The sequence below is a fragment of the Pyrus communis genome, chromosome 14 (genome assembly GCF_963583255.1).
Source record: "Pyrus communis chromosome 14, drPyrComm1.1, whole genome shotgun sequence".
NCBI lineage: Eukaryota > Viridiplantae > Streptophyta > Magnoliopsida > Rosales > Rosaceae > Pyrus > Pyrus communis.
In genome coordinates this window covers 738,766-800,121 of record NC_084816.1, presented here as the reverse complement: position 1 = coordinate 800,121, position 61,356 = coordinate 738,766, and the positions used below count along the sequence as shown (strand labels likewise).

Genomic DNA, 61,356 nt, shown 5'->3' with positions numbered 1-61,356 from the left:
CTTTGGTGTAAATTAAAGTAGTAATATTGCTTGTACTAAATATTATATAATGAAAAGTAATGCTATTTAAATACACTTTCTAATAAAGATGGTCCAACCTATATACCAAGATAGAACTCACTTGCATCATAGAGTTTTTCAGCAATGAGGCAAATTTTGTGTGTCCAAATACCATTATTGTTTGGTAAATGATTATGCTTTCTTAGGGTTGGGTGTGGCTTGGGATGGGGGGAGACCGACGAAAGGACGTGTGATTGTGGGTAGGTGGTAGCATTTAGTTGCTCGTGAGAGAACGTGTGAATACAAATAGGTGGTGTTAGTCGATAAATGAGGAGATGGGATATCAAGATGGCCATAGGGATGGGGAGGAAACGAAATATATTGAATCTGGATTCTTGTCGGATTCTCTTTATGAAGATTTTAAAGATCTATGAATCGTGTCCATTCATCGTACATTGTGTTGTCATAATTTTTTTTAAATTTTTTCATTTAAAATTAAACACAAACAGTACCTGACAAAAGCTAATCGCACGATGTACGATGAACGAACACGATTCATAGATCTCCAAAATCCTCACAAAGAGAATCCAGAGATGATCCTGTTGGATTTAGGACGTTCATTTTTTTATTTTAAATGTCTATTCTACCTTCTTTCTTTTTTTTGTGAACTTTAACGAAAAACTCTCGATACTATTCACTTTAATGAAAACCCACATTTTAACTCTAAAAAGTCAATCATGGTACTATTAACTTACAACACATTTTTGTCTTTTTCGTTAAAACTCAAAATTTTTAAGTTTTTTTCATTAATTTTTTTTTTTCTTTCATTCTCTTTCCACCACTTCAGAGTTTCTTACACTTCTATTTTGACGAAAAAAGTTTTCAATTTAGTTATCACATCACCATATAATATTTTTAATGTATTCATATTATAACACGTCAACTTATATATTAGTAATACACTCTAAGTCCTTAGCATATCAAAGAAAGACACAAAATGGAAAATTATATGGACGTGGAGGGAAGATGAGTTTTTTTTTTTTCCTATTGGATTGAAATAATGAAAAGGGAATATGAAGAAATATAAAGAAAATACACATACATACGTACATATATATATAAATCACACAAAATGGAAAATTATATGGACGTGGAGGGAAGATGAGTTTTTTTTTTCCTATTGGATTCAAATAATGAAAAGGGGATATGAAGAAATATAAAGAAAATACACATACATACGTACATATATATATAAATCTAAACAAATAAGTTCAAATACTTCTACTAACACTTGCCTCGAACCGTGGTTCAAAGGGTTGAGTACTCCACCAAGATAATAAATCAAAATTTCTCATGGATTATAATTTTATTTAGAATTTTTGCATTGGAAACTGCTTGGCTCCGTGTTCAGCCATCCTAAGGTTTTCACTGACTTGCAACTTTGTTAGTTTCACTCTCTTCAAACTGAACTTATAAAAAAGCTCATTTTCACTTATCACTTTTGAATTCGACATAGTCCTCTACATCACAATTTTTGATCCGTCTCAAGAGCCAAGGTCTAAACCCACAATTTTATTTCGATCCTATTGGCGGCATGCATGGATAGTTTTGCTTTAGTTGATCATATGCAATGCACTTTTCACTTGAAAATCATCCAGTATCAACATAAAGCGACTTTCCAAGTAATGGGGTATTGCCAACCCATTGCGAAAAAGGTGATGCATAAATCCTGAAATTCAACATGGCTTCAATTCTCCTCCATGTTTGCCGGAATACAATAACGTAATTTCGCAAGAGCCGTTGAATCAACTCGATATTCCATTCTACAACAACAAAAAATTTCGCAAAGTAATTTGGATCCGAGCTTAGTTGTAGTGATAGAACACCTTCAACACCAAAAATAAATACTTTCCACCTTTTGTTTTTTGACAAACACATTGTAAAATGCCCTAATTAACGTGGATGGAAATTCAAACTCATGCACAAAATGATAAGATGGGCACACAACCTTAGCCAAAATTCCCATCTCATTCTCACCTACTATTACTCCCCGCAACCAAACACCCCCAAAGTCCCAATGTTCCAAAACCAAAACGTCACCTCAAATTTCATCATATCCTTTTTCTAGGAATCCTAAGAATTCCGTGATCGTGATTGTTTATCGTAAATCATACGGTTAAAAATTATTTCAAAAGTTAAAATTAAATATAAATAGTACCTAATAATTTCTGACGTATGATATGCGATGAACAATTACGATCACAGGATCCCTCAAATCCCTAGAAAAAAGATCCAGCAAGATTCCTTTTCCCAAAATTCAAATCCCATTTTCCACAATTTCCGTTTTCCCGCCCACACGCCCCTCAGTCCCCACTCCTTCAAAATTTCACGGCCCACTTCTAAACAGAATCCCAATCACTCACGCACTCACAAAAAAACCCTATCGCGCATTTCTCTCCCTCTGTCCACCCCTCTCTTTCTGTAAGTTCCACCGTCTTCTCCGGCCATTCAGCCTCTCTCCGCTCTCTCTCTGCGCCGTACGCAGAATGGCTTCCAAGCGGAAGGCGAAGGTCGGAACCTCTTGAGGTTCTCCCTCGGAATCGAAGAAGCCGAGGCAAACCAAGGAGGCGAGAGTTGAAGAAGAGGTAGCAACGAGTGTGGAAAAAGCTGCTTCTCCACCGAGGAACCCAGTGACTCAGGAGGTAGCTGCGGCTGATGACGACGGAGAGGAAGCGAGGTTCCTTGGCGAACCGATGGAAGGCGAGGAGGCTCGTAAGCAATACCCCAAGAGATATGTTGGAAAGGTGAGAGATTTTGGTTCAAGTTCTGTTTTTTATTTTATTTTTTATTTTTAGAATTTACCTTTGATTTGGTGAAAAATGTTGGAGATTTAGGGTTTATAGTTGATCAAGTAATATGAAGCTTTGGTAAGAATTTTTGGGTTTAAAGCTTTCAACTTGATTTTACAGTTCTTTGTTGGATTTGCTTATTGTTCAAGTTGCTGAATTTTCAGAGTGTCCTTTTGTTTTGTTGGCAACATTGGATGAATCTGGTGGTTGTGGTGGCATGGCGGGTGTGGTGAAACCCTCCCTCCCGCATGTCCGCCTCCCCTCCCAATAACTTTATTTGAAGCCGCATAGTTAGTTATCAGTTGTGAGTCTTTTATGTTATTCCTTGGGTTATGAAAGGAAATGAAGAAATATTATGAAAGGAAAATCACAATCCTTGGATACTTATATTATGCATAGTTATGATCAGTGGTAATAGGAAAATTTGAGAAGCAAACCGATACATTAGGTTAGTTATGACCAAAAGAAGAGAAGGTGATTCATCTGCCACTGTATTTGCTTCACGAAATACACGCTGAAGATATTAAACTTGAGTATCAAGTATCAACCATTGGTATTAGCTTGATATATGTTGGTGGAATGCTTTACGATATTGTGCCCTTATTTAATTTGGACCGTGATCCTTGCATTGGTGCAGAAGCCAAAGATGAATGGGCAAAACAACTCCAACGAGTAAGTTTTAGTTTCTGTATATGTTTTCTCTGACTTACTCCAAGTAGTCCTTCTGTGTTTCATCAGGTTGGTTACTGTTTGTTTGTTTTTTGATTGTGTACCTTTGGTTTTTTATGTTCAATATAATCCAAAACAGTGATGAAGATATAATTCAAGCTCGTCGTCACTACACAAAGGCGTTGGTAGATGGAATCGATTATGATCTCTATGATGATGCCCAAGTATTTGTGAGTTTGCATGACTCGTTGTTTGTTGGTATTCATTTACGAAGTATTTAATTATTTATACAAACACTCGGAAGTAAGATTAGCAAAATTCATGTGCACATAATGTTTTAATCGGCCCAAAATGCATGATTAGGATTTCTCTGTCTGATTAAATTGAATAATTACATCCATTGCAAGAACTAGACAGTAGAACAATGTGGGAGTTGAGCTCTTCTGCTTTCCTGTTTGGCCGAGCAAAAATCGTCGTTCTCTTTTGCCACAAAAAATAACCTTTGAGACATCATCGGTGTGTTCCGTTAATCACTGCTAGCGTACAGGATGTCCTCTTTTGATATATGCATCTTCCCTTTGTGTCGTCCACCATTTACATGTGTCCCGTCAGATCCCCCTTGCTTCCTCAAGACAAATGCAACATACAAATAAGCTGCGTCCCATTCATCTTCTAATAGCGTGCCTTGAACTCTTGAAATTCTTTTCAGAAAATTCTTCATCGAAACGTATCCAGTAGACCCTATTATCAAGGGGTGTGATATCCACACATCTTATTTTACTTCTCATACTTTTTTAATTTTCAACTGTCAGATCGGATGAATTGAAAAAGGTCAATGGACATAAATTATCAAGGATTGTGTGAGAAGTAAAATGGGATGTGCGGATAGCACAGCCCTATTATCAAAGCTCAACTCTTGATAATCACATTCGCATCCGACATTGTTCCAATAAAAGTACCGCCAGGGTGAAGCATAGCCGATACATTAGCTCGCCTCAGTAGACCAGGAAAAATGCAAGCCGAACTGACAACTGACGAGATCGAATGGGGCTTCACCGGCTAAGGTTTTATCCAGACAAACCTCGTAGCAATCTTCACATACAAAATGCGCAAGAATGTATGAGCTCTTACGCAAGAATGTATGAGCTCTTAGCCAAAATAGTCTCTGAGATCTGCAAAACTCTTTACTTTGGTTTTTAAAATTTGAAATCGATAGAATTGATCCTTGAGTTTGTTTACAATCAATCATTTTGGTCATTCTGTAAAAAAAAAACTCCATAAAATAAGGATAAAATATCAAAAATACCTTCAATTTTTGTCAAATCATTTTGGTTTATTGTTTATCATATTGAGGGTAATTTTATCATTTGGATCCTTATTTAACATAATTTTTCACCGAATGACCAAAATAATTGATAGTGGACAATCTTAACAACCATTTCTATTGATTTCAAAACTTATGAACCAAAATGAGGAGTTAGACAAATCTCATAGGCTATTTTGGCTAAAAAGCCTTTTTTTTTTCAAAAAAAAAAAAAAAAATATGAATACGCCCCTAAAGTAATTATTTTGAAGCTAACTAAAACTAGTAAAAGGCAATGCTTGTTAAATATATTATCCTATTTGAAGAAAATTTAAAACTTAGTGGAAAGACAATGATTTACAAAAGAAGTCCTTAATGGAAAGTGAAAGTGTTAATTGGAAAGTAATCTTCCTTCTTGTCTGACAACGACTTCCTCACTTAGCAACACTATATACACAAGGAGAAGCACAATATATGTGAATAAGGTTTGGGTGGGAACTTGATTTGCATACAGTGAAAGAAGAGGATAATTGGTTCGTATTTGGGTGGTGGAAGAATAAGGGATATGCGAGGTTACTTTGATTGAAAAAGTATATGCTCTGTATCTAACAATACATGGGGTGGGAATAAAACAACCCTTTCAATTAACTCACTAATTAGTTTCCTACACTTTTACTGACCAAGCATTATTCTTGACCTTTCATATCTTCCTACACTCTGAAATTTTCAAGCACCAAATATTTTAATTCACACACTAAGTTTCCTAGACTTTTACTGATCAATTATTGTTCTTGACCCTTTATGTTTTCCTACACTTCGAATTCTTCAAGCACCAAATAATTTAATTTCGATTCACACTTTAACTCTCCCATTTTGGGCAATCATTCACTTGTGGTGGGTTTAAGTGGCTGATTCGGATAGGTAACATTTGAGGCAACCATTTACTTGTGGCGGGTCTAAGTGGTTGATTCGGATATGTAACTTTGAGAGAATCTTCCTAGTATCTCACTGGGGAATGGGTGAATACTATGAATTTAGTAGATTTTTTTTCTGTTAAAAAAACAAAAACATATCCCAAACAATACGTACTATCAATTGGTTTATGTTTTAACATAGGATAGTGCTATGGTGTGGTGCAATTCACACAACACATGCTCATTTTTACTTATCATAGACTTTGTCAATTTCTGGCCGTTTAATCGAATGAATTGAAGAAGATCAATATGATAGTGCCCTCTCACCACTACTTTTCTTCATTTTTTTTTTATTTTTTTTTTGTTTGATCCTTGTTATCAATAATAGTTCATTAAGTGTTTTTCATTAATAGTTTAGGTTATGTGAAGCCTATTCATTAGCTATAAACAAAATCGTCTCTGAAATGTACCAACTAGATTGGTGGATTGCTTTATAAAAAATTAGGTAGAAGAAGGCATGAAAAAGAAGCCATCTAATTTGTACTAGTACTCATTTAAACATAAAAGCTTGAAGGCAAAAAGGGCGAATTGTTCATAATTTTAAAAATACCCCTCTCTAATTAGAATTTAGAATTATTAGAATAAAATAAGTTAATTTATAGTTAGCTAACAGAACAAAACTGCCCACGTTTCACTTGATTTTCTTAAATTTTCTAAATAAAAAATGTTTAAACAAATAAAAAAATTATAAGTTAAGAATAACATTCAAAAGAGCAAATTGTTACACGCGTGAACGTGTGATAAGAGGCTACTAATTATACGAAACCTGCATGCACAGAAAGAAGTCAGCACAAAACTCCAAAGTCGAATCATTTTCTTATCATAATTAACTAATAGAAAGAGACAATTAATCTATATATATATAATGCCAGAAGGAAAAAAGGGTAAATCAAAATCATTCTTAATTTCAAAAATACCCCTCTTTAATTAGAATTTTAAAAATAAAATAATTTAATTTTATGGGTAATACTAGAGCGACTAAATTTCTAAACTAAATTTTGTAAATCAAATGATGTGGTGAATTATTACTTAAGGGTTGATTAACGAGCATATCATTTAGCTTAAAAATTTGTTCTCTCCAGCACTATCCTTAATTTATAGTTCTTTTATTTCTTAAAAATAAAAATTAAAAAAAAATATTTTAAACCAAATAAAAAATAAATAAAAATTATGAGTAAAAAATAACATTCAAAAGAGTAAATTATTACATGCATGAGTGTGTGGTAAAAGGCTGGATTTTATGTAAAATCTGCATTGTGACATCCCACATCGTCTAGGAGAGTGATCCTTATATGTATATTCTCATCCTTACCTAGCACGAGGCTTTTTGGAAGCTCACTGGCTTCGGGTTCCGTACGAATTCCGAAGTTAAGTGAGAAGGGGGCTAGAGTAATCCCATGATGGGTGACCCACTGGGAAGTTGCTCATGAGTTCCCAAAAACAAAACCGTGAGGGAATGGTAAGCTCAAAGCGGACAATATCGTGCTACGGTGGTGGAGCGGGCCCGGGAAGTGATCCGCCCCGGGCTGGGATGTGACAATTTGGTATCAGAGCCTAACCCTAGTCGTGGTGTGCCGACGAGGACGTCGGGCCCCTAAGCGGGGTGGATTGTGACATCCCACATCGTCTAGGAGAGTGATCCTTATATGTATATTCTCATCCTTACCTAGCACGAGGCCTTTTGGGAGCTCACTGGCTTCGGGTTCCATAGGAACTCCGAAGTTAAGTGAGAAGGGGGCTAGAGTAATCCCATGATGGGTGACCCACTGGGAAGTTGCTCGTGAGTTCCCAAAAACAAAACCGTGAGGGAATAGTAAGCCCAAAACGGACAATATCGTGCTACGGTGGTAGAGTGGATCCGAAAAATGATCTGCCCCTCGCGGGGATGTGACAACATGCATTGGAATTCAACAGAAAAAATCAAAAGTTGAATCATTTTGTTATCAATTATTAGCAAATGGAAAGAGACAATTAACCGTTAAGGAAAATAGTAGCAATATTCGGTCAAAAAGAGAAGAGGATTCTCTTCCTATGAATTCCTACATCCTAATCGTTCATTGTATATCGTGCGATCAGTTTTCGTCAGGTACTATTGTGTTTAATTTTAAATAATAAAAAAAAAAATTTCTGACCTCAAGATGCATGATGAATGATTAAAATGTAAGTATCTCTATAATTCCCACAATTTAAATCCGAATGGTTCCAAATCCGTCAAAAAGCAAGTATAAAAAGACTCCACCAACCAGCATTCCACTTGCTAAATTAACTCTTATTTAGGACCCACAATTAATATAATATATATATATATATATATATATAATGTCAGAAGGGAAAAATGGTGAATCAAGATCATTCATAATTTCAAAAATACACTTCTCTAATTAAAATTTTTAAAATAAAATAATTTAATTTATGGGTAATACTAGAGCGATCAAACTTTTATATCAAATTTTGTAAACCAAATGATGTGGTGAATTATTACTAAAAGGTTGATTAATGAGCACATCATTTAGTTTAAAATTTTGTTCTCTTTAGCATTATCCTTAATTTATAATTTTTTTTATTCCTTAAAAAATAAATAAAAATTATAAGTAAAAAATAGCATTCAAAAGAGTAAATTATTACACACATGAGTGTGCGGTAAAAGGCTGGATTTTATGTAAAATCCACATGCACTGGAATTCAACAGAAAAATCCAAAGTCGAATCATTTTCTTATCAATTATTAGCAAATGGAAAGAGACAATTAACCGTTACGGAAAATAGTAGCAATATTCGGTCAAAAAGAGAAGAGGATCCTCTTCATAGGAATTCTCATACGTTCATCATATATCGTGCGATCAGTTTTTGTTAAGTACTATTGTGTTTAATTTTAAATAAATAATTTTTTACTGTACCATGCATAATAAAAACTAAAATATGAGTATTCCTAGAATTCTTACAATTTAGATCCGAATGGGATCCAAACCCGTCAAAAAGCAAGTGTAAACAGACTCCACCAACTAGTATTCCACTTGCTAAATTAACTCTTATTTAGGACCCACAATTAATGTAATTAAAAAAATATAAGTTAGAATCTAAAGCATATGAGTTGAATATTCTGATTAGAATCTCAATTTCCTAGCACATGCGGGTAAGCTTTGGATTATTGAAGGAAAATTACTTTTCCGGCTACTAAGCTCAATGTTTTCTTTTTGGTACAAAGGTAAAATTCATTACTAATAAAATCTTACAATACAAAGACACAGAAACAAAAAATAAACAAGCATAATTAGACCAGCCAAACAAGCCAAACAAGTGCCCGACCAAAAGTTGAGGCCCAAAACAAAAGAAAGCTAAATAGAACTGAGAATTCCACTGCAACCACCTCTGCAACAGTGCATGTCGACCCACACAGATTTTCGCCCGCACTGAGCATTGCCTCGTCGATCTCATCGTCCAATCCCTATCATCACTCCTAACAAAGCCACAAAATGTAAAGAACTTGTGACCGAGTGAAAGAAGTCTGTGGGATTCTACAAGCAACACTGCCAACAAAGGCAGACAACAAAAATAAGGTGGTAGTGTTAGGAGCACCTGACCTGGTGGAAGCACTAGAACTCTACTCACCAACTTGATGGACCGCAATAAATCACGCTGAAGCGTGACTGAAGATTGGAGCTTGGATGAATAAACTTATGGGGTGAGAAAAACAGGGCAAATCGAACAGGAAAGGAGGGAAAAAGCAACAGAAGTGAGGAAAAGAGGAGTCGAAGAAAGAGACGAAAGAACACCCACCGACCTCGGCCGCAGCTAGGATCGGTGGCACTGAAATTGAACGCAATTTGTAACCACTCACAAGAATGGTTAGAATCACTCTCAAGCAGAGGGAAGGTCTCTCTCCAACTATCTGAATATTACTTTGGAGCATGCAGAAAAATTACTTTTTGGGCAACTAAGCTCAACTAAAATTTGGAAATTTCCGTTGGTGTCGTCCTAATAAAAATGAAAACAAGTCGAGCTATTGTTTGCAAACCCAAAAGCAGTTGGCTCATGAGTGTGAATTCTTTCAAGGCAAGGGGCGACCTGATTCAGCATTCTTGTTTACTCTGATCCGATCGAGGTGGTTTTCGTTTACCAGTGCGTAGGTGGTCTAAGTTCCTATGACCAAGTCTTTCTGGCCCCGTGAACATATTTTATTAATGTATTAAAGAGGGCCTTTCTAACCGGTGAAAAGTGGTGGGTGTCCACTAATGGCCATTCCTAGCTCGGCTCCGATAACGCAATTTCGGGAGAAGTCGGTAGTTGGGCACTGGATCCCTTCGGACTTGGAGAACATGTGACGTTGGGTTGGGGTTTGGTGAACCGACTGGTCGCTTCTCTAGTTGAAGTACCAGGCCCTTTTTTCGTTGCCTATGTTACACTTTCAGAATACCCCAAAAAGGAATTTTGCTCTACTTCCCTCAATCTTCACTTTACTCCACGCTGACTCCCCTTTCGTCATAAGGCATGGAATTAGCAAGTTACGGGTCAACACAATAACTCAACGGGGTCGTTATCGGGTCACACTTTAAGAACCTTTTAATTAATAATGGTTTCTTAACAAGTTTACCCGCGGGTAACCCATTTCAACACTATAAAAAAAAGTTAGTTTGATAACTTCAAACTACTAAAAGACCTTACTACAACAATAGCCATAAGATTTAATCCCACTTATGCGAGATTAAATCCTTGCCGTTAGATTCTTTGATCTCACTTATATAATATGTAGATACCAATTTAGTACTACATTTTTTATTTGATTATTTATTGATTTAAAATATATTTCTTTAACTGGTGGGTCGGGTCGTATTATTCGTTAATATTAAGAAGTCGAATTCGGGTTAGGTATTATCCATTCATTTTAACTGGTGTTACACGACACGACCTGTTAAGATATTAAGTATGTCAAGAATACGACACAAACAAGGGAAACACGTCACAAATGTCATGTCTAATTAGCACATATTCAAGCAGCCTCAAGAATCCGAATCCCTCTTTGCATAGTCAGCTGCTTTTATAAACCCTTTTATAACATGCATGAGCGTGGTAAGTCAGGTTGACTATAACAATGTTTCTTTCTATATGTACCGATTGAGTTTGAATCTTTTTCACTATATTGGACTATCGCTCTAATAAGAAAACTCATTTTCATCAAGTAAAGGCCCCAATTCATAACGGCACTCTTGTACTATTCCCATAATTCAAAGAGGGGTTGTAGAAGGATTTGGATTCCATCTGAATCTTCTTTCACATCATATTCGTTCATTGTACATATCATGCGACTATAAATTATTATGATTTTTTTATTTAAAATTAAACACAAAAATATTTAACGAAAGCTGGTCACACGATATACAATGAATAGATAAGATGTGAGAACTCTAAGATCCTCGCAAAGAGAATCCGAAGAAGATCCTCACAAAAAAATCCGGAGAGAATCATCATCCTGAATTAGTTCCCTTATGTAGTCAACTTTAATTTGATTAGGTACATAGGTCAGTGTCCCCGTTTTTTCAATTTTCACCTTGCCTAACCGAAAAGGTGTGTATTCGATAGTAATTTGAGGGATGCTGGTAAGATCCATCGTCCACATGTCCGGGTATAGTTGTGGACTTTCACACAATCTGTCGACAGTGACTGATTTATGCACATCCTTATTAATCTTCTCCACACTATCTTTTAATGAGGCCCCTTGATCATTTTTTATGTGTTCAATTCAATGGCCGATCAAAGAAAAAGGATGTACATAAATTATTTTCCTATATCGATGCTCACAATTACATCCACGAACGTGTAAGCGAATGTTACTAGTTATAATTAATTTTACTTTTCCTTCCTTCTAGACTAATTTTCATATTAAATTACGAGGAAGTTCCCTCACTTCTTTTTCTCTCTTTCATTCTTCCCTCCTTATATTATATATAAATTAAGACCTCTAACCATTCTCAGTATCTCTCTCTCTCCATATCTTGTGCAGAAGAAAAATGAACCGTGTTGTTAATCGTTCTTATGATCAGTTCTTAAAGCCCTTTCTCTCTATACTTATGGCAAAGACAATCCAACTACTCAAAGTTCTTATAATTAGTCCGGATGATCATAATCGCGACTGCGAACAAGATCTAGAAGCTGCAATGCAACAGGTTGCAGACAAGACTAATTGTAGGTACCACAACAACAACTTAGATTGGTCAAACATGATCGTCGAGTTTTGCTTGACAGCGGCGATTGGACTAGCGCTTCTCCCCATTCAAATTCACTCCGGCCACCTCCCTGTAATCTTTTACTTTCTTGTACTATCAGTCTTGCTTGCCTTCACTTGTATCTTGGTAAGCAAGTTTGTTCACTTCAGCTACTGTCCTGCTGGAATCTCAATCGCCCGGCTTTTCCATAATTTTGGCCTTTTCTTTGGGGTCACAGCCTTTTTCATATCCATCACCATCCCATTTCCTTTGTGGTTCAAATGTGCTGCCTATTCTATCTACGTTGCCGCCTTCCTCTTCATAAGACTTTGTAATCTTCACTTCAATAAATATTACAAACCTAATAGTTTTAAGTACCCAACCCTAATGAATTCTAAAACCGCCGTTGATCCTGCAACAGAATCATGCCGAGGCGTTACTAGTCCTTTTGATGATCAAGCATGCACCAATAGAATTGTTTGATGCGAAAGAACTCTCATGTACATATCCTGACTAGATAGATTTGATCTTGAGAATGGGGATCCCATACTTGTCGTAGGTTTCTATGTCAACTGTTTTTTGTTATGTTTGGAGTTCCGTTGTCTGCAGCCTCACTAATGCTGTGTGTCATCTAATCTAGTTAATTAATTTGTTACTTCTATTTCTTTTAGTGAAATTACTTTTGTTCACCAATCGGATGGAGAGTAATCTCTCGATGGGGCATTCATTGTCCATAACACCATGACGCATTTTAATAATTCAAATGTCAAAATTGAAACAGTCAATTTTTTGAAATATTGGAATGGAACACAAAAGAGCAAAAAGTAAAGGGGAGACAGAGAGAAATCTCTCCACAGGGCATTCATTGACCATAACATTGTGATGTATTTTAATCCAAATTATCGTCTTTCTATTATAGGAAATGTACTTTTCTGTGCAAAATTGATAGAGAAATTCATAGACCTAGATAGGATAGGAGAATTGATAAGGGGAAAAAGGAAAAGGAGAGAGTTGGCAAAAGATTGTCAACCCCTGCTCTTCCTCATCCCTAATTGGAAATTCCTTCACAAAGTGCTACGTTTATAGGGGGCTCGACCTACAGTGGGAAGAACAGCGGGGGTAACAACCCTTAATCTCTTATAAGTCAAGTTTTAAAATAACAGTATAACACCTAAAACTAAAGAAGTTAAATATAAAAAAATAAGTAAAAATAGTTCTACATAACACTCGCATACAACCGTGACTCAAAGAGTTGAGTCCTCCACCAAGATAACATATTGAAAATTTTCATAGATTGTAATTTTGTTTAGAATTTTTGCATTGGAAATTGCTTGACTCCGAATACCAGAGCTACATTTAGGTACATTCAATCATGAAAATCAATTGTCATTCAAAATTATGTAGTGTTCAGCCATTCTAAGGTTTTCACTGACTTGCAACTTTGTTAGTTTCACTCTGTTCAAACTGAAACTTATAAAAATGCTCATTTTTACTATTCACTTTTGAATCAGACATAGTCGTCTACATTACAGTTTTGATCCGTCTCAACAGCCAAGGTCTAAACCCACAATGTGGGATGAGTGATCAAACCTTTGCGCTCAGAAGGCCCAATATTTTGTCGCCTTTAAGGGATAGTTTATAACTAGGGTTCTTCATAGGGCCTGAATTCTTCTTCTTGTACGGTTGGGTTAATCAAAATCACAATGAATGAAGATATCAAGAAACAGAAGGATACTGTATGCATTGTTTGTTTGCGTTTTTTTTTTTTTTTTTGGGTCAAATGTTTACATTATTTATAAAACAACATATTACAACAGAAAAAGCCCAAAAACAAAATACACACAAACAAAAACATAGACCTCCACAGTAACTCAACAGCCCAAAACAGAGTTTTGAGGTCGAAAGAGAAAGAACACCGAAGCAAACCCTAGCAGTTTCCAACCGCTGACACCGCCAACCCGCTTGCGGGACGAAGAACCCATGCAAACAAATGAAATCAAACTAACCAGAGCCCCAAAGTTGATGAAAACTGAGTCATAGGACCCTAAAACAGAGCCCTAAACTCCTCCACCAAGCACCACAACGGTAGCTGCCACAAATCGAAAGAACCTAGCGGAAAGAAGAAACCCACTAGCAACAATTCCAACAAAGGCAAACCAAAGGAAGGAGGTGGTGTGAACACCCAAGTCGAAGCTCTACACACCTTCCAGGATAAGCGCGGTGAAAAAAAGTGGTAGCCGATCCAGATTGCGGAAACGATGAAGGAGAAGGCCGATCCGGATTGGGGAACAAGGGGGCAATAGGGGAAAAGCTGGAAAGAAAAAGGGGGAAAAGGTGGGAAAGGTGGAAGGAAGATGAAAGGAAACAAGGGGGAAAAGTGGAAGGAAGGGAGAAACGGGAAGAAATGAGATAAGGGGTTGTGGTCAAAGAAAGCAGATGCGAGGGGGGTTGGGGGAAAATGGCAGACAGGCCACTATACAGGGAAAAACGGAAGCTAAAGGAGAAGGAGAAGAAAGAAAAGGAGAAAAGAGAAGAGAAAGGAGAAGAGAAAGACGGCCGCCGACCCTGACCATAGCTAGGGTCGTTGGCTGCAAAGAGAAAGAAGCAGAGGACACTCACACATCAGCGAGAAAAGCTCTCACAAGGAGAGAAAAACCAAAATCTTTGGACTTGCCGCAAGGAATCTCAACCACACAACTTTGGATCGTATGCATTGTTTCCTTTGTGCACGCAGTGTATGATAATTGTTCCAGTGAAGTTTTTTTTCTTGAATGATTGGTAGCAATACTTTCTTCATCCGCAATTTCTTGTGTAATTGAAGAGCTCTCGAGAAATGTGGGTTCATCTTCAAAACCAATTTTTCTTACCGCTTACAAAAACTAGTATCAAGTTAAAAGAACAAAAAATGCAATGGTGAATAGTGATATTTTTTTAAAAGAAAATTAATGAAAAAAACTTGGAAACTTTGAGTTTTAACGATAAGGACAAAATAAAGGGTAAAATAAATACTACTATGATTGACTTTTTAGTGTAAAAATATGGTTTTTATTAAAGTGAACAGTATCGGGACCTTTTCTTTAAGGTTTCCTTTTGTTTTAATGTTTAATTTATTTTTTTTATATTTCTTCTACATAATTATAAAGATTTTCTTTATTGTTTAAATATTTAGTTATAAGGGTAAAGTTGTCAATTTATTAGCAAAATTTTGACTTAAGAATTATGTGAAAGTGAATTAAATCATGAAGAGATGTTAATGTAATGTTTCAAACGTAATAAGATGTTAAATGTAATTAACCCAGAGTTGAAGTCTTGCTTTTGGGTTGCACCGCTGTTGAGAAAGATTAAAGTAAACTTTTAAAAAAATTTATAAGTTAAGGTTTAATTTTAAGGATGTTTATCAGATGTTAAAGATTATTAATTTTATGTCATATCAATATAATAAAATATTACAGTTAGTTGGACGTAACCAAACCTGGAAGTTGGAATTTGGAAAGAATTGACCAATAAGAGCACGACTGTAAATGAATGAGGTATGAAAACAAAAGATCATGATGGACCAATGGCCAGGCCAATAGGAGGAGGGTTTCATGATGGACCAAGGGCCAGGCCAGTCCATGTCTCTTCGTCCCTCCGCCACTGTAGACAATCTTTTTGTCTCTCCTTCATTCTTCCCTCCTTATATAATATATAAAACATCTCTCTAACCATTCTCACTCTCTCCCCATCTCTTGTGCAGAATAAAAATGAAGTGTGCTGTTAATACTTCTTTTGATCAATTCTTAAAGCCTATTCTCCCTGCAGTTATTGCGAAGACAATCGAACTACTCAAACTTCTTGTAATTAGTCCGGATGATCTCGATCGCGATCGCAAACAAGACTTAGAAGCTGCAGTGCAACAGGTTGTAGACATGAGGACTAACTATAAGTATCACAAAAACAACTTAGATTGGCCAAAGATAATCATCATGTTTTGCTTGACAGCGGCTATTGGACTAGCGCTTCTCTTTGTCCAAATTCTCTCGGGCCAGCTCCTTATAATCTTTTACTTTCTTGGACTATTAGTCTTGCTTGCCTTCACTTGTATCTTGGTAAGCAAGTTTGTTCACTTCAGCTACTGTCCCGCCGGAATATCAATTGCCCAGCTTTTCCATAATTTTGGCCTATTTTTTGGAGTCACAGCCTTCTTCATATCCATCACCATCTCATTCCTTTTGTGGTTCAAATGTGCAACCTATTCTATCTACGTTGCCCTCCTCCTCATAACACTTTGTAATATTCACTTCAATAAATATTACGAACCTAATAGTTATATAAGTACCCAAACCTAAGGATTTCTGAAACCGCCATTGATCCTGCAGCTGAACCATGCTGAGGCGGTACTAGTACTATTGATGATCAAGCATGTACCGATGGTATTATGTGACACAAAAGAACTCTCATATACATATCCTGACTAGCTAGCCGTGTTCCACCGAACGGGGATCTCATATTTGTCTGCAACCTCACTGATGCAGTGTTTCATCTAATTCGTTACTTCTATTTCTTTTAGTGAAAGTACATGTGTTTTAATAATCCAACTGCCAAAATTGAAACTGTCAATTTTCTGAAATATTGGTACAGAACACATAAGAGCAAAAAGTAAAGGGAAGACGGAGAGTAATCTCTCCACAGGGCATTTATTGTCCATAACATTGTGCGTATTTTAACCAAATTATCATCTTTCTATTATACAAAATGCACTTTTCTGTGCAAAATCTCTTAAAAGTTAAGTTAAAAATAGCGATATAAAATCCAAAACTAAAGAGTTTAAATCTAATGGTATTCCACTTAGTACTACAATCTAGTGATATTCTTCTTCACTTGTAAGTGAGAGGTTTTAGGTTCAATTCTCGTTAAAGGTGAATTTGAACAACATTATTGCTGATCCATTGTGAGGCTAAGCCCATCCCCTCCCCCTTAGTTTAGATAATATCGTTTGTTAAATAAATAAATAAAAAATATAAATAAGTTCAAATAGTTCTGCATAACACTCGCCTCTAACCGTGGTTCAAAGGGTTGGGCCTTCCACCAAGATAACAGATTGAAATTTCTCATGGATTGTAATTTTGTTTAGAATTTTTGCTTTAGAAACTGCTTGGCTCCGAATACACAAGCTACATTTAGGTACATTCAATCATGAAATCAATTGTCTTTCAAAATTAAATAGTGTTCAGCCATTGTAAGGTTTTCATTGACTTGCAACTCTATTAGTTTCACTCTCTTCAAACTGAACTTATAAAAAAGCTCATTTTCACTAATCACTTTTGAATTAGACATAGTCCTCTACATCACAGTTTTGATCTGTTTCAAGAACCAAGGTCTAAACCCACAATTTTATTTCGATCCTATTGGCAGCGTGCATGGATAGTTTTGCTTTAGTTGATCATATCCAATGCTCTTTTCGCTTGGAAAATCTCCATTACCGACGTATAGCGACTTCCCAAGTAATGGATAAATCCTGAAAATCTCCATTGCCTATCCACTACAAAAGGTAATGCATAAATCCTGAAATTCAACGTGGCTCCAATTCTCATCCATGTTTGTCGGAATACAATAATGTGATTTCGCAAGAACAGTTGAATCAACTCGACATTCCATTATACAACAACAAAAAATTTTGCAGAGTAATTTCGATCCTAGCTCAGTTGTAATGATAGAACACTTTCAAAACCAAAAATAAATACTTTCCACCTTTTGTTTTTTGACCAACACATTGTAAAATATCTTAATTAATATAGACAGAGATTCAAACTTATGCACAAATGGATGAGATGGACACACCACCGTAGCCAAAATTCCTATCTCATTCTCACCTACTATTATCTCCCCGCAACTAAACACCCCCCAAAGTCCCAATGTTCCAAAACCAAAACGTCACCTCAAAATTCAAATCCCACTTTCCCAAATTTCCGTTTTCCCGCCCACACGCCCCCGCACTTCCCACTCCTTGAAAGTTCTCGCCCCACATCTGAACAGAATCCCAATCACTCACGCACTCACAAAAAAGCCCTGTCGCGCTCTCTCTCTCTGTCCACCCCTCCCTTTCTCTAAGTTCCACCGTCTTCTCCGGCCATTCAGCCTCTCTCCGCTATCTCTTTGCGCCGTACGCAGGATGGCTTCCAAGCGGAAGGCGAAGGTCGGAACCTCTTCAGGTTCTCCCCCGGAATCGAAGAAGCCGAGGCAAACCAAGGAGGCGAGAGTTGAAGAGGAGGTAGCAACGAGTGTGGAAAAAGCAGCTTCTCCGCCGAGGAACCCAGTGACTCAGGAGGTAGCTGCGGCTGATGACGATGGAGAGGAAGCAAGGTTTCTTGGCGAACCGATGGAAGACGAGGAGGCTCGTAAGCAATACCCCAAGAGATATGTTGGAAAGGTGAGAGATTTTGTTTCAAGTTTTGATTTTTTTTTTTGTAGAATTTAGCTTGGATTTGGTGAAAATGTTGGAGATTTAGGGTTTATAGATGATCAAGTAATATGACACTTTGGTAAGAATTTTTGGTGAACATGTTATTGAAGCTTTGGGAAGAATTTTTGGGTTTAAAGCTTTCAACTTGATTTTACAGTTCTTTGTTGGATTTGCTTATTGTTCAAGTTGCTGAATTTTCAAAGTGTCCTTTTGTTTTGTTGGCAACATTGGATGAATCTGGTGGTTGTGGTGGCATGGCGGGTGTGGCGAAACCCTCCCTCCCGCATGCCCGCCTCCCCTCCCAATAACTTTATTTGAAGCCGCATAGTTAGTTATCAGTTGTGAGTCTTTTATGTTATTCCTTGGGTTATGAAAGGAAATGAAGAAATATTATGAAAGGAAAATCACAATCCTTGGATACTTATATTATGCATAGTTATGATCAGTGGTAATAGGAAAATTTGAGAAGCAAACTGATACATTAGGTTAGTTATGACCAAAAGAAGAGAAGGTGATTCATCTGCCACTGTATTTGCTTCACGAAATACACGCTGAAGATATTAAACTTGAGTATCAAGTATCAACCATTGGGTATTAGCTTGATATATGCTGGTGGAATGCTTTACGATATTGTGCTCTTATTTAATTTTGACTGTGAGCCTTGCATTGGTGCAGAAGCCAAAGATGAATGGGCAAAACAACTCCAACGAGTAAGTTTTAGTTTCTGTATATTTTATCTTTGGGTTACTCCAAGTAGTCCTTTTGTGTTTTAACAGGTTGGTTACTGTTTGATTGTTTTTTGATTGTGTACCTTTGGTTTTTTATGTTCAATATAATCCAAAACAGTGATGAAGATATAATTCAAGCTCATTGTCACTACACAAAGGCGTTGGTAGATGGAATCAATTATGACCTCTACGATGATGCCCATGTATTTGTGAGTTTGCATGACTTGTTGTTTGTTGATATTCATTTATGAAGTATTTATAGAAACACTCGCAAGTGAGAAGTAAGATTAGAGTAATTGGTCTGCTCCATTATCTGATTTTATAATCGTAACTGTTTCCCTATTGCAACTCTACAAAAGTTAGCAAAATTCATGTGCACATAATGTTTTTGAATACTATTGTTTTGTTTCCATATTATGTGATTTGACAATGTTTTCCATTCATTTTTATGTTTAGTCAGGGGAGAAAGAAGAGCCATACATTTGTAAGATTGTGGAAATGTTTGAGGCAATTGGTGGGCTATTGTATTTTACTGCACAATGGTACTATAGATCACGAGACACTGTAAGATATTTAAAAAGAAACCAATTCATGATTCTCTTTCGAAATACTTTGTTTCATGATTTCCTTACATTGAACAGCAAGGATTCAGTTATTGGGCGCTGAATTATTATTTTTTTGTAGGTCATAAAGCACTGTGCTACTGTTGCTTGTGGGCGTGTATTCTTTTCAGATGTCCGAGACGATAATCCTCTGAATTGTCTTCTTGAAAAACTTCATATTGTTAGACTGACACTAAATGTATGCTTGTAGTTTCCGTGTTCATGCTTTTTTTTTTTTGGTTCATTAAGTCCAGCATGAGGTGAGTTATCTTTTTTTTCTCTCTCAGGTTGATGAAGATTCGAAGAGTAAATCAATTCCAGTGTGCAATTACTATTGTGACACCAAGTATCTGCTACCGTATTCTACTTTTGTCAATCTGCCAGCAGGTTATTGTTCTCTTTCTACTTATTGTTGTGATACTGGTTTTCGCTTTTGTTCATTTGGAAGGCTCCAATGTGTTCACATGTTATTTCTTATTTTGAAATTTCAGAAAATATGCAGACTGGAAGTGATGACTCAACTATCTCTGTTGAGGATGATGTTTTTTTGGATAGCGAGGTTGATTCAAAGCTGCCAAATGGAGAGCGTACCAAATCAGAGGTACGGCTCTTAGATCTATATTCTGGTTGCGGAGCGATGTCTACTGGCCTGTGCCTTGGTGCACATTTGGCCAATGTCAATCTTGTTACAGTAAGTCCCTATTTCTTAATTCAATTTTAGTTATTTTTTTCACATCAGTTGAATGTATGTCAAGGCAAAGCTTGATATTGTTTTCTTGTCTATGTCTTTTAGAGATGGGCTGTTGACTACAATAAGTACGCTTGTAAGAGTTTGGCACAAAACCATCCAGAGACAGAGGTTTGTGTTTGTATTTTTCCCGTTTTCCTAACATTTGATGTGATGCTTTAATTTTTTTTTTTGTTTGCATAATTCATTGCCTAACTCACACATTAGGTTCGAAATGAAGCTGCTGAAGATTTTCTCACAATGCTCAAGGCATGGAGAAAACTATGCATGTGTTTAAAGTTGGTTGAGAATGACAATTTAGAGGAGGATGTAGATAAGAGTATACTTGAATTCTTTGGAAAGGAAGAGGAAGAAGAAGATGAAGAAGAAGATGAAGAAGAAGAGGAAGATGTTAGTGGAAATGTCAAGAATGATTCTGAAGTTTTTGAAGTTGATTGCGTGGTAGGAGTATGTTTTGGTGACCCCAAAAAAACAGAAAAGAAGGGAATATACTTTAAGGTATCAACTTTGAAATTTATAAATGCATGTTCTGTAAATATTTATAGCGATATATAGTTATGTGAGTGCGTGTTATTGCAAATCTAAATTCATTAGTTCCTTATGCAAAATTTGCTTGCCTTGTGATGTATTTAGATTCATTGGAAGGGCTACGGGCCTGAGGAAGACACCTGGGAGCCGATGAATGAATTGGAGTATGCAACTGTTATTTATGCTTGCAGGATTATCAGATGCATGTTATAAATCATTTATGTACTGTTATGTTTTAAATTAAAGCTCATGTTTTTCTGTCAAACAGGCATTGTAAGCAGGCTATCAAAGAATTTATTACTGAAGGTTACAGATTGAAAAAATTGCCTTTACCGGTAAGTAAATGATTTTTTCACTGAAACCTTTAATTGGAATTCGTAGATGCTTGAGTACAGATTATCGTCATCGATGTTTCATTTAATATTGTTTTGGACATTTTCTGATATCCTGCCATAGGGTGATGTTGATGTGGTGTGTGGGGGACCCCCTTGCCAAGGAGTTAGTGGTTTCAACAGATTTAGGAACACAGAAAGTCCATTAGCAGATGACAAAAACCAACAGTTAGAGGTGTACATGGACATAGTTCGGTACCTAAAGCCAAAATTTGTTTTGATGGAAAATGTTGTTGATATTTTAAAATTTGCCGATGGATTCCTTGGACGATATGCCTTGGGACGCCTTGTAGATATGAACTATCAAGTGAGGATGGGAATGATGGCAGCAGGTGCATATGGGCTTCCACAGTTCCGTATGCGAGTTTTTTTGTGGGGGGCGCGTCCTACTGAGGTAGTAATGGATAAATTATCAAGTTTTACTATGGTGCAGGTTTAATCTCATAGGCTAATTGTTTTGAGTTTTGCAGATCTTGCCCCAGTACCCACTTCCTACGCATGACGTTGTTTCAAGGGGTGTTACTCCTACACAGTTTGAGGTACGAGTTCAAGTGCTTGTGCTTTGACTTTTCTATGGTTTTGCAGTAAAACAACGTGTGAAAAATGCAGGGTAATGCTGTTGCTTATGATGAAGGTCATCAGACCCAATTAGGAAAAAGTCTTTTTCTGGATGATGCGATTTCCGATCTGCCTGCTGTAATGTCTTCTAAAATTTTCTTTTTTTGGTGTTATGTTTTTTTTTTTTTTCCCTTTTACATTGCTTCTTATTTCTATCTATCTTTGGACATAGGTTGCAAATAATGAAGAAAGAGATGAGATGCGTTATGGGGTGGCACCCAAGACAGAGTTTCAGAGGCTTATAAGACTAAGCAAAGAATGTAAGATGCTCCATTTCTTTTCAAATTTTGATACGTGATTTTTTGGAGCTGTCATATTTTACAAAAGTTGATTTACATTCTGTTCGATACAGACCTAATGGGGACTTCAAAGGACAACTCTATACAAAACGTTCTTTATGATCACCGCCCTCTGCAATTGAATGCCGATGATTATGCACGTGTTTGTGAAGTTCCCAAGAGAAAGGTCCGTTCTTAATCATTGAATGCATGGTCACATTGCTTTGTCATTTCTACAGTTCCTTGACAGAATCCTATGCTCTTCATGACAATTTATATGTTTACTTTTGTTTCTTGGGAACTAGGGTGCATGCTTCAGAGATCTTCCAGGTGTTCGTGTGCGTGGTGATAACAAGGTTGAGTGGGATCCAGAAGTAGCCAGGGTGTATTTGGCTTCTGGCAAACCGTTGGTAAAAATTTATCTGTTTTCTACTGGTTTAGTTTTCTTGCAACTTTGTGTGATTCTAATTACATTGTAATGGTAGATCCCAGATTATGCTATGAGTTTCGTGAATGGGTCTTCATCGAAGTAAGAATTTGAGTTTTGTTCAAAATTTTAAACTTATTATTGTGTGGTTCGGTTGCTTAATATGATTTTTGAATGAAATTATGCAGACCCTTTGCCCGTTTGTGGTGGGATGAAACTGTGCCAACAGTGGTCACAAGAGCCGAACCTCATAACCAAGTATACTCTCATGTAATTTGACAATTATTTTCAGACATGAAAAGACGATCATCTGCTCACAATCTCTTGTATTTCTTTTTAGGCAATTATGCATCCCGAGCAAGATAGGGTGCTGACAATTCGTGAGAATGCGAGGCTACAAGGCTTTCCGGATTTTTACAAGCTCAGCGGGCCTATAAAAGAAAGGTATCCTATTTTAAACCGTCTTTTATTGATGTTCTTTGGTCAATGAGGCCAAAGGAGTTAGAGTTTGAGACATTGCTCGATTAACAGCTAGTTATTAATTCAATCCAGAGGGGTGGTAGGTATTTACATTTGGAATCGTTTCAGGTACATGCAGGTTGGAAATGCTGTTGCTGTTCCTGTTGCGCGTGCACTGGGCTATGCATTAGGTCTTGCTCTTAAAGGTTCTGCTGGTGCTGATCCCCTGTTTATACTGCCTGCAAATTTCCCTAGCCTTCAAGATCAGGTTCATTCGGCATCATCTGAAGAGGAGAATTGATTCACTGTTGTTACAGTAGGATTTATTCATCTTTGTTGCAACTCTACATTGGAGAACAATATCATTTTGGAGTTATTTCCTCGGATGAACAATCTCCTTGGATTACTCGGGAATGAAAATTTCAAACCTTCGAGTTTACTTGCTTTCTTCAATTTAAGATTTGAAAGCTTTCTGCAATCTTAAATCTTCTGCACTTTGGCTTTGAGTAACACTTTGTTCCGACGTTCGTTATGGTTTGTTTAGAAGTGCTTTTTGAATAACTGAAAGCGTTTTTAGATTACCAAAAGTTAAATTGTAATGAGCACTACAATCCGGCAGTCAGAAATGAAACGTAAACAAGAGAATTTTATAAAAGCTTGAATCTTGAACCATCTAATATTCATCGTACAATCATCATTCTCATTCACCAAAGTATAAAAACATCCATCAATTAATGTTACATCTGAGTTCGAATCCGTTTCTCATAGAATATCGCTTTGTCCGAAGAAACAAGAGTTAAACTCATTTTGGGCGGAGGATTTGTTGATCTGGCAATTGGGAAGGGCGGCAACCGGAGCACGGCTTCCTCCGTCTCAATCGGGTCGGATCTCAGTATCTGCCAACACCAAAACAACATTCCAAACATTAGAATTGAACAGAGGGAGGGAGGGAGAGAGAGAGAGAGAGAGGAGAGAGAGACTGACAGGGTCTTGGAGAACTGGTTTCGTGTCGTCTTTTGCTGGAATGAAGGGAGGCTTTGTGGACCTGTCTTTGTTGTTGCCGGATTTCCTTGAGGTTTCAGAGTCCAACTCCTTCATTGTTTCTTCTCTCTCGCTGAAATTTTACTTCTCCGCCGAATACGACGACGGCGCCTTTTTAGTTGCTGAATGGCGGAGTTCTGAGAAAAACTATGGGCCTTTTAGACACCGGAACTGAGAGCCCATATATAACCCGAACGACATGACAGAGGATTTTGGATGACAAGTGGTCCATAATCCAAATTTCTTTTCTTTTTAACTGTTGCTTGGCTCCTTTGTATGATTGGAGTCAGTGGTTGCAAATTACAGCATGACACAATATATAAAATAATTAGGTTTGATTTTTTTTTTTCGGTAATGTAGAGATCAAAATTTTAAACCAAAATTTGAAAACCCAATGATTTGGTTATGGATAATTGAATTATTAAGTGCTGATTAACGTGTTTATTTTCTATTGGCGACACATCATCTGGTTTGCAATATTGTTTAAAAATTTGGTTTACCTAACATTACCCTTTCTTATAACAACTTGAATAAGATTTGTCTGGTCTGACCAACCAATAAAATGACTCCGTGGTCAATTATTTGTAAAGTGGACTTTCATTGACAGTGAAATATATTGAACAAATTGACCATGTAAGTAATAAATATATAGACAAATCAACTGTGTGAGTAGTAAATAGCATATTCAATAAACTGTTCATTTATTCAATACATTTGGATAACTTAACAATTTCAAATTTGGATGATTTTTTGTTTTATAATCGGTTCTCGAATGTAGAGTTTGTATGTATGGTGAAGATGTGGTTCCAAATTTCTGTGTTGCGGTTCCTGCACCGGAAAATCAATGGAAAACGAAGTTTTTAGAAAGTTGGTAGTGTTGGAAAGAATTGTTTGTTGAAAGGTACTAGGCATTAAACAATGTAGACACTGATCCGTCCCTCTTCTTTTAGAGACTGTAATTTTGGCCAGTGCTTGCTCAAAGTGAGTCTCTTTGGTCAAAGTAGATTCCTTCATCTACAAAAACTTGCTTACCAAACCTTCCCGGTCGTAAAACATTAGGGTCCATTACATCCTGTCTGTCAAAATAGAGGACAAAAACTTCGAAATGCATGCGCAATGATACTTACCATCGAGATGGGATTCTCTCCGGATCTCATTGTCCGGAACCAAGAACCAGCAAATTGGACCACTCAAATTGAAACCACATTATTAACTCATTATGCTGACCAATATCACACCAACAAAGAGCCCGGATATCTTTTTCTTGAACCGTACAATTTGCTTTGGGAACCAAACAGTGAGGTGCGGGAAAGATCTCGACTCATTACCATGATCATAAAAACGGAAGAATGTACATTGAGCTTTACGACGATAACCATCACACCCTTTCGACGCTCTCCGCCATCTAACTCTACAAGTAACTGCAACTGTTCAGATTATTTTACCTGGTTCAGTACCTGCTGATCATCATCCCTTCCTCCTGCTTTCCCCCCGTTGTTGTCAAAGCATCAACGTGAGGAAACATCCTCAAGCATCAATTTGAGGAAACTTCCTTGCGTAATGTCAACCATATGTAGCATCGCACTACCTGCTCTTGTGTGAAAATTATTGTGGGAACCGAAAGTCCTGACAGTGACATTCTTATTTACCGCTTCTAATTTGGGCAATACAACGTTCAATCCTTGATCGCGTGCTTTCACATCAGAGGGTAAAATTCCAATTTAGACTTGGTAAATTTAATTTGCAAATTACCCTTTGTTATAAAATGGAAAATGGGACAGAAGTTAAAGAAGTGCGTGTCTCAAGTATTTTTCTTGCTGAGCAGTGCACCGTACACACCTCACTCCACCAGAGTAACTGCAAAAAGGCTTTTCACTCTCTGCACACTTCACTATTTGCTCATGGCTTCAGCTTCCAGATCAAGCTCTTATCTTTTCAGTCTGTCGGAGAATTGGCTCCCAATGGCTACTATAATACTCGTTTGCGGGTTTGTCGGTTATACTGTTTACGATGCAGTGATGGCCACCGTGTCTGAGCTGCTGCAACGTTTGTTGGTAATTTCTCCTTTACTTATAGTCATTGTAGTTCACTGGCTCTCCACAGGCAGCCAAGTTAACATTGGCATTCCGGGGTCGGAGCCCGGAGCCATTCATAGAGCCGGGGGATCGCCTTGGGGTGTGGCCTTTCTACTATTTCTGCTCTTCTTTCTCATATCTTACCAGCCTTCCTTGCATGGCCTTCTTTTCTAGTTTAATTTATGTCTCTCTTTTGGAAGGGCAAGTATGAAAATGTAATGTTCGTTTATCCTCTGAGTGATTTGTGCGGCTATCCTTTTCCAATCGTACTTAATAATGTGTGTGTAAATCTAATTAATTGCTACTTCTTCAACTTTGTTCCTTTCTTAAGAATCCTTGAGATCACTTGAGCAGTGCTCAAATCCCCCACGAGTGGTTAAAATTCGGAAGGAAAAAAAGTGCTAAAAGTAACAAATTACTTAAACAAAACTTTTAAAGCTCGTTTGGAAGTGCTTTTAAAATGACCAAAGTATTTTTAGAAAAAATATTTTGAGTTCCAAAAACACTTGAAGTGTTTTTTCAGAATTCATTTGCGTTTTTACTAGGAATTTCACAAACTCTTCAATAATTGAGGTGCATTACCGATGATCCCAAGCCATGGACTATGGAGCATATTGCTAATTTATGTTTAATTTCTGCCTTCTGCCACATTATTTATTTATTAATATCTTCTACCCAACAAAGAACAGTTGAACAAAAAAAATGAAGAAGCAAGAAATGGACATATTGCTGACTTTACTGTGGTTTGATTAATGTGGAAACGAAATTATGCAGAAGCCAATATGAAAGTGTATTATTTTTTAGTTGAGTGTACTACCAGTTCAACCGGGGAGCTAGGACAACCAGGCAATGGATCACTCCCTAACTAGAAACCTAGACAGTTGATTGTCGACTAATTAGTTTCTATAATTAAGTCAAATTTAGGCTGATCCCCCACTAAGAAGTAGAGCCTCTATCTAGACAAAGGTATGGACCTTCCATATATGTAATAAGAAAATCTGAACATCATCGTTTTCTGTAAAACATTAAGGACATTAACATGTTTTTGAAATATAGTCACTCAAGGTTGGATGAGAAGAACTTGATTACACTTTATAATCAATCGCGCATTGTGATATGAGAAAATTAATACACATTATGATACATAATTGGCTTGGAATGTAGTTATGGTATCATCAAAGTCATATATATATATATATATATATATATATATATATCCATGTTTTTCTGTCACTCGAGGTCCCCTTGAGCAGTGTTCGAGCCCTCTCGAGACTCCTCAAGCAATGCTCGAACGAGGAACGTGGTTAATGGTTCAAGCACCCCTTCAAACCCAAATTTGTTTTTGTTTCGAATATTGCGTTTAGACAACCATACACACATATATATATATATATATATATGCTTATGTGCTCTGCCTGCTGCAGTTTTGTGTACAGTTAGATTACAATCTACCTGGCCGTCGGTACAGGCCCTGTGGGCGGTGGGCCTCCAGTGCTTCATGGCAAGAGTCACGTGATACTGACGTCTCTGACACGTGATCTAGGAAACTTGTCCATCTCGCTGATTGTGTTACATTGTCTCATACATACATACATATACATATACATACATATACATATATATATATATCTAATATTGGGAACTGGGAAGTGCTTAATTGCTCATACTTGATTCATTAGTCAGTGTTTGAGTCGAGAAAATGAGTTATCAACGTTATGAAACTATGGACGAAAATGTAGAAAGAAATGAGACGAAGAGAGTAGAAAAATATAAAGTAAAATATTCTCCGATCATATGTTTTTGATATGAAGATCTTATGGTCATCATGGACGATAGTTGGTTTTTTAGGAGAAACAAGGAGCGTTACATTACGTTATTAAAAGAAGAACTGAAGTTTTTTTTTTTTTTTGTTTCAAGTGTTACTCAATTTGTATAATGACATATATTCTCATACTCAATACACTGAAAAAACTGTCTTCTAACCCTCCGATCTTTTCCCAAATATCGAAGCTATAAAGAAATTCGGGTCTGATATAATTCAAACGATGACTTAAAATTTCAGGTCTTACGACAATAGTGGAGAGATTCAAATGTCCTCAGCTTTCTTTTTTTCGAGAATCAGATGACTTCAACTCATGATTTAAATTGTCTAACTATTAAAGTTGTACACTTGTAAGAAATTTTTTACTTTCAAAATGAATGCGATTTCTAGCAGTCTAGCTGTATGGCAATTTATACCAACTGTTGGTGATGTCGTAATGTTGGACATTGATAGCACCAGATGGCACCAATACCAATTCCAGCTATATATGCATCACAAGAAATGAAGCCAAAACACCTAATGACACTTTGATTAGGTTGCTGTCAGTATCCTTAGCTTCCCACGGTCAACACACCCTTTTTCGCTGGCGTAAGGGGTAAGAACAATATCCATCTATATATGATTATTGAATGAACTAGGCACACTTTATTAACCCCACGTAACTAAGGATAATATTTATTTTCCATCATCAACCACAGCCACGATTAATGGAAGAGGAGATTAATTATGCACCGCATATGTATTTAATATTTTTGAGGCGAAGTCTTAGTACAATGGAAAGATTTGTTCTTTTGTGATTGAAAGTTCAATGTTCGACTCGTAAAATAACATCTTTGCAAAGTAAGACAGCTTATGATAAATATTTTTCTCTTCTCCCTTCTCGACCCTCGCAAAAAAAAAAGCCTTATTAGCTTGGAATTGTCCTTTATATGTATTTAATACTTCTCTCAAATTATAATGCTGTGTTGGAGAAAACATGGAGCTGTGTACCATGCCATAAGAGATGGTTATGGCCAAACTAAAAGGAGAATAAGCAATATTATGCTTTATGAAATTGTATTTATAGGATATCGATAAAGAACAATTTTATGTGATAAATACTCAATGATTAATGAACAACATTCATAAATAATGAACTCATGATGACGATGGGCCTGGCAAGAAGCTACAAGAATAAGGAAGAGCATCTTCTCCGAATATAGGGATCCAGGAATCCTTTTATTCTAACCATTCTTCGTGCAACTAATTTTCATCAAGTACTATTTATATTTAAATTTAAATAAAAAAAATCAAATAATTTTTTATCACTATGCATAATGAATGGTTAAAATATAAGAATATCTAGGATTCCCACAATTTGAATCCGAATCCAAATCCCAAAGAATATCACAAGACCAAGTTGCAGACAGTAATCTCAAAACAAACGGCAATATTTAGGTATACCCAGTTTCGTGTATGCCAAAAAGATTAACAAGCCCAAGCCCAAGCCAAAGCTTTAGTACTATTACAAATTCATAGAACGTAAACATCCATTTGCATATATATACATCTAATAAAATCATCATCATCTACTTAGTAAGGGAAACCAACGTTCCTGCAAAGAAGACTGGTAAGAGATCATGATCAAAAGGAACACAAGCACGAGTCCAACACCCCACGGAGACCCTCCGGCTCTGTGAAGCGAATCCTGCTCCGGCAGCGGCACCAAAAACGATAACCCACCCGATAAGCAGTGGACGACAAGCAACAGAATGATTGGAACAAGCATGAGGAAGAATTTGATTTGAGTCATTAAGTCCTCAATCATGGACTCGTAATTTATGTACCATGTGAAGCCCATGATGAAGACGAGGATTGAAATGAAGAAGCCAAGGTGGAGAGGGATGGAGAAGTAGTCCCAGTAAGAATAATAGTCGTAGTCCCTAGCCATGTTAGGGTTTTGAAATTTGAATATGGGGTTTCAGTGAAGGTTTTACGTGCGACTGTTTTTTTGTACAGTAAACTGGTTTGATCTTCTTTGAGAAAAGGTTGTGCGGTTAACGTGGTTTATATAGACAATCTACGAATTATTATTATTTTTTATTTTTACTTTGCAATTTTATTACTTACTCATGTAAACAAACTGTGTCTGTTATTTTGTTTTCTTTTTTCTAAAGGGGTTCGAGTAACTTTTTCTTTATTGGGTCAAGATCCATCGGGATAATTCCCAGTGACGGTGAGAGCAATCTATGGTTGAGATTCGTTAATTGAGGTGTCTGCCTATGAGAAAATGCCACGTACGACCGACCATGAACAAGAACATGAGAAGATGAGATTAAGAATATTTGAAAAATAAAAATGGGAGGTTTTGTTTTAGTAAAGGCAAAGTTGCGGGGGAACATATTATTCAGAAAGTCGTGCCTAAAATGGTGGTCCAGTCACCTTTGCATGCTTTATGTATATTTTAAGCTGCCAAAGGAAATTAGTGAAAGGGGTACAGATGTATGTTCTTGTTTTTTACACATCCACTTTTCTTTATGTGCAATGAATGCTTGCTTCAATTTGAATCGGAACATATATAAAATGATCAACACAACAAATGTATATGAATATGTATAAAAATTTAGAAGCAAAGTAACTCTTAGCACGATGTGAAACTATTGGTCAATCAGTCATGCATTATTAGTTAAATAGTTGTTAGTCAATAATATTTATATGCATATTGACATATTTTTTTTGTGATTTATAGTTTATTGAATTAAGATCGAACGATAATTGATTTATAATTTTAGAAAAACTAATAAAAATGAATTAAAAAATTTGAGTTTTAACGATAAGGACAAAATAAAGGTAAAGTGAATAGTACCATGATTGACTTTTTAGTGTAAAAATATGATATTTTGTTAAAATGAATAGTACCGAAAACTTTTCGTTAAAGTTCACGACAATTTTTATAACCATAAGGTCGAGGAGAAGATGATTCACATGAATTGTTGTGGCCACTAAAAATGGTCAAGACTTCTTCAGGGCTTATAAACCACACATGCACAAGCTGCTTAAAATCATTCAGAGCCTCATCCATAACTGGGTTTATCTAAATGGGAAAGAGATCCCCTTCAGATTTCTTTCATCAAGATCACCGGATCAAGTGATACGGGTCTTCCAAATTTTATTTAACGGCCCACCTGTTTTGATTTTTTTTTAAAATTATGATAATTTTTTACCGTTGAATGAAATTTGAAATGCTCAAATCATTTGATCTGGTGATTTTGATAAGAAAGATCCGAAGAGAATCTCTTTCCACCAAAATGTATAACCAACTACGGAAAGGGGCCTACAACTACAAGAAACCAAGCAACTTGAAATTACTTGGCAGCATCATGATGACTCAAATCAAAGTATTTTTAGTCAAGAAATCAAGGGACATGTGGTGTCCCATTAAGCGTCAGCATAATATTTGATGGACCCATCTAATGATCTTTTATATACTAGGTATATCTCCAATGGTAAGGGGGGGAAATTAATAACTTAGTCTCGTAAATTTAACTATTTATGTATACGTATAGTGTTAATTATTATTTTTATTTTAATGGTAGGGGACTCATAATTTAGGAACTAGCTCCAATACTTTTATGTATTTAATATAATTCATCTATCGATCATATCCTGTGATGAATTTAGTTGCTAATTTTCAAAAATTACCATGGTAACTGAGCAATTAAGCTTGAAGTAAAGCTTTGTTCATTTGTTTTGACAACTGGCTGATTTTGTGTTATTTTCTTCTACTTGTTAATCTTGCACCTCTGTCAATTGGCGTGGAGGAGGTGGGGCTGGGGTTTTTTGGATGATTAGAGTGAGAGGATCGTGAATCAGGAGTTGGGAGGGAAGCGTGGAAACGTCTCGCAGTTGTCGGCATCTCTGAGTCAGATGCTCTGTGCCTATGGACTTGACACCAAGGTCACGCGTATATTGGGAAAAAGAAATAGTTCTCGATAGAAGGAAGAAAAAAAAAACAGTAAAAACTGACTTTTCTTGTTCTCAAATTTTAGGCTAGTTGTTTAGTTATTTTTGAGTTCAAGTTTTGAAAAGAAAATTATCAAACAAGTTTATAGGTTGAAAATTGAAAAAACAATTTTTGAATCAAAAATTTTGAACTCAAATAGAGTACCAAGCGGGCTCTCAAATTTCTCCAGAAACCAAGATCAAGGCAAAGGAAGAGAGGTGGAGAAAATTATGAACTGGAATGCCGAGATGGGGAGAGCCTAGTCATGATTTTGGGACCAGAATCCTCTCATAATCTAAGGATGACGATCCTTATGATCAAGAGATGTGGACCGTTGGATTTTTATCCAATGGCTACAAACAGAAGAGTCCTTTTAAAGTTATAATAATTATAACCGTTGAATTTTTATCCAACGATTCACATCTCTTGGTCATAAGGATCATCATCCTTAGATTAGGAGAGGATCTTGATCCATGATTTTGGCACTTCTTTATGCCTACAAGTCTTACGTGTGGTTTTGTAGGTTTATCTAAAGGTCTGGTCAACAATGCCGTTCGGCAAAACTCTTTTTTCAAATGATTTGACTTTCATTTATTAATTCCACACTGGAATTAATAATAAAAAAGAATTAGTTACGTTACAAATTATAATAAAACTGTTTTCGTGCAGTGAAGTGAAGTGGTTAGACAAAACAAAGATACGCATAAGATCCAAATGTTAGGAACAATGCATCCGTTATTTGCATTCAAGTTTAAATTTCTTATTTATGAATTAAAATTGTTGAATTAAAGTATCGTCTAATAGAAAACGGTAAATATTTCCTTAAAACCCATTTAAACAAGGATATTTTGATGCATCGTCGTAATTATGTTGTATAACTCGCCAAGCTGGCATGTCTCTTTTACTAGACTTTTCCTACTAATCGTGGTCAAGTCATTGCCCCATAATCTGTAGTGCCACCTGCATCTGTTTGAGATCAATTATTTTCCAAAAGAAAAAGGTTGGGATAAATTCCCCAAAAAAAAAAGAAAAAGGTTGGTCGGTTGACCTCACCTAACCCTTTCTTTTTAGAAAGTTTTAACGAAAAACCAACAATACTGTTCACTTTAACAAAAAATTATATTTTTACATTAAAAAGTCAATTGTTCACTTTAACAAAAAATTATATTTTTACATTAAAAAGTCAATCATAGTATTATTCACTTTATCCTTTATTTTGTTATTATTTTAATTAGTTTTATTTTCTTTTTATTTTGATTTATACACATATATATGAATGCCCACTACGAAAGAAAATTGTATTGGAAAAGTTAGCAATTTGGTTTATTTTTTATATCGGAGTATTTTCTATTTTATGTATTAGAAGATTTTAGTAGAGAAAAAAAATTATGCTTGCTTTCAAGTTTGTTATTAAAGTTCAAGATGGTTGTTTTTTTTGCTTGTTTTAGGATTAGGCATTTATGAAACGCATTTTGTAACTGCATAAGAATTATGTCGAGACAATAAAATTATGAGTTTGAACTTTGAAGTTATTATTATTTTTTGAAAATTTGAAATTAGTTTGTTTCTTCTTTTCTCATCTTTTGATTTGTTAACCTATTGTGTCAAATGAAGTACCAAAAATAAAATTTAAAAAAAAAAAAAGGAAGAAGGAATTGTATCCAGCTAGCTGTAGACATTGTCAAATGATAAACACTCTCTCACCCGTGTTTGATCTCGACCGTTGTTAATTAATTTTTTTAATTTAATGTCAAAAAACAAAGATGGGTGTGTAAACAAGTTAAAGGAGGTGTGTAAAAATCATCTCCCGTATACAATAGGTTGTATGCTCCTCCTCATCAGTTCATCTCTCTCGTCAATTTTTTAGCCATCCAAAGAGAGAGAGAGAGAGAGAGATAAGAAAGAAGAATTGTTGTAAGTAGGTTATTCCCCTCCATTGAACCACAAAAAAAGAAACTTGGGGAGACCCCTAAAATTTTGGCAGGCTTGAAATGAAGAAAATTTATTTTTCATCTATCCGTCATCTGCCGAGTTATTGAACACCAACCAAATGCATATAGCCTTGGAGAAAGACTCATACATAAACAAGCATACAAATACTAAATTCTAAATTCGTTCCTACTCATGTTTGCCAATACTTGATAAAGTAAACTCAACCACCGTACTAAGAACTTGTTCTGAAATACTTTTAAAATAACTGAAAGCGTTTTTAAGAAAAAAAAAAATTGATTCCAAAAGCACTTACATGTTTTTTTAGGATTCAATTGCTTTCTTAGTAAGGATTGGTTTACAAAATATTTTTACCAAAAACGCTTTCAGTCATCTTAAAAGCTAAGCACTGAAATGACCAACATAATTAGAAAAAAAAAAGGAACAAAGAAAAAAAGGTAGCAAAGAAGAAAAAAAGATATCATCAATAATGCAGCACATAGATATTATACTCCACAGTGGCATCTCCTGTGGTTGGAGTGAATGTATGAGTTCTTGCTTCAGCATAACCTCTTGCAAACCTGAAAAGCCCACTGCCTCCAACGACAGGCATCTCCCTCACCTTGTTGAAAACCTGGTTCCTTCCTAGAATCGTTATAGTGCTGCCATTGTACTTCCCTTGGATGAAGTGAAAATTCATGGCCATCAGCAGGCCAAGTTCTTTCTGTGAGGCAGACGAATAGAACCCTTGAGACTTTCCCAGTAATTTTGAGGTCAATTCAGGCCCTTCAGTGAGTGGATTATCAATCATGCTAATTAAACCAAACGCTGTTGATGAATTGGTTGGTGGGTTCACCACTCGAACTGAACTGGGATTTGGACCGCCAATAATGTCGTGCCAGTACATCTTAAAGTGGCTGAACTTCTCTTTCTTGAGACCCAGAAGCTTGCGGTCCAAGGCTCTGACAAATTCTTGATCATCTCCTTGGACAAGAATTAGGGCAAACGAAGATAGAAGTGAGAGAATTATGAATTGTGTAGCCACGATTTGAGGTGTTCTGGCCATGGTTGAAGCTCTATATCTAACAAAGTCGCTACTTTGGTTTAGAAATTGAGAAGCTTTGTGTTGACATATATAGTGTGGAATGAGTGATAAAGCTTGACCAAGTTGGGTATTTTTTCCATCATGGTTACCACCAACCACAGGCTACCGACATTTTTTTGTCCCTTTTCTTTTGGGTCAGGTTGTGACATTGCATAATTAAACTTAATGTTTCACTAGTTAATCCAATTGGGTCTTAATTACTTTTCTAAAATGACTAAACAACTCAAACTTAATTGGTATGAGACGTGCTGTGTCTGTGGGAAATTGTGGTGAGGTAATTATGAGAAGGGTTTGGTAAAGAAGTCGAAGAAAAAGAAAGAATGATCTTTAGGTAAAGTAGTGAAGGGGTTGAATGGCTTCTCGAATGTTGGTCTTATTTTACACTTATTTTTACTTCTTATGTATTTTTTTCAAACTCTGATCACTAGATTGAATGAATTAAAAAATATTAATGAATAAAAATTAACAAGAATGTCTAGAAGGTAAAAAAAAAAGAAAATATGAACAACACTACCCCTCCCAGAATCATAGTGGATAGTTTTTCTTTTTTTGGATTACTGGATAATTTGTTTTTGGAAAGCATAGTTTTTCATGACTAACATGTAGGTTTTGGTGGAACTGGAATCCTTCCGGACCTAAAGGAACTAAGCCCAATGATCAAATGATCCGGATCATTGAAATTTGATCCAACAGTTACAATTATTTTAACTTTTAGAGGGGCCTCTGTTTGTAGCTATTAGATCAAATTTTAATGATCCGAATAATTTGATCCTTGAACTTAATTTTTTGAGCTTATAAGGGATCCTGTTCCGGCGTTGGTGGCCTAACTCTTACTTTTATCTCTAGTTTTTGGTGGACCCAAGTCCTTTTGTCTTTCCATGGAAATGACGCATTTTATTTATTAAATAAAACTTGAAAATTGGGTATCCATACCATATGCATCACCATCACCATCTATGAGTCTACTTCCTCTACAAAAGACATCATCCTATATACGTGCTCCTGTACCGTGGTCCGTAAGCCTTACTTCATCTCTTTGTCTATGTGAAAAAGTGCTGTTTTCTTTTTACTACAGTAAAAGTTTTATAAGAAAATTTGAGTGGTATGCAAACATAACTTTGAGGGAAAGTGAATCCATTCATGGCTTGGAGAATCATTCATACAACATGGCATATATTCTATTGTATACACATCTCGCATCACGTGTGAGTGAGAGATGTATACAAGAAGATATATTTCAGTGACACAACTACTTTCAATAGCTTTAATTGTTGGAACTCCATCACAATCAATCATAACCACATAATTATGGCTTGAAAAACGGTGGTGATCAACACATATGGCATGGTCTTTTATTTTAATTGTGACTTAATTTTCTTCAAAAGCTGCAACTATAGCAAAAGAGTGAACCACTTGACAGCTTTTTGTGGTAAAATATGAGAGGAAAAAACTACAAATAATTGCACAGGAAGGGACATCGCAAATTCACAAGTAAAATGGTACATAATCTAAATGATTTCTTGCACACTTGGACATATATAATAAATTGGATACTAATTCAAGTTGTATGAATTTGGATTAAAAATGTTCATCCTCAGATTATAAGGGACAGCATGATCCAAAATCAGCATATATATATATATATATATATATATATATATAGATGTTACAAGACCTTAAAACAAAAGCAAGCTAGACAAGCAAAGGAAAAAGTAAATGTGCCCAGAAACTAAGCATGATAAGTAATGCAGCACATAGACATTATACTCAACTATAGCATCCCCAGTAGTGAGGTTGAAATAGTGAGTTCTTGCTTCAACATAACCCGTCGCAAACCAGAAAAGCCCGCTGCCCCCGATCACTAGCATCTCCCTCACCTTGTTGAATACTTGGTTCCTTCCTAGCACAGTTATGGTGCTACCATTATACTTGCCTTGAATGAAAGCAAAATTCATGGCCATCAATAGGCCAGCCTCTTTTTGTGAAGCAGATCCATAAAACCCTTGAGCCCTTCCCAACAATTTTGAGCTCATTTCAGGCCCTTCAGTAAGTGGATCATCAATCATGCTTATAAAACCAAACCCTGTTGATGAATTCGAGACTGGTTTCACCACTGCAACTGAACAGGGATTTGAACCGCTAACAATGTCGTGCCAATACAACCGAAAGTGGCTAAGTTTTTCTTCTTTTTTCAGCCCCAAAAGCTTTGTTCTAACAACACCTGGGTTCTTTCCTTGGACCAAAATGATGGAAAATGAAGAAAGAAGCGACAGAACTATGACTTGGGTTAGCTAAGAGGGGAGGTATTTTGGTCATGATCGCACCTCTTAGGTCGCAAACTTGTCACTGCTTGTTCAGAAGATATTGCAGCAAGTCGACCAAAATTGGGATTTCATCATCGTTTTGGCTAACACATTAGTACTAAACAGAGTAGGGTTTTGTTAAGAAAAAAAGAAGGGGAGTGACCATTTAGCATTGAAAATTCAAATCATGTTAAAATATTGCCAATTAGAAAATGGTCTTATTTGGTTTGGTGAACCTAAAACCCTATAGTTAGTGGACCTAAGCTCTTGTTTGGTTACTTTTGTTCTTTGCATAAAGAATACAAAAGGTTTTTAAGAAAGAAAAAATGAAATTGGGATTTCAACCTAAACATTGAGTGAATGTGATAAGAAATAATAGTGTCATTTGGGGCCCTAAAGAGGACCAGAAAGGACGCATCTCTGGTGCACAAGTTATCTTGCACATGGTAAACGTTGGGTAGCCAAGTGTAAAGCGGATAACTGCTGAAAGTATCTAAGTAGTAAGTTCATCCCTAGATGAGTGCTCTCATATTTCGACTTCCACAAAGCCTTTGGTAGCACATTCAAGACATCAATGGGTTTGGGGGTGGTGATAGAAGTTCTAAGAATTTAAGAGAAGGTCACAACTGTTTATCATTACGACATGTGAAGTGGAAGTGCAGTGATGTATGCAGCTAAAGTTGATGGTCCTAACTCCTAAGAGCTTCAACGCAAGTATATCAAATAGGATTGGCATTTTCTCTTCAGCCCACTTGCACCCTTCGGTTCTGTGAGCTAAAGCCTGCTTAAAGATATAACCAAATTGTGCGCACTGATCCATCTCAGGCAACTAAAGCCCACTTCAATTCCTCCAAATTATAATTAGGCTTATTTTCAGCCACGTAAATTTGAAATTTGATTTTAATTTCACTTTACTTTCTATAACTCAAAAGTTGTTATTTTACTCTCTAAAACTCAAAGTTTTATTTTACTCAAAAGTTGTTATTTCACTTTGCCCCTTCAAACTTGATTTTGATCTTATTTTGCCCCCTGAAACTCAAAAGTCATCTCTATACAACTCAAAATTCACTCCACATGCCTTTAGATCTATTAGTTTCTTATGTGGGTTTGATTTGGGTGCGCTAGGTTAATCAATTTTTTTTAATTTTTTTATGTCTTCAATTTCTTTTAAACTTAATATTCTCAGATTGTTGAATGTTAATGCAGAATGGAGATTTATAATCATATTTTTTTTTTGCACATGAGGCATAGTCTTATTGGGTGTTGGATCCCACATATGTTTTAGGAGGCAACCTATAAGTTTCAAGGAAAAGAGAGAGTCCACAAGTCAAAATGGAACGAATTTTGAGTTTCAAAGAGTAAAGTGGTGACTTTTGAATTACATGGGGTAAAGTGAGATCAAAATGAAGTTCTAGGGGGTGTCGCTAAAAATAAGCCTTATAATTATTAAAATTAAAGCACCCATTTGGCTAAATAATTTGAAGGCTTTGCTAAATTTTAAGTTTCATTTGATTAAAAAAAGGCGACCGTGGCCCCAAGCTAATAAGATTGCTCAATTTTCAAAGGTCGGGGGAGGGGGAACGTCTATCGTACGCATCCTTACTCTTGCCTTGTAAAGAAGTTGTTTCCATGACTCGAACCGTGATATTTTAATCACAAAAGAGCAATATTTTTGCTACGCCAAGACTTGCTCTTTTAGGGTTCATTTGATAATTGTTTTAATTTCGTTGTCTATCAAATAATTTAGTAGTGGAATATACAGTTTAATCTTGTGAGGTATAGTGAACTTTTCTAGGAATTGTAACTTTTTGAACACATGATGAGAATTTTTTAGAATATATTAGTAATGGCCCAAAAACTAGAGGAATTTTATAGAACTTTTGCTTATAAAATTTTAAAATATATTAGTAATTAAGCTCTTAAGATAGTTTATTGTAGTTAGTGCCACAAAGTCAAAGCATATGTGTATTGATATTGGATGGGAAAGTTTGACAAATTATTAAAAATGTGATGCTCATTTCATTATAAAATGCAAGCATTTATCTTTGAGGATTTAGGGTTGAGGTTGGCCCAACGTCATTGGTGATCCAAATGCATACAGTGCGGGCCCTACAAACAGAAATGGGGAGAAGGAAGGCTGGAATACCAATATGCATTTATTATTGAATTCAATTTACCCGATTTAATAGTACACTATCCTTTTTTGGAACGTTTAGTGCTAAAGTTATTGAATAGGTAAGCGACAATCCTTAAAATAGACCATGTAACGTACTTTATCTGTTCAATTATAGGTGAGTCTAGTGCTAAAGTTATTGAATAGGTAAGCGACAATCCCTAAAATAGACCATGTAACGTACTTTATCTGTTCAATTATAGGTGAGTATTTTATCAGAAGTTTCTATTATATCAATATACGTACACAATACATATATGCAAAAATCCTTGTACACAAACAATGGGGACATAATATATGATTTTAACTCATTATGAGGTTTAAATCCATAAACAGAACAAAAAGAACACACATGAACATACGAAGAATTATCAATTGTCTATATCGCGTGTGTTTCAGACTTTGTAATCATTATTGCTAGGGTCCATACAAATCAAAATGATTGATGACATTATTACAATGAAATGTGTTTAGAAGATGTTCATGATTATTCGCATGAGTTGGAACCAAATTAGAATATATATGCCTCAAATCTACAAGGCCTATGGAAATCATTTTTACCATTTCAAATATAACTTGCAAGAATGCTGCTAAATAAGCTGAGGATTTTAAGTGTCCATCTGGAAAAAGGGAAAAAGAAAAGCATATTTGAAGGATGTTCATTTTATATATGTTTCTTAACATCGATCGTGCTTCTCATCTTTGTTTCTTCTCACCTTGTCCCTTTCAGTCCTACACTTTTAAAAAGCCCTATAGTGTCTAATTAGCTACACCCTTAATTGCATATATGTCTTTTTCATTAGCCATTTGCCATCAGTTTTGTTAGAGAAGCAGTTGATGCTGTTCACATGACTCAAATAGCATATGTCGAATGAGGCGGCCATCATATGTTTCACTAATTAATTTAGATAAGGTCATGGTAAAGTCTTAGTAATTTATCTCGTTTAATTCTTTATCGTATCTTTTTATTTTTGCTTTTATCGTATCATAAAATGGGTTAAGTTTTAACATTCTGTATTTGTGCTAAAACTTTTATTTTATCTAATTATATAATATTGTCTTTTCTTAAAAAAAAAAAAATAATTAAAATGTCAAGCTGGGTGAGCTACGTGTGTAATTAGAAAACTTGACTCCCAAGAATCCCAATGTAGCAGCCATTGAAGCTTATATCAGGTTTGGACCGTACAGCTTATGGCCGCCAGTGCAGTCTTTATTTCTATCATTCTACTAGATCAAATAAACCAATAATTAGGAACTTTCCTGCTTGATTAATATATCCAGAACAAGGTTGTGAACTATTAATCCACTTTTGACAAAAAAAAAAAAAAAACTATTAATCCACTCAAATTATCATGGAGTATCTATTTTTGTTACTACATAAAGCCTTCATAATACACACACAAAATTTGCCTTATTCACAATCAAAATCAACAACCGCGTATTATATTTTCTTAAAAATACAGATGGTTTAGAGGTGTTGGGGATTATCTTTGACGCGACACAATAAGTCGAACACCCTCATCTGCCAACTTCATATAAGGATAAGAATTAAGAAATCACGATTATTTGGGACAAATAGAAGGGACATGGACAACAAATCATGGTAGTGGCACCGCACACGCAAGGTGCATAAACTTTTAGTAAGGATAATAGAGAGATCACCAATTTACATATGTTGCAGAAATGACACATGTGATGACACATTTTTTTAATTCTTTTTCGTTTCATGGTAAAATATATTGGAAGATTTGATTGATAATATGTGTATGTATGTGTGTGTATGTGTAGATTAATTTGTCAATGACTTCCTCGTTATTTTTTTAAAAGATCGAGATTGCGACATGATGGTTCAACTCACTGTGTCCGAATTTAAACCCTCACTTATCTTTTTAGTGTAGAATTTGTAAATGCGTGTAACATATCGTTTATATTAAAAAGTTTGCTTAAGTAGGTGGATAATCTGCGAGGGTTTTTTTCCCTACTCTACCTCAAATTTTCTGCAGACATGTACGTACCAAAATCGTGAATAGGTCATGAAGAAATTTCGTAGTTTCGAACTTTCGTGCAAGAAGAAGAAAATGACCAAAAACATGTGAACCCAAAATCCTACGAAACAAAGACCTGACTTTCCAATTATCTGTTCTTTTCTTTTGGATAACAAAAGTGCCAAACAAACATTAACATAACTTGTCGCACTTGTAATGACTACAATGCCCTTGATGTAATGTATTATATACAGTTACGTTGTACTATAAGATATAATGAATTCGTATGTTAGAGAAGACCTTTCATTGACTTTTTATTTTTCCTTATTAGGTGAATCAAACCGTTAAACTATAGAGAGATTGGTCAAGGGTTTATTAACAACCCTGATATTGTCATCAGCTTTTAGAAAGCTGGGCCAACGGTCCACTTCCAACAACATTGATATTGTTTCAAATTTGTTAATCATTACCTGCACAGTCTTCCAGGTGTGAGATTTTAGCATAAAAGATCTTAATATTAATTAAAGTGAGATTAATATATTTAAACTATTCTTTACTTCCTTATCCTGCCAATGACATCGTTGACAAGCTTAAAGAGTATAAAAATTTAGAGACTAATAAACCAGTTTTTTACAAATTAAAACAGGGGTGATTTTGTCATTTCAAATGTGGACAAAGTGAAAGCCCAAAAGTTGTGCTCCTATCATTCTCGAAGGCTGGCAGCCTTTACCTTGCTCCTGATGTCATTGCTTGGAGCCTTAATTATGGTCAATTGTCAACCAATGTTAATCTTGCTGGTCAAGCCACCAAACAGGTACTTCAAATAAAAATTCTTAACCTCCTAGGCTTGGAAGCCTCTAGACCTTAGAATTTCAACCCCGTTCCCCTCCCTCAAGACTTTAAAATGCCTCTCCCATTAGCCACCCTTCTCCATCACTCTCACCCTTTCTTTCCCTTTAGGGCTTAAACAACCACCACCACCAACAACTAAACAACCCCTCTCTTTCTCTCACTCTCTCTGCCCCCACTATAAATCAAGCAATCGGAAATGGGTACTTTAGTTGGGCATGTAGCACCAGGCTTTGGGTTTCTTCTGATTGGCCTATGGCACCTCTTTAATCACATCAAACTCCATCTTAACCAACCAAACTCCTACATAGCTCCAGCCTGGTTTCCCACCTCCAAATTCAAGTATTTGGAGCTCTTCTTAATCATGGGAGGCTCATCTGCCTCCATTGCCATGGAACTCTTCATAGGCCCAGAGAAACACCAACCGTTCGATGACGATGGAACCATCCCCACCAACCATCTCCACAACTTTGAGCACTCTTCAATATCCATGGCTTTCTTGGTCTATGCAGCTTTTGCCATCGTCCTCGACAAAATTGCCCCAAAAGCACAGCATGGTTTGACCCAACTCCTTGGAGCCATAGCCTTTGGGCAGCAGCTTCTTCTCTTTCACCTTCACTCTGCTGATCACATGGGACCTGAAGGCCAATACCACATGCTTCTGCAGCTTGTCGTTCTTGTTTCTTTGACCACAACCCTATTGGGAATTGGTTTCCCCAAGAGTTTTTTGGTCAGCTTTGTGAGGTCACTTAGCATATTTTTCCAAGGGGTTTGGCTTATGGTCATGGGGTTCATGCTCTGGACACCTGACTTGATGCCAAAAGGTTGTTTCATGAACTTAGAGGAGGGTCACGAAGTGGTTAGGTGCCATGGAGATGAGGCACTTCACAGAGCCAAGTCCTTGGTGAATCTTCAATTTAGTTGGTTCTTGGTGGGAATAGCCATTTTGGGGGTGTCCTTGTATTTGGTTTTGGTCAAGGTTTACGGCGAAAAGGTTGAGTATTTTGCATTGACAAGGTTACGCGAAGAAGATGAAGAGGATACGGATCTTGATGTTGAATCTCAAAAGATAAGTAAGCTTGGAGACTCAAAGAGTTTTGTTAATCATACGGGAAAAACAGCCTTTGCGCCCATAGACATGGAAAGGTAGCAGGAAAAGTGCAAGCTATAATGGAGATATGGGATTAGTTATGTGTGTATGAATTAATTAGGTTGTGGGATATATGCCATTTTATATTTGATTAAACCAACCATAATGTTTTCCTAATTAATTAAAAGAGGGATTTGTCTAGTGTGAAAGTATATATGTAGGTGTTTAGAGGAGCACATATTGGTGTAAGGAATTGTTTAGTTTCCATTGATATTGATGGGTTTTAGCTTTAGGTTCAATCTTTTGGTTTTTGGTGTGTGCCATGTGAACAAAAGTTCATTAGTGAAAGAGAGATAATTTATCATGCCTTCGGAATTTAGAGTCTGTATAATATTACATATATGTAATTCAATTATCATCTGATGTCCATATATAATTCATGTGGATATATGTATTTAACAAAATCAATATCTTGCTATTGAAATTTATATATTGTTTGCCAATATAAGTTTATGGTTTACCAAGATGACCTTGTACCTTGTTTTAATGAATTCTTTATGATGTGTTATAGTGGATTAAAGATGCCCCTTAGGACCATCTTCAATGGTTGGGCTAAAAGTCAAAATTTTTAGCCCGAAAAATTTAGCTTTTAGCCCAAAAATAGCTTTTTTACTCCAATCATTCTACCCTAAAATTTTAGCCCGGATTATTAAAGAATGAATTTAGGCTTTTTTTTTTGTTAAATTAAATTTTTTTTAAAAAATAAATAAGTAGAATATCGTAAATTAATTCTATGAATATTTTATTCTAAAAAAATTTAAATTCCGATAAATATTGGGTAGAGTTCACCCCGATTTCTGGGCTAAATTTCGGGGGGAATTGGCATTGGTTTAGCATTTAGCATTTAGCTCAAAATTTCCCCTTGGGTTGGAGTGCGTTTGGGGGGGAAATTTCGGGAGGTAATTTGGCTTTTAGCCCACAATTGGAGTTGGTATAAGGATCCCATTATTTTAAAATTAAGTATCATTAAACAAAAGACTTAGAAATATTCACAGGAAGACATTGTTTAAGTTCATAAAGATTAGTTTAAGCTTAGAGATTTTTCACTAAATCATTACCATCCATATGGCTCCTTGCCTTGGACTATGTTATTTTTCTAAACAACATCAGCTTCGATATAATAAATTAATAACTGGGAAAATTAGCCTAATATTACAATAGTCCTATTTAATGAATAAATAAATCGTAAGACGATGATTTCGGTTGTGAAACTAATTTTATAGTTTTAACACTTTGTTTTTGAGTTTGACAAGCAAGTGCAAAGCTCCTCCAACCGCATGAGGAGGATAAAATACGTTTGATATTGTTGGTCACTGCTCATGCATTACGCAATCATCACTTCCGTCCTAAAGTCTAAAACTTAGTAGTTTCCAAAAAAGAAAAAAAAGTCTAAAACTTAGTAGTGGAGCCCATACAAAGTACACTTATGGAAGTTTCGTTGAGAAAATACACCTATGGCCAACCACGCACTTCCATGACTAGTAGGATTTAAATATATTTGCAATAACAATTAAGTTTTTTTTCACTAAGTAAGGTTTGTTATATGAATTTTAGAACTTCATTGTAATCGGTTTTGCACAATTTCTTCCATTAGTTCCATGTAAGGCATATCTCTTCTTAAAATCTCTTTCCAAATCTTTAAGAAAAGACATGTGATGGACCGGTGGTGTATAGCTTTTTAAAGTCTCTTCCGCATGCTAACCTTTTTAAAGTATGTGATGGTAATTGTAAAAAATTAAGGACTTGAAAAGAGAATTTAAGAAAAGCTATAGAGTATTTGGAGCTAATGTAGAACTATGACCTAAAACATTGCTGAAACAGGACTCCATTTACAAGAATATCAATAAGAAGTCTTACATGAATTTTCAAATACCACACAGTGTGGTGAAGGTCCAAGAAAATAAATTTGACAACGATTTCTCACAAATTTGCCAAATAGCCTAGAAACCGTGATAGTTAGTGCATGTTTTTTTTGTTTTTCCAAATATTTTCAGTCATGATTGAGAATAACTTTATAAGGCAATTGAAAGCGGTTTTAACATTTACTGAGTCACAAATGTATTTTAATAAAGTATTTAAGCCAAAAATTAAAAAATAAATGGACAAAAATTGTATTAGGGCCCAAAATATTGCCGAAACGAGACTCCATCTACAACAATGTTAAAAGAAAGTCTTACATGAATTTTCAAAATCTTGCTGTGAAGGAGAAAGCAAATAGATTTTATGATGATTTTTGTATAAATTTGCAAAATAACCTAGAAACAGTGAGGTTAGCCAATGTTGTCTTTTGAGCAAAATGGAAACTTTTAATTTTTTTTGAAACAGTTTCCGTCATGATTAAGAGTAACTTTATAAGGCAACTTAAAGTGATTTTACCATTTATCGAGCCACAAATGTATTCTTAATATAATATTTAAACAGAAAGCTTAAAACTATATGGACAAAAATGGTAATGAGGCCCAAAACATTGCTAAAACGAGAGTTCATCTATAAGTATCAACAAGAAGTTTGACACAAATTTACAAAATGGCCTACAAACCGTGTTAGCCCACCTGTTTTTTTTTTTTTTTTTTTTTTTTTTTTTTTTTTTGAGAAAAATGCAATTTTTTTAAATTTTTTTTGCAAAATATATGCTGTCAAAAATATTAACAAAATGTCTTACATGAATTTTCAAAACCCTACGGTGCGGTGAAGGTGAAAGCAAATAGATTTTATGACAATTTTTGTACAATTTTGCAAAATAACCTAGAGACCGTGATGGTTAGCTCATTTTTTTTCAAATAAAAATGGATAACTTTTATTTTGCTAAATATTTTCCGTCATGATTATGTGTAACATTATAAGGCAATTGAAAGCTATTTTACCGGTTATTGAGCCATATATGTATTTTTAATAGAATATTTAAACCGAAAACTTGAAAATAGTTGAACAAAAATTGTACTACGGCTCAAAACATTCTAGAAAATGGACTTCATGTACAAGAATATTAACCAAAAAAACTTACATGAATTTTCAAAACCTAACAATGTCGTGAAGGAGAAAACAAATAGATTTTACGATGATTTTTGTACAAATTTGCAAAATAGCCTAGAAATTGTGATGGTTAGGCCACTTTTTTTTTTTTTTTTTTTGAGAAAATGAAAATTTTTATTTCTGAGAAATATTTTCCGTCATGATTAAGAGTAACTTTATAAGGCAATTGAAGCAGTTTCAATGGAATATTTAAGCTAAAAACTAAAAAATAAATGGACAAAAATTTGTACTAGCACCTAAAACGTTGCCTAAATGGGACTCTAGCTACAACTATACTAACAAAAAGTCTTACATGAATTTTTAAAATCACACGGTGCGAAAGGTGAAAGCAAATATGTGATAGCCCGTCTCAGATTATTCGTACCGTAGGTGTAAATTGACGGTTTTGCCCCTAGTGATTTTGTTTCGTTGTGTGGTTGTTTTGGGGATTTGGTTGGCTGTATCTGGACCACACACGCACCCACACTCTCATTCTCATCTTCTGCCCTGTCCCGAGTCTCTCTTTCTCTCTCCCTCTTCTTCTACACTTACATACGGACAAGGATCAAAACACTCTAAAACGTTATAGATCGAAGTAGAAAACCATACCTTCGTGTTCGTGAGGTTCATACGAGTTCAACCATACCCATTTCAGAAAACCGTTGTTTTCACGTCAAACCTGAGATGTTCAATTCGGGGTACTGTTCATGCACATGTAAAATTGTGTGTTTTTGGGAATTACAGGGTTATAGGAAGCTTGGTGAGGTCCTTAGGAAGCTCGGGGTGGTTCATTTGAAGGTTTTGGACGTCGGAATTGCGAGTTGCAGGTTTAGCCGGATTTTGTGAAGTTTCTCTGGCGAGATTCCGTTGGTTTCAGGGCTTGAAAGGGGTAAGGTTTTGTTCTAATTGTTGTAAGCTTCATTTTGGTACCAATTTCATGAAATTTGGTTGAAAAACGAGTGAGAAACAAAGATTAGAAAATTTTCCAGTTTTCCGGCGACGGCGCCAAAGGTTAGCTGGAGAAGACGACGGAATATTCCGTCAGTTTGGACAGAATATTCCTAACGGCGTTAGGCTAACTTTAACTGAATCTGTTAGTTTTAATGGAATATTCCTGACGGCGTTAACTAAGGCCGTCAGTGTGCCAGGCACGCGCCTGTGTGTGGGCGGTGCATGTGGCCGTGCCTTGGCTGGCGCGTGGGGGTGCGTGTGACGACAAAAAATTATTTTCAAAATATGGGGATGTTCGTGAGGTTGAGTAGATCACGTTGGTGTATTCATACACCCCATTTGAGCATTGTTTGAGAAGTTATTACCTAGTTTTAGTTATGTGTTTTCAATTGATGTTTTTATAGTTGTTTTGCATATAGGTGAGACCTATCCCGAGGACGAGCGCAGTTACTCGAGGCAAGGGGGTTACGACCCTTCCACATACCAATGAGTGGGCTTTTGGTTTTCCGTATATACCTATATACTTGTGATTTTCCCAGAAAATGAAATGAAACTTTTATATGTTTTAAATGCCATGCATTGCGTTTGCCTATTTAATTGTGCATTAATAGTTGCATATATGTATGTTTGGTGCTGCGGACGCACAGGTAAGTGCCAGGTAAGTTATGGTTTATATTTGTGATTAGTAGTGATGTGAGATGCGTAGAGAGCTCATAATCTGCACCCCTGGTGTTAGTGCTCCCGCCCAGAGTAGGGTACATTCCTTCACGTGATGTTCACCTCCCGCACCACACGCTCATCTTGGATCCAAGTTAGGTGCACAGTCCTGTCGTATATACCACTATAGGTGGTTTCGACTCGTAGGTGACCCGCGATTATTCGCCCAGTCTTCACGTGATTGTAGCACTTAAGTGTACTTATTTACACCCAGTCCTATCGTACAGACCACTATAGGTGGTTCCGACTCGTGTGTAGGTATAGTTTGTGAGATGGAGATTTGAGCTCTAGATTCAGCCGTACAGGTCATGTTAGGTGACTTTGGTTGACATATTACATTGCATTGATTGACATTACCTTAGTTACTTACCTTTTATGTGGAGGCATTCGACATGGCATATTTTCTGAGTATGTTTTCTATATATGAGTATATTCTATTTTTCTGGGAAACTATACAGGTTTTACGGCGAGGGGTTAGAACTTTGATAATGAAATGATTTTGAAAAGCTTTGTTTTGCCCACTCACACTTTTTGTTTTGCGCCCCTCCAGGTTCTAGTTTGGATTGCTCCTTTGGTCGCTCACGAGGAATTCTCGGCATATCTGACAGATTATCACCAGTGTAGGACCACCTTTAGGTGTGTTTCGTTAGTATTTGTTCCTCTGGACTGCACTAGGTTTTCTGTGCTCTGAATATTATTTTTCACACTTACGCTTGCACATGTATGTTATCTACTCAGTGTATAGCTTGGTTTTTATTTATTCGTACTTTTATTTGTATTCTTAGCTTCCGCACTGTGCACATGGTTACGTCACTCTCACGTGACGGCCAGCACGCCCTGATTTCGGTCGGGGTGTGTCAAAATATATTTTACAACAAATTTTATATAAATTTGCAAAATAGGCTAGAACCATGATGGTTACCCACGTTTTTTGAGAAAAAATGAAAGTTTTTATTTTCATGAAAATATTTCCATCATAATTATGAGTAATTTTAGAAGGGAATTGAAAGCGGTTTTACCATTCAATGAGCCACAAAGTATTTTAATATAACCGAAAACTTGAAAATATATGGTTAAGAAACGTAGAGTAACCCAAAACATAACCAAAATGAGACTATATCTAGAAGAATATCAACAAAAAGTCTTACTGGAATTTTCAAAACCTTACGGTGCGGTGAAGGTGAAGGCAAATAGATTATACGACGAATTTTTTTTTTAATTTGCAAAATAGCCTAGAAACCGTGGTAAACCCACAATTTTTTTAGGAAAATGCAAAACTTTTATTTTTGTGAAATATTTTTGTTCTCCTTGTTAGGTAGGGCCAGGGATCACTAATTAATCGAATGAGCCCCTATCTCTCATATGGCATCTTGGTGCAATCATACAGCTCATAGTGTATCATCATTAAGAGCAAAGGAAAAATAAAAATTGTAGTGGGCCCAAAAACATTGCCGATACATTAATCCATATACAGGAATATTAACAAAAAGTTTTACATAAATTTTCGAAGCCTCACTTTGCGATGAAGGTGAAAACATAAATTCTACAACGACTTTTTTACAAATTTGCATAATAGCTTTGAAACCTAGATGGTTAGCCCACATTTTTGTTTGGACAAAGATGAAAATTTTATTTTTGCCAACTATTTTTTGTCAAGATTAAGAGTAACTCAAAAGCAGTTTTACCCACAAATATATGTATTTTTAATAGTATTTAAACCAAAAACTTACAAATAAATGGACCAAAATTGTAGTGGGCCTAAAACATTCTCGATAAGGGACACCATCTTCAAGATAGTAACAAAAAATCTTACAAGAATCTCAAACCTCATGGTACAGTGAAGGTGAAAGCAAATAGATTTTATGACAATTTTTGTACAAATTTCAAAAATAACCTAGAAACCGCACATGTCTTTTTGAGAAAAAATGCATTTTTTTTAAATTTTTGCTAAATATTTTCTATCATGATTAAGAGTAACTTTACAAGCAATTGAAAACGATTTTATCGTTTATTAAGCTACAAATGTATTTTTAATACAATATTTAAACTGAAAACTTAAAAATAAATGCAAAAAATTTGTAATGGGGTCTAAAACATACCCGAAAGGAAGACACCATCTACGAGAATAACGATAAAATTCTCACATGAATTTTCAGAACCTCAGTATGGTGAAGCTTAAAGCAAATGGAGGGAAAGATATTAATGCAAACAGTACATGAAAAAGGAAAGGAAATAATCTACTACAAACCTCTCCTAAAGTAATCAGATGTTATTTCCTCCTCATTGATATTGGAATGCGAACGAGTAAGTTTACAAACGAGTTTGGAGTCCTTTCTGGTACAAATGCATGACACAATCCTTCATGAACAATACGAGGTACGCGTTAAGCTCTAAGTCGAATTCTTTGGTTCAAAACTATATGAGTTTATTGTAATTATCAGAGGACAATGGACCTAAGAAAAGAAGTAGTGAAAAAGCAAAGAGTAGTAAAACAGAAAATAACAAGGAAGCGGCCTCCTTGTCAGCCGCAGAAAAGAAAAGTAACTCTAATAAACTACAACCCACTACTAAGGACTGAACGTCCGAATCTTTTAGCAAGAAGAAACGACATTAGAAGCCATAAGTTTTAGATGCAATAAAATTGCAGGACTGATTTCAAATCTTGATGCATTGACAGATTTTTGTTTTGTTTTTCTTTTTATTTGCAGATTCTTTTTGACAAGTTTTTAAACTAGTGAATGTTTATTTTGAATTTTTTAGTATATCTGTTTTAGTATGATAAATAGTTCACAATTCTTGTTTAATCAGTTGATATTTATGTTCAAACAAAGGTCATTACATAGAGTAGAGCTCTCTTTCTCTCTTAGGTATGTTTGCAGCATCTATTGTTCATAAATCGACCAAACCGAAACCATGCATATTCTCCGGTTCGGTTTTTGGTTTTTATGGTAAAGCGGGTGAAATCGAACCATGCACACCAGTCTGTCATGTACTGAATAATTAATAACCGAGGAACAGATGAACTTAATTACCAACGATGCAGTCTCATCAGCCATCTCAAGATCTCCCTAGCTTCATTTGAAACACAGCTGTTTTGTATAAGCAAAGACAATATAAGGGCTATACTCGTGGTTGCGTAGGAGGTTAGGGGTTCCATTGTATCAACTACTTGTTGGAGATTTAAACAAAAAGAGAAAATGTAGAGCACAGTGTTACAAAACTAAAGAGGAAAGTGTATAGATAAATGAAAGGTCGAGGATGTGTTTTTTCACTGGGAAATAGATCAAGAGGATGTGGATCTTGGTTATGACTACCGAAGATTAGCGAGTCTTAATCACGAGGACTGGGCTTCCAAACAAAAACGTGTTTTCCCGTATGGCCGATGTCTGTCTTCCAAGATAGGATGGTGTCTGTTTTGTATATTTATACGTACGTAAAGCATGGCCTAAAATATGGTACATGCAAGAAGACTAAAATATGGCTACATATTTCCAGACTTGAGCTCCTTCCTGGAAGATGCGAAAAGCTATTCACCCTTGAACTTTTCTTTCCGTGAAACAAAGGCCAGTTTTTCATGATTACTATGTATTATGTTTCTTACTACTTTTGTTAAGCAGATTACTTGAAAGATGTAGAAACTAAATTTGTAAACTCGAATTATCGTAAATAATGAGTTTGAAGCTAATTTATTCCTCTACCTATAGTGTAAATATATTATTGTATGAATAAAATAATAATAAAAATCGTAAAGGGGGTATTGAACAAATATATAATGAGTCATGACATTAGGATCTAACGTGAAAGCCTAGTCAGTGGACTAATTAAACCAATTGAAGTTATATCAAGTTTTCACTTCTTTTAATGGTTTGGAACTTAATAAGGGCGGAAAAAAAAAATTTGAACCGAATTGTGATATGGTTTGTAGCTTGTTACTCTGGCTAGTTTGAATCCTTGTATTAAGATATTGAAGATATAGAGATTGCTCGTAGAAATTTTTATGGATGTTAGAAATACAAGTTATGTGATGTATGATCCTACATGTTATGATAAGAGTGGATGAAAGAGCTGATAAGTCTCACTCCAAGTATATTAGCAAAAAACAAATCGAGTGTTATAGGCTGAGGAGAATAGTAACGCAATATGAGTGACACATCAAAGAATCATTCAATTAATTGTTGTTAGTTGTTAGATGGCAATGCGATAAAACGTCATCTTAAAAAAAAAATCAATTATTCAGAAGTAGGATCATCAGATTAAGAGACCACTCCCATAATAGAACAACCAAAACCCACAGTTAACCTAAATGGAGCCCTAGCGAATCGTAACTGAGTCTATGTTTCTTTCTATATATTTAAAGTGGGTAAATTGCTGTTTGACTCCCTAAACTATCACTCCAGTTAAAATTGACCTTCTAAATTAATCTTTTGGTAAATTAACTCTCTGAACTATTTAAAATCAGTCAATAAACCCCTTGCCGTTAGATTGCAGAATCAATTTTGACAAATTCAAGGTCAAATTAGTCATTTCATCATTAATTGTTACTTGTCAACTACAAACACCAATAAAATTTTGACACATGGACACAAAATAATTCAAAAATATATAACATAATGAGAAAACATAAAAAAACTAAACGTTTACATAACAGACCATCTCATATTGTCATTACTCATTATTTTGTTTTCACATGTCATAATTATATTGTTGCTTATAATTGATAAGTAAGAATTGATGAATAAAAGACTAATTTTCCTTTTAATTTAATGAAATAGTGGATGGAATTTACCGACAAGGATAAATTGGCTTATTTCAAATAGTTCATGGGGTTAATTTACCAAAAAAAAGTAGTTCAGGGAATCAATTTCAACTGGAGTAATAGTTCAAAATGTCAAATGACAATTTACCCATTTAAAATCCTCTCACTTGCAGTAACAAATCGTGTTCCCAGCGCACTAAAAAATTTCTCCTAAGCTTGAAAGCCTTTAAACTTCTTAGGTTTTCACCCCCATTCCCCTCCCTGAACTCTTTAAAATCCCTCTCTCATTTGCCACCCTTCTCCATCACCCTCCCTTACTTTCCCTTTAGGCTTAAACAACACCAACAACATAAACAACCTCTCTCTCTCTCGTCCTCCCTCCCTCCCTTTCTTTTCCTTTAGGCTTGAGCAACACCAACAACATAAGCAACCTCTCTCTCTCTCTCTCTCTCTCTCTCTCTCTCTCTCTCTCTCTCTCTCTCTCTCTCTCTCTCTCTCTCTTTAGGCTTAAACAACACCAACAACATAAAAAACCTCTCTCTCTCTCCCCAACACAAACCAAGCAATTGGAAATGGGCACTTTAGTTGGACATGTAACACCAGGCTTTGGGTTTCTTCTCATTGGCTTATGGCACCTCTTTAACCACATTAAACTCCATCTTTACCAGCCAAACTCCTACACAGCTCCAACCTGGTTTCCCACCACCAAATTCAAGTATTTGGAGCCCTTCTTAATCATGGGAGGCTCATCTGCCTTCATTGCAACGGAACTCTTCATAGCCCCAGAGAAACACCAACCCTTCGATGACGATGGAACCATCCCCACCAACCGTCTCCGCAACTTTGAGCACTGTTCAATCTCCATGGCCTTCTTGGTCTATGCAGCTTTTGCTATCATTCTTGACAAAATTGCCCCAAAAGCACAACATGGTTTGACCCAACTCCTTGGAGCCATAGCCTTTGGGCAGCAGCTTCTTCTCTTTCACCTTCACTCTACTGATCACATGGGACCTGAAGGCCAATACCACATGCTTCTGCAGCTTGTGGTTCTTGTTTCTTTGGCCACAACCCTTATGGGAATTGGTTTCCCTAAGAGTTTTTTGGTCAGCTTTGTGAGGTCACTTAGCATATTTTCCCAAGGTGCTTGGCTTATTGTCATGGGGTTCATGCTTTGGACACCTGAATTGATGCCAAAAGGTTGCTTCATGAACTTAGAGGAGGATCCCAAAGTGGTTACGTGCCATGGAGATGAGGCACTTCACAGAGCCAAGTCCTTAGTGAACCTCGAATTTAGTTGGTTCTTGGTGGGAATAGCCATTTTTGGGGTGTCCTTCTATTTGGTTTTGGTTAAGGTTTACGGCGAAAAGGTTGAGTATTCTTCATTGACAAGGCTACGCGAAGAAGATGAAGAGGAACCGATTCTTGATGTTGAATCTCAAAAGAAAAGTAAGCTTGGAGAGACAGAGAGTTTTGTTAGTCATATGGGAAAAACAGCCTTTGCGTCCATGGACATGGAAAAGTAGCAGGAAAAAGTGCAAGGTATAATGGAAATACGGGATTTGGTATGTATATACGAATTAATTAGGTTGTGGGATATATGCCATTTTATATTTGATTAAACCAAACATAGTGTTGGCCTAATTAATTAGAAGAGGGATTTGTGGAGTGTGAAAGTATATAGGTAGTCAATGCCCTGATGGCTTAAATTTTTAACTTTCTCCAATTCTCAATGCAAGAATATATATATTTTTTTAGAGTGTAAGCAAACACCTATTTATATGTTATATAATAAATTTAATTAAATCCGTGTAGTCTGCTGGGCCCCCACTTAGGTGCTAAAAGTCTGGATCCATCGCCTGACTAGCACCTAACGTTTCTTAAAACCTTGTTCAGGAGTGGCTGCTTTGGAAGGCCTCCATTTGGCTCACACAGTAGGGCTGGTTCTATCTTGCTTTTACAGAACCAGCCTACTGAATGAGCTCGCCGGATTGCTCGGTTTGCTTGGTCCCCTTTAACTGATTTATAATATAAATGTGGTACTCTTTCGAACTCTTACAACGAAAGGGAAACAAATCGATTGATAAAAAGATGAGGAAATGTGTTTCTATGAATAAGTTGTGTCCTGTCAGAAATCAGATAACAGCAACATGTTAATATGACCTATAGACTACAAGAACTCCACATTCTTGTTTTGTTACCGGTTTCACTAAATCCAAAATTGTAAATTCCAACCAAGGCAATCAAATCACATTAGTATAGATCATTTCCTTGCTTTCACATCTTTCCTGGATTACCTCCCTGCTGTTGATTCGCGGAAGTGGGTGAGAAGGGATCATAAAGTTGCTGTCCTCCTCCAGGACCAGACGCCGACTTGCCAAAGGAAAATGCAAGGTGGTTGCTCAACTGTTGATTTGGAGCACGTGGGATCTCAGGTCGAGTTGCGTGAGCAGGATAGTTTTGCTGAATTTGAATATAATTTCCTGGCCTTGGAGACAGAGGACCTGGCAAATTGGGCATCTGGTGAGGTGGATTGAAGTTACTCAGTCTCATTGGTGGGTGTGGCGTCTGAGGTAGAACGGTACTGGATTCCAGAAATGTTGCGAGTCTGGGAGGAACTGAGATGGCAGTTGAATTTCTGGCAATGGGAGCAGCAGACATATGAGCTGATGGATGCTGACCCATGTGGTCACCGAGTTGTGGTCTCGATAACACCTGACTGCCTGGCTGAGGAAACTGGAAAGACGGTGCTTGAGGTGCTGGAGATTGCAACCTTGGTCTGGCAAGAGAAGCGTTATGTGCTGAAAAGTGACTGCTTGGCTGGGGAACTGTTTGGAAGGATGGATTCTGTGGTCGATGAGGCTGAAAAGTGAAATCGCCAGGGCTTTGAGCCGTCATCATTGGTGGTTTTAGGGGAGCGAAATTTGGAACACATCCAGAAACAGAACCTGGAACTCTTGCTTGCAGAGATGTAGAAGGAAGTCCTGCTTGAGGCCGTGGAATAGAAATAAAACTTGGTGCTGCAATAGGATGGTTTACAGAAGATACCATATTGGCCATTGGTATATTTGAAGGTGGTGGCATGGATGCAACACCTGGTTGTGGAGCTGGTGGACCGCTTGACCATCCAGTAGAGCTCCCAGCAGGCAGTGGTTGGTTTCCTATGAATGTGAGGAGCTGAAACATTAGTTTGAACTGATGCAGGCTGGGGAGCCATATATGCATGCGGCAAAAATTGTGTTGTTGGTGGATTTTGTCTAGGGGAAACAAGAGATGGCGGAAGACCACATGATGAAGGCAGGTATGCAGGGTTGAAAGGTGATGTTGAAAGATGGGAAGGATTATTGAGAACTGGTCTCGAAGAATTCAGGGGAGTGAAGCCAGGCATATTCATGGGAGCGGAAGATGGGCCTCTCGAGAAAAATGGACCAGGGTACTGAAACTGCCCATCCAGTGGAGTTTGTGCCAGTCCTGGCAGTGGTTGTACCATTCCCTGATTTACCACAGTAGTGGGAACCATATTAGAGGTGATAGTGTCCTGGACTTGACTAGGAACATGAGCATTATCACCAGAAACTGAAGCACCTGTACTAACCGCTGCCAGATTTCCCTATATGGAAGTAATTAAAGTAACAACACTATGAAAACAACTGTAGAAATCATAATAAATAGCACTAAAGAGAAATTTTAAGAAACTGTTGGATGTAAAGCTTTCTGTTTAAAAATAAAAAATGAAACTCACTGATACAGAGGTGACTAAGAGTTCAATTACAGCAACCGCTGCATCTACTTTCTCAAATGTGTCAGCTGATATATGAACGTATAAGTTTTCATATTCACCATGGATTTCACTACCATCAGATGGTTTTATTTCAGCCTGCAAATAAGTTAAAGAATAAACGAGGAAAAGGTCAATACTACATGAGCATTATGCACATCTCGAAGCAACCATTCCGCAATTGATTTTTTTTTTTTTTTTTTTTTTGCGTAAAATAATATATTTAAGAAAGGATGAAAATAAGTAAAATTGATGACGAGGAGTGAGGACTCTCAAATTTATCTTCATATTGATTCCTTACTGTTCTATATTATTTATTGAATAATTACCTTCTGTCCTGTCCCTGCTTTGGTACCATAGACTTGAATCTTGGCTCCGGTTTCCTTATTTAAATTGACCGATCAAAAAGAAATATAGAGAAAACACGACACAAAGATCATCAGAACAAGCACATGGTAATCACAAGTGTTTGGCATAACCGTCATAAGCACACACAAAACTCTTACCTTTTCAAATTGTTTCTGGTTATCACTTCCAGGACCACATATCAGGCCAACAAAATTGTATTTAGGATATTCTTTCACCTGAAAAGCATTTAAAAACATCTAAGCATCAGAATTCAAATACTGGCCGACTCAGCAAACCATGAAATTGGATAATATATGCTCCCGTCTTTAGGTCCCACCCTCCACCCCTGGCCAGGAAACCTTATAAAAGTAATGGTAAACAACCCATTGCATTCTATACTCAGTAACAAAATAATTGTATCCACAGTCCGTTCGTCTCTGTGTGAAAAAATGACATGTCAACTCATACTAGAAGTCCTAAAAAGGCAGGTCAATGCATGCGGATTCCAACAATGCAAGTTCAGGGAGGTAAAATATGGGCAACAATAGCTGTCTTTCTAGATGGACTGTTTTAGGAACACGAGCTCTCTACAACCTAGCCACTTGTTGAAAGTTCTTAAAAAAAACCAAATAATTCTTATTTATGTGAACTTACAATCAATATTATCAGGATTCAAACCAACACCGGTATCGCAAACAACCAACCTAAAAACGCAATGCTAAATATGCTTAAATGAGTAAAACTAAACTATTCCACCAGATTAATACGGATTGTACCCATAAGTTGCAAAGCTTTAACCAGTTATTTCGAATACATGTAGTACTCTATGGCCCATTCTTCACCACCCCCTCAACTCCAAATTACGGCCAACCTGTTCAGATTTCAGGTCCATGCTTATCATTGTAGAAGTGTACGATAAGACTGCCACTTATGAGTCTAGGTTGAAATTCCACATACATGTTCTTCTTGGGTAAGTTCTATTTTAAATCAATACAATTAAGTTTGACAAAACATTTTCACGCCATGATAAAATAACTTATATTATCTCAGTAGTTTGGGCACATCTTAAAAAAACAGTTAATTAGAAAAGAATTCCGGAGGATTGCAGGACAAGAAGATAAACTTACAGGAATAGGGACTGTAGCCTCTTTCAACAAAGGTTTATAATCAGGTGGGGCCTTGTAGCTTGGATTTAACTTTAATATCTCACCAGAATATCGTCAAGAAAATAATAATCATGCAACCTATAATATAACATACAGGAAGGTATAATCTAAGAAAGCTGTCAAACGCACCCATGGCTTCACGCTTTTCAAGTTCCAACTGGTCGACGTCCTACATTGACGAATATTATTATCAGTGCTTAAGAATAGAAACATCATTCAACATGGAAACGAAAGTAATCGAAAATATATGAAAAAAAAAAAGAAAACAAAAAGAAAAAAAAAAAAAAAGAGAGTGAACAAGAAATGGAATTTACCTTTGTGTCAATTTGATGCTTAGAGGATTTGTGGTGCGGATCTTGAGGTGCTGATAGTGAGTCCTCATCATTCCCATCCTCTAACACTCCTGATTTCAACTGTTGTGTAATTTGTTCCACCCGAGTCTGCTCAAAATTTGTACCACCAAACAGACAGTAATATCACTTAGTGGCACCTGGAATGGGAGGTTTCCATTTGAAACATTCACACGAAGACACAACCAGCATTTTAATACCCAATGTAAAAGGGAAACCATGAACTTCCACTAGCTGGAAATATTTATTCCTCCCACAAGGGGGGCGAAGAATGCCTCCAAACAATAAATTTGAATTTCTTAACTATATGGGGATGGGAACATATTAGAGGTTTGACATTTGCAAACATAAAAACGGGTAAAGTGGGAAAAAGATACATAAACCAAGAACAAATTTTGATCTTAGAACTTCGAAATAACATAGTATCAAATGAAATATGACCAGAACAGGACTTGCAAACAATCCAAACAATACCAGATAAGCTAAAGCTCTTCCTTTTTTGACAGAAGCATCTTGGGTGAGATCAGGGCCCCATTTTGTTTTCCTCTGAATCTGTTTCTTACTTTCTCCACTAACCGCATCACCGGTTCCTAGGTTTTTACTTCCGCGTAAGACAGGCACAAGTGAACCCGACAGCTTGTTTTTCGGTATAACAAATCCAGCCTTGGCAGCAAACATGGAGACCTTTTGTGTACCGGCTGATGATGCAGGTGTCATCGTTGTACCAGACATCTCAACAGTGCGAGGTTCGACTGTGGATGTAGTACCAACCTTTGCAGTCATCCTGTTCTCCAATCCAATGGGCACGTAAATGCCGAAAAAAACGTAAGAGATCAACTAAGGCTAATAACTTTTAATCTGAGGATTTTCACTTCAAATAACCAAACACTTATAAATTTCAGTATTTAACTAAACAAAAAAGACAACGAACACGAAATTAGGTAGATAAAATACAATTTTGAATTAGGGTTTAATTTCCCAAATCCTTTGATTTCAATGTAACTGCAAATTGCCGGCCTTAATTCAAAGAACTCATTGAACATTACAGAAATTAAAATTAAGAAATTGACTATTTAATACACCCACCAAATCCGATTTGTCTTCTTTTCGATTATTTTCGTCAGGTTTCTCAGCAGCCAAACATAGGAAATACAGAGAGAGAGAGAGAATACCAGTGTGAGGATTAAGGAGAGAGATGAGAAGAACGCTGCGTTTTGGGAGTGTAGACTTGCAAGTGGCAACCCAATTGCTCTGCTCTTTTGATAAGTGTAATGTCTCAAGAGGATGAAAAGCGCGCAGAAGCTCTTCCATGGAGTTTTTACAGTTTACAATTTTACACTTGATCAGCACTAGAGCGAATCGGGACGGGGGCCCGTCGGGTTATTTGGGTGGGCTCAACATGGTCCGCGCCTAGGCACTGGACGGTGGCCGACCGCCGCGATTAACTTCTAAGCGGCCACAAAATCGGAAAGCATGTTAGGCGGGCGCCTAGGCGGGATTAGGCGGAGCTATGCAGGTCTGGGCGGGGTTCGACGGCGGCTAGGCAGGCGAATTTCAAGACGCCGGATTCTGAATTTTTTTTGTTGCAGAGTCGGGGTTGCGGGAGGAAGAAGATGACTCGAGCTGGTCCCCCATCTTTTTAATGGGGAATTAATAAAGAGGGAAATTTTATTTAAACCCAATTACCTTATCTAAACTCAACTTAAATATTTTTGCCATTAAATTCTCCATTTTGCCCCGATGTTAATTAGAAAAATAAAAATAAATTAAAGAGTTATTATACAAAATAATCCCTGAGATTTGCATGATGAATAGAAATGGTCCATGAGATTATCCATCATCTATGATTTTGGTCATTTTGTTAAAAACTTTTTGGACAATTTTCAAAACTTCGTAACTTAATCGATTTTTAACCAAATTCTACCCATAATATATCAAAATGAAGATGAGAAAGTGTAGAACAAAATTATACCTATTTGAAAGCATAATGATTGTCGGAGATGGTCAGAAAATAACCTGAAAGGTGACTGGTCTGTAGGAAAACTGGAAAACTCGCCAGAAACTCGGTAAATTTTAAATGTTCATAACTTCTTCAATACTCAACGAAATCGAGTGATTCAAAAACAAAAATAATACATCTCGACGAGATGAAGAGAATTATATCTTCATTTACTGCTAAATCGCTATAGTTTGGCTGGAAAACTGCTCGAAAGTGGCTAACTCGAATTTGGTTGAATATTAAAGAAGTTATGAACGTTTAAAGTTTACCCAGTTTTCGGCGAGTTTTCCAGCGGACCAGTCACCTTTCAGGTTATTTTCCCGCCATCTCCACAACCATTGGGCTTCCAAATATATAATCTTATTCTACACTTTACTATCTTCATTTTGATATATTATGGATCGAATTTGGTTAAGAAACAATTGAGTTACAAAGTTTTGAAAATTGTCCAAAATCGTTTTTAACGGAATGACCAAAATTATGGATGGTGGACAGGGACCATTTCTATTGATTTTCAATCTTAGGGACCATTTCTATTGATTTTCAATCTTAGGGACCATTTCTATTGATCATGCAAATCTCATGGACATACGTCGTGGAGTCCGTACAAATGGAGATCAAAAGTCGTATGTCGATGAGTGTGGTGCTTCTG

General features: G+C 36.3%; 6 protein-coding genes and 2 pseudogenes across 6 annotated transcripts; 4 read left to right on the top strand and 4 right to left on the bottom strand.

Annotated features, from left to right (window-relative positions):
• Nucleotides 1-2,429: 2,429 nt before the first annotated feature.
• LOC137716376 (DNA (cytosine-5)-methyltransferase CMT3-like) lies at nt 2,430-4,284 on the top strand. Its single transcript, XM_068455822.1, has 4 exons — nt 2,430-2,804; nt 3,487-3,521; nt 3,658-3,748; nt 4,228-4,284. The coding sequence occupies exons 1-4, from the start codon at nt 2,754-2,756 to the stop codon at nt 4,276-4,278; spliced, it is 228 nt and encodes a 75-aa protein (XP_068311923.1). The 5' UTR covers nt 2,430-2,753; the 3' UTR covers nt 4,279-4,284.
• Nucleotides 4,285-17,975: 13,691 nt separating this feature from the next.
• On the top strand, nt 17,976-23,655 carry LOC137716375 (DNA (cytosine-5)-methyltransferase CMT3). The gene is made up of 21 exons (XM_068455821.1): nt 17,976-18,403; nt 19,112-19,146; nt 19,283-19,373; nt 19,621-19,728; nt 19,849-19,965; nt 20,054-20,153; nt 20,258-20,457; nt 20,560-20,625; nt 20,722-21,012; nt 21,148-21,206; nt 21,311-21,377; nt 21,499-21,828; nt 21,905-21,973; nt 22,044-22,130; nt 22,225-22,312; nt 22,405-22,517; nt 22,636-22,740; nt 22,816-22,859; nt 22,946-23,015; nt 23,098-23,201; nt 23,346-23,655. Exons 1-21 carry the CDS (start codon nt 18,146-18,148, stop codon nt 23,515-23,517), a joined length of 2,574 nt encoding a protein of 857 aa, XP_068311922.1. The 5' UTR covers nt 17,976-18,145; the 3' UTR covers nt 23,518-23,655.
• Nucleotides 23,656-23,861: 206 nt separating this feature from the next.
• On the bottom strand, nt 23,862-24,430 carry LOC137716619 (uncharacterized). The gene is made up of 2 exons (XM_068456063.1): nt 24,201-24,430; nt 23,862-24,112 (listed from the first exon to the last, which is right to left on the bottom strand). The coding sequence occupies exons 1-2, from the start codon at nt 24,312-24,314 to the stop codon at nt 23,954-23,956; spliced, it is 273 nt and encodes a 90-aa protein (XP_068312164.1). The 5' UTR covers nt 24,315-24,430; the 3' UTR covers nt 23,862-23,953.
• Nucleotides 24,431-34,174: 9,744 nt separating this feature from the next.
• Nucleotides 34,175-35,162, bottom strand: LOC137715065 (dirigent protein 22-like). The gene has a single exon (XM_068454287.1). It carries the CDS (start codon nt 35,129-35,131, stop codon nt 34,550-34,552), a length of 582 nt encoding a protein of 193 aa, XP_068310388.1. The 5' UTR covers nt 35,132-35,162; the 3' UTR covers nt 34,175-34,549.
• A 1,607-nt stretch (nt 35,163-36,769) lies between these two features.
• LOC137716576 (dirigent protein 22-like) lies at nt 36,770-37,626 on the bottom strand (annotated as a pseudogene).
• A 4,846-nt stretch (nt 37,627-42,472) lies between these two features.
• Nucleotides 42,473-44,155, top strand: LOC137716459 (uncharacterized). The gene has a single exon (XM_068455919.1). It carries the CDS (start codon nt 42,680-42,682, stop codon nt 43,628-43,630), a length of 951 nt encoding a protein of 316 aa, XP_068312020.1. The 5' UTR covers nt 42,473-42,679; the 3' UTR covers nt 43,631-44,155.
• A 9,386-nt stretch (nt 44,156-53,541) lies between these two features.
• LOC137714094 (uncharacterized) lies at nt 53,542-54,795 on the top strand. Its single transcript, XM_068453382.1, has one exon. It carries the CDS (start codon nt 53,639-53,641, stop codon nt 54,587-54,589), a length of 951 nt encoding a protein of 316 aa, XP_068309483.1. The 5' UTR covers nt 53,542-53,638; the 3' UTR covers nt 54,590-54,795.
• Nucleotides 54,796-55,067: 272 nt separating this feature from the next.
• On the bottom strand, nt 55,068-60,328 carry LOC137715313 (uncharacterized; annotated as a pseudogene).
• Between the last annotated feature and the right edge of the window lie 1,028 nt (nt 60,329-61,356).

Excerpts from the sequence above, each read along its gene's own strand:
- LOC137716376 (XM_068455822.1), top strand. The coding sequence starts at position 2,754 with ATGGAAGGCGAGGAGGCTCGTAAGCAATACCCCAAGAGATATGTTGGA. Across the intron at positions 2,805-3,486 it reads CCAAGAGATATGTTGGAAAG|AAGCCAAAGATGAATGGGCA; the intron begins GTGAGAGATTTT and ends GCATTGGTGCAG. Across the intron at positions 3,522-3,657 it reads GGGCAAAACAACTCCAACGA|TGATGAAGATATAATTCAAG; the intron begins GTAAGTTTTAGT and ends AATCCAAAACAG.
- LOC137716375 (XM_068455821.1), top strand. The coding sequence starts at position 18,146 with ATGGCTTCCAAGCGGAAGGCGAAGGTCGGAACCTCTTCAGGTTCTCCC. Across the intron at positions 19,729-19,848 it reads ACTATAGATCACGAGACACT|GTCATAAAGCACTGTGCTAC; the intron begins GTAAGATATTTA and ends ATTTTTTTGTAG. Across the intron at positions 22,518-22,635 it reads GTGAAGTTCCCAAGAGAAAG|GGTGCATGCTTCAGAGATCT; the intron begins GTCCGTTCTTAA and ends CTTGGGAACTAG.
- LOC137716619 (XM_068456063.1), bottom strand. The coding sequence starts at position 24,314 with ATGAAGGAGTTGGACTCTGAAACCTCAAGGAAATCCGGCAACAACAAA. Across the intron at positions 24,113-24,200 it reads AACCAGTTCTCCAAGACCCT|ATACTGAGATCCGACCCGAT; the intron begins GTCAGTCTCTCT and ends TGGTGTTGGCAG.
- LOC137715065 (XM_068454287.1), bottom strand. The coding sequence starts at position 35,131 with ATGGCCAGAACACCTCAAATCGTGGCTACACAATTCATAATTCTCTCA.
- LOC137716459 (XM_068455919.1), top strand. The coding sequence starts at position 42,680 with ATGGGTACTTTAGTTGGGCATGTAGCACCAGGCTTTGGGTTTCTTCTG.
- LOC137714094 (XM_068453382.1), top strand. The coding sequence starts at position 53,639 with ATGGGCACTTTAGTTGGACATGTAACACCAGGCTTTGGGTTTCTTCTC.